Raw genomic sequence first — 72,089 nt, 5'->3', positions numbered from 1 at the left:
AAAATATGCAAAACATATTTAATATATATGAAAATTTGAAGATAGTACCAAAAATATATTGAATATATAACGAGATAAATGAAATTAGCATTGTAATTTTGAATTGGGTTATATTAATCTAAAATAATAATAATAGTACAAGCATGATTATTTTTTAAGGGAGTGAACAACTATATGGTTCACTATACTTTCTAGAATTATTACAAGAGATTACAAAAGAGTTACAAAAAACTAGTCATCCAAAACTTAAGTCATTACCGAAAAGATTCGCGAACCGAAACAACCAAGATACCTGTGAACCACCCGAACCTGACCCTTGTCTGAAGACTGTTAACTAGACTCGTCTTCGTCGTGTTTACTGTAACACCCCAATTAAAATAAGATAATTATTTAATTTAAATTAATATTTTTTTTTATTAATTTAATTGAATAATTGGAATTTTGGATTATTATTACTATTATTTGGAATAATAATTATTGGGATAATTATTTATTGGAAAATATATATAAGTTGGAATTAAGGAAAAAGTCCCATTTGGAGTAAAAAGGTTTTTACGTGAAAAACGGAGAAGCGATCGTGAAAGAGGAAAAGGGCAAAGGTAGAGCAAGAGGAAGAAGGTTGGAGAAGAGAAGAGCTTGAAGCTTGAGATTTGCCGGATTAACTCAGGTAAGGGGGGTTTATCATCGGTTAAAGGGTATTATATGATAATATGTACTGGGTAGTGATAACCATTGTTTTATCTCTGATTAGATTGATGTATGATGAATTTGTGGAATAGTGGATGAATGAAATTGGATGATAATTGAAAGGAATCCGTAGAAATTTAACATCTATGCACATAACAGCCAAATGACGTTCGCCATTATGCCTTCGGCGTTCGCCGTTTGGGTTTTTTTTTTTCAGAATAAGAGCGTTTAACGCTAATGGCGTTCGCCATTAGCCTAATGGCGTTCGCCATATCAGTTTGACAGACAGTTTTTCCAGAATGAGAGCGTGTAACGCTAATGGCGTTCGCCATTAGCCTAATGGCGTTCGCCATATCAGTTTGAAGGACAGATTTCGCGTTTTAAACTCCCAGATGCGATATCGTTGTAATGTTGTTGTTGTTTTGTTGGGTCTTGAGTAGTATAGGTATTAGTAGAGTGTGCTAATACTGTGTTTGATTATGTGGCATGATATGATATGCTGTTGTGATAAAATGTGTTAATGATGTGTGATGCTATGAATGATGCTGTGAATGTATCAGTTATGTATGCATTGTGAATAGACTGCTTTGTGGCTTAGAGTGTGAGCATGTGTCTATTCTTGAATTGTTGTTGATGTTGCATTTGCTAGGTGTTTAGCTTGCACATTGTGGCCCATTTGGGGTGGTAGCTAATTCCCATGGTGAGGAATTAGTGAGTTAGTCATTATTGGACTGTTGTTGATTGTTTGCATGCTAGGTGATTAGCGTGCATTTCATGGCCCATTTGGGGTGGTAGCTAATTCCCATGGTGAGGAATTAGTGAGTGAGTCACTAAGTCTCAAATGAGTGGGACTAGTGGGCTTGGTATCCGTGCCTGGATTTGGACGGTGAGGTTGAACTATATGTTCACAAATAGTCGGTACCGCATGCATAGAGTCTCATTGCATAATGAATGTATGGCATATAATATGAATGGATGTATTCCAGTATTATATGTGTGTTGTGCGTTGTGTTGTTGATGTTGAGTATGGTTGAGGTTATACATATGTTATATGTTACTGTTGAATATGATGTTTGAATGGATACTGCCGTTGCTGAGCGTGTAGTCTGGTTAGGGTGAATTAATGTGTTAATTACTTAACATTACATGCTGTTGTATAATACTTATTATATTGATTGAGGAACTCACCCTTACAACTATTTTTCAGGTAACGAGCAGTGAGTTGAATAGAAGCTAGTGCTATGGAGTCTAGTGTAGTCTCCTTAGTGGGTCATGCTCTGGTAGATGTAACATCGGGATGGGATGTTTGACTATGTTTTATTTTAGTTGTTGATTCACTTTACATGTAATGTGGTACATGTTTTGAATGTCGATATTTTGTATCCGCTGCGAATTATGCAAATAAATCTTAATTTGATTAAATAAATGAGCATGACAGGATAGAATTGATGAATGCAGTGAAATGATTGTGTGACACCCTTCGGGGCATAATTACTCTGATTAATATGTTGTTATTTTAATTGAAATATTTTGGGGTATTTAGAAGGGTGTTACATTAGTGGTATCAGAGCATCGTCGGTCGAGTCGAGTCATAATTATTCTGTTTCCCCTGTACGGGATAGGTGTTGTGTAACCCTATCAGTACTTATTATTTTAGTTTGTTTGGGTTTTCGGAATAGAGATGGCTGGAAGAGGTAGAGATGATGCTGCAATTGCTGAGGCTCTGGGTATGCTAGCTGGAGTACTTGGAGGAAATCCAAATGTTGTGGGGATGGGAGCTGCTCGTCAACTGAGTGAGTTCCAGAAGAACAATCCTCCAATGTTCAAGGGAGCATACGATCCAGATGGCGCTCAGAAGTGGTTGAAGGAGATCGAGAGGATCTTCCGAGTAACTGAGTGTGCTGATAACCAGAAGGTCAGGTTCGGTACGCATATGCTCTCAGAAGAAGCAGATGATTGGTGGGTTGCTACCCGCACTGAGTTGGAAGCTGCTGGAGATGCTGAGATTTCTTGGGTTGTGTTCAGGGAGAGATTTCTGAGGGAGTATTTTCCAGAGGATGTCAGAGGGAAGAAAGAGATAGAGTTCTTGGAATTGAAGCAGGGTAACCGGTCTGGTACGGAGTATGCTGCTAAGTTCACAGAGCTGTCGAAGTATTACACTCCCTATGCTGAGGCTGCTGGAGAATTTTCTAAGTGTGTGAAGTTTGAGAACGGGTTGCGTCCCGAGATCAAGCAGGCTATTGGATATCAAAGGATTAGAGTGTTTTCTGATTTGGTTGACTGGTTGCAGGATTTTTGAACAGGATTCCAAGGCTAGAGCAGAGAGCTATCAGCAGAGGGTTGATAGGAAAGGTAAGAATCAGATTGATCGTGGGAAACCGTATGCAGCTGGCAAGGGTTTTCAGAGGCAGAGTGGGATGAAAAGGCCTAGTGGGGGAGATTCTAGTGCCCCTGCTAAGTGTTTCAGATGTGGTCAGGCTGGACATCGTGTCCATGAGTGTACCAGTGCTGAGAAGAAGTGTTTCAAGTGTGGAAAAGGTGGTCACTTGGCTGCAGATTGCCGGTTGAAGACTGTGATCTTTCCTGAGATTGAGGAAGGAGAGAGTTTGGTTCTATCAGTCAGGCAGGTGAACGAGGAAGTAGCAGATGGGTCAGAGTTGTTTATGCTGTTAGCGACTTTGGAGGCTAAAGATAAACTGGTGATTGGCGATCTAGCGGTGGTGTGTGATTTTCCTGATGTGTTTCCGGAAGAAGTGAATGAATTACCGCCAGAGCGTGAAGTTGAGTTCTCGATTGATTTGGTACCTGGTACTAGGCCGATATCGATGGCTCCGTACCGTATGTCTGCTGTTGAGTTAACGGAGTTGAAGAGTCAGTTGGAAGATCTGTTGGATAAGAAATTTATTCGTCCGAGTGTGTCACCGTGGGGTGCACCAGTGTTATTGGTTAAGAAGAAAGAAGGTACTATGAGGTTATGTGTGGACTACAGACAACTGAATAAAGTGACGATCAAGAATCGGTATCCTTTGCCGAGAATTGATGATTTGATGGATCAGTTGGTTGGTGCAAGTGTGTTCAGCAAGATAGATTTGAGATCTGGGTATCATCAGATACGTGTGAAGACTGAGGATATTCAGAAGACTGCTTTCAGAACAAGGTATGGACATTATGAGTATTCTGTAATGCCTTTTGGTGTGACTAATGCGCCTGGAGTATTTATGGAGTATATGAATAGGATTTTCCATCCGTGCCTAGATAAGTTTGTTGTGGTGTTTATTGATGACATTTTGGTATATTCGAAATCTGAAGAAGAGCATGCTGAGCATTTGAGAGTGGTTTTAGGAGTTCTGCGAGAAAAGAAGTTATTTGCTAAACTGTCAAAGTGTGAATTTTGGTTAGAAGAGGTTAGTTTTCTTGGTCATGTGATTTCAAGAGGCGGTGTTGCTGTTGATCCTTCTAAGATAGAAGCGGTATCTAAGTGGGAAGCTCCGAAGTCAGTTTTTAAGATAAGGAGTTTTCTTGGTTTGGCTGGTTATTATAGGAAGTTCATTGAGGGATTTTCTAAGTTGGCGTTACCGTTGACGATGTTGACTAGAAAGGGGCAAGCGTTTGTTTGGGACTCAAAATGTGAAGAAGGTTTCCAAGAGTTGAAGAGAAGGTTGACTACTGCTCCTATTCTGATATTACCGAGTTCGTCGGAACCATTTGAGGTTTACTGTGATGCTTCATTGTTGGGTTTGGGTGGTGTGTTGATGCAGAATAAGCAGGTTATAGCTTATGCTTCGAGACAGCTGAGGGTTCATGAAAGGAACTATCCGACACATGATTTAGAGTTGGCAGCTGTAGTATTTGTTCTGAAGTTATGGAGGCATTATTTGTATGGATCAAGATTTGAGGTTTTCAGTGACCATAAAAGTTTAAAGTATTTGTTTGATCAGAAAGAGCTGAATATGAGACAGAGGAGATGGTTAGAATTTCTGAAGGATTATGATTTTGGTTTGAATTACCATCCGGGTAAAGCAGACGTAGTGGCTGATGCGTTGAGTCGGAAATCATTGAATATGTCTATGTTAATGGTTAAGGAATTGGATTTAATTGAGCAGTTTAGAGACTTGAGTTTGGTGTGTGAGAGTACTCACAATAGTGTTAAATTGGGAATGTTGAAGTTAACGAGTGGTATTCTGGATGAGATTAGAAAGGGTCAGAAATCCGATGTGCTTTTGGTTGATAAGTTGACTCTAGTGAATCAAGGTCAAGGTGGTGAATTCAGAATTGATGAGAATGGTGTTTTGAAATTTAGTAATCGGGTGTGTATTCCGGATGTTATCGAATTTAAGAAGAGTATTCTTGAGGAAGGACATCGTAGTGGCCTGAGTATTCATCCTGGAGCTACGAAGATGTATCATGATTTGAAAAGGTTATTTTGGTGGCCGAGAATGAAAAGAGAAATCACGAGTTTTGTTTATTCTTGTTTGACTTGTCAGAAGTCAAAGATTGAGCATCAGAAGTCGTCTGGGCTAATGCAACCGTTGGCTATTCCAGAGTGGAAGTGGGATAGTATCAGTATGGATTTTGTTTCTGGTTTGCCGAGGACAAATAAGAATTTTGAGGCTATTTGGGTGATTGTTGATAGATTGACAAAATCGGCTCATTTCATTCCGATTAGAATGGATTATCCGTTAGAGAGATTAGCCGAGTTGTATATTGAGAAGATTGTAAGCTTGCATGGTATTCCGTCGAGTATTGTTTCGGACAGAGATCCTAGATTTACATCGAAGTTTTGGGAAGGTTTGCAGAAGGCTTTGGGAACTAAGCTGAGATTGAGTTCTGCATATCATCCGCAGACTGATGGTCAGACTGAGAGGACGATTCAGTCATTAGAGGATCTTTTGAGAGCTTGTGTTTTGGAAAAAGGAGGTGCTTGGGATTGTTATTTGCCTTTGATTGAGTTTACCTACAACAATAGTTTTCATTCGAGTATTGGTATGGCACCGTTTGAAGCTTTGTATGGTAGGAGATGTCGGACACCTTTATGTTGGTATGAGTCCGGTGAGAGTGCTGTGGTTGGACCGAAAATTGTTCAACAAACTACGGACAAGATTAAGATGATTCAGGAGAAGATGAGAATTGCTCAGAGTCGACAGAAGAGTTATCATGATAAGAGGAGGAAGGCACTTGAGTTCCAAGAGGGAGATCATGTGTTTCTTCGTGTTACTCCGATAACTGGTGTTGGTCGAGCTTTGAAGTCAAAGAAGTTGACACCTCGATTTATTGGTCCCTATCAGATTTTAGAAAGGATAGGAGAGGTAGCCTATCGTATCGCTTTACCGCCGTCGCTTGCGAATTTGCATGATGTTTTTCATGTGTCTCAGTTGAGGAGATACATTCATGATCCGTCGCATGTAGTCCAGATAGATGATGTACAGGTGAGAGATAACCTGACTGTTGAAACATCACCTATGAGGATCGAGGATCGAGAGTTGAAGCAGTTGCGGGGTAAAGAGATTGCATTGGTGAAGGTAGCTTGGGGAGGACCAGCAGGTGGCAATGTGACCTGGGAACTTGAGAGTCAGATGAAGGAGTCTTATCCGGAGTTATTTGCTTGAGGTATGTTTTCGAGGACGAAAACTCTTTTAGTGGGGGAGAGTTGTAACACCCCAATTAAAATAAGATAATTATTTAATTTAAATTAATATTTTTTTTTATTAATTTAATTGAATAATTGGAATTTTGGATTATTATTACTATTATTTGGAATAATAATTATTGGGATAATTATTTATTGGAAAATATATATAAGTTGGAATTAAGGAAAAAGTCCCATTTGGAGTAAAAAGGTTTTTACGTGAAAAACAGAGAAGCGATCGTGAAAGAGGAAAAGGGCAAAGGTAGAGCAAGAGGAAGAAGGTTGGAGAAGAGAAGAGCTTGAAGCTTGAGATTTGCCGGATTAACTCAGGTAAGGGGGGTTTATCATCGGTTAAAGGGTATTATATGATAATATGTACTGGGTAGTGATAACCATTGTTTTATCTCTGATTAGATTGATGTATGATGAATTTGTGGAATAGTGGATGAATGAAATTGGATGATAATTGAAAGGAATCCGTAGAAATTTAACATCTATGCACATAACAGCCAAATGACGTTCGCCATTATGCCTTCGGCGTTCGCCGTTTGGGTTTTTTTTTTCAGAATAAGAGCGTTTAACGCTAATGGCGTTCGCTGTAACACCCTTCTAAATACCCCAAATTATTAAAATTAAAATAACAATATATTCATCAGAGTAATTATGCCCCGAAGGGTGTCACACAGTCATTTCACAAAATCATTAAAATATCCTGTCATGCTCATTTATTTAATCAAAATAAGGTTCTTTGCATAATTCGCAGCGGAATCAAATTCAACATCAATGTAAAACATGTAACGCAATACATGTAAATCATCAACAACCAATATCAAATCAATTAAGACATCCCCTCCCGATGTTACATCTATCAGAGCATGACCCATAAGAACTACTCTAGACTCCAAGCATAAGCTTCTACTCAACTCATTTCTCGTTACCTGAAAAATAGGCGTAAGGGTGAGTTCCTCAATCAATATAATAAGCATTATAGAACAACATGTAATGCCAAGTAATTAACACATTAATTCACCCTAATTAGACTACGCATTCAGCAACAGTAATATCCATTCAAACATCATAATCAACAGTACAATTCTCCATCATATTCAATCATTAACAACACAACACACAACACACATATGATACTGGAATACATCCATTCATATCATATGCCATACATTCATTATGCAATGAGACTCTATGCATGCGGTACCGACTATTTGTGAACATATAGTTCAACCTCACCGTCCAAATCCAGGCACGGCTACCAAGCTCACTAGTCCCACTCATTTGAGACATAGTGACTCACTCACTAATTCCTCACCATGGGAATTAGCTACCACCCCAAATGGGCCATGAAATGCACGCTAATCACCTAGCATGCAAACATCAACAACAACAATCAAATGATATACTCACTAATTCCTCACTATGGGAATTAGCTACCACCCCAAATGGGCCACAACATGCATGCTAATCACCTAGCAATGCAACATCAACAACAATCAAGAATAGACACATGCTCACACTCTAAGCCATAATACAGTCTATTCACAAACGTATACATTCACATCATCATGTATACCATCACACATTATCAACATAATTAATCACAAAAGCATATCACATCATGCCACATAATCAAACACAGTATTAGCCCGCTCTACTAATACCTATACCACTCAAAACAACGGGAAATGATCCCTACAACATCATATCTCAGCTAAGTCGCATCACTCAGCCTAAACAACCAAAAACTGCACAACAGTAGCACAGCAAAACACAATTCTGCCCATACGCGTATTGCCTCTGCCATACGCGTATTGCCCAAACCTCCAACTCATACGCGTAATGCCTACTCTCTTACGCGTATTGCGCATTTCCTCGCCCAACTCATACGCGTACCACCTATCCCATACGCGTACGCTACGCGTAACAATCTCCCATTACGCGTACCAACAGAGACCAATTTACGTTAAAAATGTCATCTTTTCCACCCATACGCGTAAGGCTTCCCCCCATACGCGTACCAACATCTCATACGCGTATTGCCTAGTGCCATACGCGTATGACCAGAGACCAGAGCTCTCAGATCTACAATGGCTTTCTCTGCTACGAGACCTATCCAATTCAACCTTCTACAGTCCAAATTTCACACACAATTCATTCATATCATCTAACACGAATCATACACTTTCGATTTCACAAATTTCTAACCTTTCTGCCTCTAATTCCTACGAATTTCGTCAATTATACTCCAAATTTCGTTCATCTCAAAAGTTCACAAATTCAACATATATCATCCAATCAGAGATAAACAATGGTCTATTACTACCCAGTACATATCATCCCATAATACCCGTTAATCGATGATAAACCCCCCTTACCTGAGTTAATCCGGCAGCCTCTGAGCTCCAAGCTTCTCCTTCCTTCAACCTTCGTTCTCTGGTTCTCTTTTTGCCCTTTCTGCCTCTTTTCCCTTTCACGTGAAACCTTTTCCAAAAATTGGGACTTTTTATTATTCCAACTTATATACTCCAATAATATTATTCCACTAAATAATTATCCCAATAATTATTATTCCAAATAATAATAATAATAATTCAAATATTCTAATTAAATTAATAAACATATTATTAATTTAATTTAAATAAATACATCTTATTATCGGGGTGTTACAACTCTCCCCCACTAAAAGAGTTTTCGTCCTCGAAAACATACCTCAAGCGAACAACTCCGGATAAGACTCCTTCATCTGACTCTCAAGTTCCCAAGTCACATTGCCACCTGCTGGTCCTCCCCAAGTTACCTTCACTAAGGCAATCTCTTTACCCCGCAACTGCTTCAACTCTCGATCCTCGATCCTCATAGGTGATGTTTCAACAGTCAGGTTATCTCTCACCTGTACATCATCTACTTGGACTACATGTGACGGATCATGAATGTATCTCCTCAACTGAGACACATGAAAAACATCATGCAAATTCGCAAGCGACGGCGGTAAAGCGATACGATAGGCTACCTCTCCTATCCTCTCCAAAATCTGATAAGGACCAATAAATCGAGGTGTCAACTTCTTCGACTTCAAAGCTCGACCAACACCAGTTATCGGAGTAACACGAAGAAACACATGGTCTCCCTCTTGAAACTCAAGTGACTTCCTCCTCTTATCATGATAACTCTTCTGACGACTTTGAGCAATTCTCATCTTCTCCTGAATCATCTTAATCTTTTCTGTAGTCTGTTGAACAATCTCCGGTCCAACCACCGCACTCTCACCGGACTCATACCAACATAAAGGCGTCCGACATCTCCTACCATACAAAGCTTCAAACGGTGCCATACCAATACTCGAATGAAAACTATTGTTGTAGGTGAACTCAATCAAAGGCAAATAACAATCCCAAGCACCTCTTTTTTCCAAAACACAAGCTCTCAAAAGATCCTCTAATGACTGAATCGTCCTCTCAGTCTGACCATCAGTCTGCGGATGGTATGCAGAGCTCAATCTCAGCTTAGTTCCCAAAGCTCTCTGCAACCCTTCCCAAAACTTCGATGTAAATCTAGGATCTCTGTCTGAAACAATACTCGACGGAATACCATGCAAACTTACAATCTTCTCAATATACAACTCGGCTAATCTCTCTAACGGATAATCCATTCTGATCGGAATGAAATGAGCCGACTTCGTCAACCTATCAACAATCACCCAAATAGCCTCAAAACTCTTACTTGTCCTCGGCAAACCAGAAACAAAATCCATACTGATACTATCCCACTTCCACTCAGGGATAGCCAACGGTTGCATTAGCCCAGACGGCTTCTGATGCTCAATCTTCGACTTCTGACAAATCAAACAGGAATAAACAAAACTCGCAATTTCTTTCTTCATTCCCGGCCACCAAAACAACTTTTTCAAATCATGATACATTTTCGTAGCTCCAGGATGAATACTCAAACCACTACGATGTCCTTCTTCAAGAATACTCTTCTTAAGCTCAGTAACATCCGGAATACACACCCGACTACCAAATCTCAAAACACCATTCTCATCAACTCTGAATTCACCACCTTGACCTTGATTCACTAAAGTCAACTTATCAACCAAAAACATATCGGATTTCTGACCCTCTCTGATCTCATCCAAAATACCACTTGTTAATCTCAACATTCCCAGTTTAACACTATTGTGAGTACTCTCACACACCAAACTCAAGTCTCTAAACTGCTCAATTAAATCCAATTCCTTAACCATTAACATAGACATATGCAATGATTTCCGACTCAATGCATCAGCTACTACATTTGCTTTACCCGGATGATAATTCAAACCAAAATCATAATCCTTCAGAAACTCTAACCATCTCCTCTGTCTCATATTCAGCTCTTTCTGATCAAACAAATACTTTAAACTCTTATGGTCACTGAAAACCTCAAATCTTGATCCATACAAATAATGCCTCCACAACTTCAGAACAAACACCACGGCTGCCAACTCTAAATCGTGCGTCGGATAGTTCTTCTCATGAACCCTTAGCTGTCTCGAAGCATAAGCTATAACCTGCTTATTCTGCATCAACACACCACCTAAACCCAACAATGAAGCATCACAATAAACCTCAAATAATTCCGACGAACTCGGTAATATCAGAATAGGAGCAGTAGTTAACCTTCTCTTTAACTCTTGGAAACCTTCTTCACATTTTGAATCCCAAACAAACGCTTGCCCCTTTCTAGTCAACATTGTCAACGGTAACGCCAACTTAGAGAATCCCTCAATAAACTTCCTATAGTAACCTGCCAGTCCAAGAAAACTTCTTATTTCAGAAACTGACTTCGGAGCTTCCCACTTAGATACCGCTTCTATCTTAGAAGGATCAACGGCAACACCACCTCTGGAAATCACATGGCCAAGAAAACTAACTTCTTCTAACCAAAATTCACATTTGGACAGTTTAGCAAATAACCTCTTTTCTCTTAGAACTTCTAAAACCACTCTCAAATGCTCAGCATGCTCTTCTTCAGATTTCGAATACACCAAAATGTCATCAATAAACACCACAACAAACTGATCTAAGTACGGATGAAAAATCCTATTCATATACTCCATAAATACTCCAGGTGCATTAGTCACACCAAAAGGCATCACAGAATACTCATAATGTCCATACCTTGTTCTGAAAGCAGTCTTCTGAATATCTTCAGTTTTCACACGTATCTGATGATACCCAGATCTCAAGTCTATCTTGCTGAACACACTTGCACCAACCAACTGATCCATCAAATCATCAATCCTCGGTAAAGGATACCGATTCTTGATCGTCACTTTATTCAGTTGTCTGTAGTCCACACACAACCTCATAGTACCTTCTTTCTTCTTAACCAACAACACTGGTGCACCCCACGGTGACACACTCGGACGAATAAACTTCTTATCCAACAGATCTTCCAACTGACTCTTCAATTCAGTTAGCTCAACAGCAGACATACGATACGGAGCCATCGATATCGGTCTAGTACCAGGTACCAAATCAATCGAGAACTCAACTTCACGTTCTGGTGGCAATTCATTCACTTCTTCCGGAAACACATCAGGAAAATCACACACCACCGCTAGATCACCAATCACCAGTTTATCTTTAGCCTCCAAAGTCGCTAACAGCATAAACAACTCTGCCCCATCTGCCACTTCCTCATTCACTTGTCTTGCAGATAGAAATAAACTCTTTCCTTCCTCAATCTCAGGAAAAATCACAGTCTTATCAAAACAGTTAATAGAAACTCGGTTAAACACCAACCAGTTCATTCCCAAGATAACATCAATCTGCACTAGTGGAAGACACACAAGATCTATCCCAAAGGCTCTACCAAAAATACTCAAAGGACAATTCAAACAAACAGAAGTAGTAGTCACTGAACCCTTTGCAGGAGTATCAATCACCATACTTCCAAGCATCTCAGATATCTCTAACTTAAGTTTCACAGCACAATCCAAAGATATAAAAGAATGAGTCGCACCTGTGTCAATAATAGCTACAAGAGGAAAGCCATTAATATAACACGTACCTCGGATCAAACGATCATCTGCAAAAGTCTCAGAACCTGATAAAGCAAAAACCTTGCCTCCCGACTGATTCTCTTTCTTTGGCTTAGGACACTGTGGACTGATATGACCCACCTCTCCACAGTTGAAGCAAGTCACAGTCTTCAACCGGCAATCTGCAGCTAAATGACCACCTTTCCCACATTTGAAACACTTCTTCTCATTACTGGTACACTCATGGATACGATGTCCAGCCTGACCACATCTGTAACACTTAACAGGAGCACTAGAATCTCCCCCACTAGGCCTCTTCATCCCACTCTGCCTCTGAAAACCTTTGCCAGCTGCATATGGTTTCCCACGATCAATCTGATTCTTGCCTTTCCTATCAACCCTCTGCTGATAACTCTCAGCTCTAGCCTTGGAATCCTGCTCAAAAATCCTGCAACAGTCAACCAAATCAGAAAACACTCTAATCCTCTGATATCCAATCGCCTGCTTGATCTCGGGACGCAACCCGTTCTCAAACTTCACACACTTTGAAAATTCCCCAGCAGCCTCAGCATAGGGAGTGTAATACTTCGACAGTTCTGTGAACTTAGCAGCATACTCAGTAACAGTCCGGTTACCCTGCTTCAATTCCAAAAACTCTATCTCTTTCTTTCCTCTGACATCCTCGGGAAAATACTTCCTCAGAAATCTCTCTCTGAATACAGCCCAAGTAATCTCAGCATCTCCGGCAGTTTCCAACTCAGTGCGGGTAGCAACCCACCAATCATCAGCTTCTTCTGACAGCATATGTGTACCGAACCTGACCTTCTGATTCTCAGCACACTCAGTTACTCGGAAGATTCTCTCTATCTCCTTCAACCACTTCTGAGCGCCATCTGGATCGTATGCTCCCTTGAACATTGGAGGATTGTTCTTCTGGAACTCACTCAACTGACGAGCAGCTCCCATTCCCATAACATTCTGATTCCCTCCAAGTACTCCAGCTAGCATACCCAGAGCCTCAGCAATTGCAGCATCATCTCTACCTCTTCCAGCCATCTCTATTCTGAAAACCCAACAAACCAAAACAATAAGTACTGATAGGGTTACACAACACCTATCCCGTACAGGGGAAACAGAATAACTACGACTCGACACGACCGACTATGCTCTGATACCACTAATGTAACACCCTTCTAAATACCCCAAATTATTAAAATTAAAATAACAATATATTCATCAGAGTAATTATGCCCCGAAGGGTGTCACACAGTCATTTCACAAAATCATTAAAATATCCTGTCATGCTCATTTATTTAATCAAAATAAGGTTCTTTGCATAATTCGCAGCGGAATCAAATTCAACATCAATGTAAAACATGTAACGCAATACATGTAAATCATCAACAACCAATATCAAATCAATTAAGACATCCCCTCCCGATGTTACATCTATCAGAGCATGACCCATAAGAACTACTCTAGACTCCAAGCATAAGCTTCTACTCAACTCATTTCTCGTTACCTGAAAAATAGGCGTAAGGGTGAGTTCCTCAATCAATATAATAAGCATTATAGAACAACATGTAATGCCAAGTAATTAACACATTAATTCACCCTAATTAGACTACGCATTCAGCAACAGTAATATCCATTCAAACATCATAATCAACAGTACAATTCTCCATCATATTCAATCATTAACAACACAACACACAACACACATATGATACTGGAATACATCCATTCATATCATATGCCATACATTCATTATGCAATGAGACTCTATGCATGCGGTACCGACTATTTGTGAACATATAGTTCAACCTCACCGTCCAAATCCAGGCACGGCTACCAAGCTCACTAGTCCCACTCATTTGAGACATAGTGACTCACTCACTAATTCCTCACCATGGGAATTAGCTACCACCCCAAATGGGCCATGAAATGCACGCTAATCACCTAGCATGCAAACATCAACAACAACAATCAAATGATATACTCACTAATTCCTCACTATGGGAATTAGCTACCACCCCAAATGGGCCACAACATGCATGCTAATCACCTAGCAATGCAACATCAACAACAATCAAGAATAGACACATGCTCACACTCTAAGCCATAATACAGTCTATTCACAAACGTATACATTCACATCATCATGTATACCATCACACATTATCAACATAATTAATCACAAAAGCATATCACATCATGCCACATAATCAAACACAGTATTAGCCCGCTCTACTAATACCTATACCACTCAAAACAACGGGAAATGATCCCTACAACATCATATCTCAGCTAAGTCGCATCACTCAGCCTAAACAACCAAAAACTGCACAACAGTAGCACAGCAAAACACAATTCTGCCCATACGCGTATTGCCTCTGCCATACGCGTATTGCCCAAACCTCCAACTCATACGCGTAATGCCTACTCTCTTACGCGTATTGCGCATTCCTCGCCCAACTCATACGCGTACCACCTATCCCATACGCGTACGCTACGCGTAACAATCTCCCATTACGCGTACCAACAGAGACCAATTTACGTTAAAAATGTCATCTTTTCCACCCATACGCGTAAGGCTTCCCCCCATACGCGTACCAACATCTCATACGCGTATTGCCTAGTGCCATACGCGTATGACCAGAGACCAGAGCTCTCAGATCTGCAATGGCTTTCTCTGCTACGAGACCTATCCAATTCAACCTTCTACAGTCCAAATTTCACACACAATTCATTCATATCATCTAACACGAATCATACACTTTCGATTTCACAAATTTCTAACCTTTCTGCCTCTAATTCCTACGAATTTCGTCAATTATACTCCAAATTTTCGTTCATCTCAAAAGTTCACAAATTCAACATATATCATCCAATCAGAGATAAACAATGGTCTATTACTACCCAGTACATATCATCCCATAATACCCGTTAATCGATGATAAACCCCCCTTACCTGAGTTAATCCGGCAGCCTCTGAGCTCCAAGCTTCTCCTTCCTTCAACCTTCGTTCTCTGGTTCTCTTTTTGCCCTTTCTGCCTCTTTTCCCCTTTCACGTGAAACCTTTTTCCAAAAATTGGGACTTTTTATTATTCCAACTTATATACTCCAATAATATTATTCCACTAAATAATTATCCCAATAATTATTATTCCAAAATAATAATAATAATAATTCAAATATTCTAATTAAATTAATAAACATATTATTAATTTAATTTAAATAAATACATCTTATTATCGGGGTGTTACATTCGCCATTAGCCTAATGGCGTTCGCCATATCAGTTTGACAGACAGTTTTTCCAGAATGAGAGCGTGTAACGCTAATGGCGTTCGCCATTAGCCTAATGGCGTTCGCCATATCAGTTTGAAGGACAGATTTCGCGTTTTAAACTCCCAGATGCGATATCGTTGTAATGTTGTTGTTGTTTTGTTGGGTCTTGAGTAGTATAGGTATTAGTAGAGTGTGCTAATACTGTGTTTGATTATGTGGCATGATATGATATGCTGTTGTGATAAAATGTGTTAATGATGTGTGATGCTATGAATGATGCTGTGAATGTATCAGTTATGTATGCATTGTGAATAGACTACTTTGTGGCTTAGAGTGTGAGCATGTGTCTATTCTTGAATTGTTGTTGATGTTGCATTTGCTAGGTGTTTAGCTTGCACATTGTGGCCCATTTGGGGTGGTAGCTAATTCCCATGGTGAGGAATTAGTGAGTTAGTCATTATTGGACTGTTGTTGATTGTTTGCATGCTAGGTGATTAGCGTGCATTTCATGGCCCATTTGGGGTGGTAGCTAATTCCCATGGTGAGGAATTAGTGAGTGAGTCACTAAGTCTCAAATGAGTGGGACTAGTGGGCTTGGTATCCGTGCCTGGATTTGGACGGTGAGGTTGAACTATATGTTCACAAATAGTCGGTACCGCATGCATAGAGTCTCATTGCATAATGAATGTATGGCATTTAATATGAATGGATGTATTCCAGTATTATATGTGTGTTGTGCGTTGTGTTGTTGATGTTGAGTATGGTTGAGGTTATACATATGTTATATGTTACTGTTGAATATGATGTTTGAATGGATACTGCCGTTGCTGAGCGTGTAGTCTGGTTAGGGTGAATTAATGTGTTAATTACTTAACATTACATGCTGTTGTATAATACTTATTATATTGATTGAGGAACTCACCCTTACAACTATTTTTCAGGTAACGAGCAGTGAGTTGAATAGAAGCTAGTGCTATGGAGTCTAGTGTAGTCTCCTTAGTGGGTCATGCTCTGGTAGATGTAACATCGGGATGGGATGTTTGACTATGTTTTATTTTAGTTGTTGATTCACTTTACATGTAATGTGGTACATGTTTTGAATGTCGATATTTTGTATCCGCTGCGAATTATGCAAATAAATCTTAATTTGATTAAATAAATGAGCATGACAGGATAGAATTGATGAATGCAGTGAAATGATTGTGTGACACCCTTCGGGGCATAATTACTCTGATTAATATGTTGTTATTTTAATTGAAATATTTTGGGGTATTTAGAAGGGTGTTACATTTACCGCCTCGACAATTCTTGCACCACCATGCACTTCCTCAAACTCCATCAACTCCTTCCAATCGATTGTCGCCCCCATGGTTTGGGTGCCGCTGACCTAACCCTTGGACCATCACTCTGACGTCTTTCGTCGACTTCCTGACTATTTTTCAAACGTTATGGTTTTCGACAATCTTGAAAAATATTTTCTTTCTTTTCATCACTTGAGGCTTTAAGGCATACTTTTACAATTTTCCACCTTGACTCAAATCGACGGTGGTGTTAATTTATCCCTCAACCACCTTATTACTCTCTTCGATTTGAATCATTATCAATAACCTTGATAAAGTCCAAGCCACACTTGAACCTTGATATAACCACTTGCACCAAACCACCTTTTTTCTACTTAGGCAGTCTAACAATTCTACAAGTATGGTTCTTAAACTCTCGTTGACTTTCTTTACTTTTAAATGCCTACTTGAAGGTCCTTGTTTTTTAATTTTGCAATCCTTCACCGACATTCAAACGTATAACAAACAAAGTTAATATAATTGTATCCCTAAGATGATATAATCTCCCTTCTTAACTTATCACGAGTCAAATAATGATCATAGGTAACTGTAAATTTCCCCCCACTAATATTAGTATCCATATCATGAACCTTCACCCCCAAATTGAGTCATATCCACCGTAGTTTCTAATATCTTCATCTACAGGACTTTGTTCTCCCCCCTAACGGAATTCACAAAATGTAATGCATCTTCTATGATGAATTTTGATCCTTCAAACTTCACTTTCCACGACACATAACCCTTCTCACGTATAGGATAGTCATTAAATACACAATTCATAAACTTATCATCAAGTTGAAATACATTAATTTACACAAATAATAGAGTTTTGACGATTGTTAAAACATATTAGTATATAGATTTCCTACTCCAAACCTTCGTAGGTTTATGAAAGTCTATTATTGTGAATGGAAATCAGTTGATTAGGTAAGTTGTTTTTACACCACCCTTACTCTATAAACTTTATGGAAAGTTTCTAGCACCTTTATAAAAGCAGTAAAATGCATGTTTATTTCGCGTTTCCTGCAAAATTCATTAAAGTGACCTAAAATAACCTCTAGGAATCTACCATGTCTCGACTTTATATCTCATAGTTTGTAAATATATAACCTACAAATTTATACCTTTTAGCTACAATCACTCTACCATGCAAAATCTTCAACACCTAATGTTCAACTCTAATGCAATAAGCTATATCATCAAACATTCTCGTGGATAAAATTTTTGTCCGAGATTTGGAACATACCTCATATTATGTAGAAGGAACTGACTATCATTAAACATTTTAAGTATGACTTTACCAACACATCAATCTTGCAAGCCTTATTGCACTAATGTGAACTAAGTTGCCTTCTCCAAGTCTCAAAGTCACAAAGTATTTTTTTTAAGCTGTTTCTGGTGCATAAGGGACACATGTGAAACACGATGTTCCAACATGTGTGCGGTAACATTTGGTCTCTGGCAACAAACATGTGATATTGCAGTTTTGGTTCAGACTTATTCTATCCAAGATTCACTTTACAAAGAAAATTTATAATTCATAGAGAAAATTTAATTTGGAAGTACTGGTGCAACACGATGTTCCAGCATGTGTGCAATGCAACATTTGACCCTTGTCAGCAGATTATGATAAATGTTGCTTGATGCAAATTTTTTTGTTGAGATTTAATCAGATTTATTGTAGACTGTTTAACAATGTTTTTTTGATTTGTTTGATAACTATTGAATACGAAATCAAATTTAAATGGAGATTTAAATTTGAATATGAATATAGCAAATAATATCTTTAGGAGATTTTTATGGAGTTATCAAATCCAAAAAGATTCTCTATTATTCTGGACGAACTTAAGTCAGATATCCAAGAGGAAATAGCTTAGAAGACATTGCTATATAAGAAGACTCGATTCTCATATTTTACTTTGGGTTTTGTATGCAAGATTAAGTTCTTTGTGTCTAGGGTTTATGAGTATGTTATTTCTTGTAATCCACGCTAATGTTGAATCTATTAAAGATGATCATTAAGGGCTAGTGATTAAGAGAAAGTGAGAGAGCTTTTCATATTTATGGGAGTCCTAATTAAAAAGCCAATAGGATTAAGAAAATGCATTGAACATCGTGAAATTGATATTCATTGAAGTTATCTTACTCTAAGAAACATGAATCATACTAAATTATAATCCTACTAAGAAAACATGAATGTAATTAAGGAATCATACTAAATTATAATCCTATAACTTCCACCAAGATTTTCCACCAAAATCTACAATAATTAATTAATTAAGAAAAATAGAATAAATTAATAAAATTCATACAAAAATATAATCTTACAATTTTTCCACCAAAATTTTCCAAAAAAATAATATAATAATTAAATAATTAAGAAAAAAATAAATTAATAAAAATCATATTAAATTATAATCCTACAACTTCTTCTACGCGCGCGCACACATATGCATTGATAATAATCAAATAGTGTAAACGTTATCTTCCGATAACAAAACATGAATCTGTCATGTCATCTAATGGACGTAATTTTAAAGTATCTTTGTGATTTAGTAGAATACATGTCGATTATTGATTGTCCATATATCGAAGATTTACCATTTATTCTTTATTATATTATTAAATATTTATTATTATCTTTTATTTATATATTTTTAATATTATTAATGAATACGAGTTTTTATAAAATCAATTATAATTATCTTTTTTTATACAAAATTAGTTTTACTTCATGTGAAAAATATAAAAACTATTCAAATAAAGAAATAAAAAATATAAATTATTATGAACTAAAAAGAAAAGGCAAAAGATTAGAGAAAAAAAATAGATGTTGTGCATTGTTTTATTCACAAATGTCTAATTTCACAATGATATAAGTGTAATTAAAAAAATAGAAAAGAAGTCTCTCTCTCAGCGAGAAGAAGGTAGTGCCCTATTCCCCTATTCACAAATCCAATTCCTCTTTTCTTTTTATAATAAAACAAACAACATTCTTCCCCTTAAAACAACCACTGCTCCCCCTCTTCCAGTCGTGTGTCTCCACCGCATTTATCCACCTCCGGCAGCCGTACCAGCTCGCGAACTCCTCCACCTCCGGCAGCCGTACCAGCTCGCGAACTCCTCCACCTCCACCGAGCAAACAACGCGCGAACCACAAATTCAAATCAGTTATTGATCGATTGATGGTCGAAGAGAATGGACTCTGTGTTGAACGCAGCTTTGGAAGAGATATGCTCACAGGTTGAACACGGACTCACTCTTCAATCCCTATGGTCTAAACTCCATTCCTCTCATTCCTCTCCTCTCACAACCTCTTTCCAAAAGTCCGTTTTCACTAACCTACTCCGAATTCCCACTCTCCGTTTCGACCCCCCTAACCCTAAATTCGATGCTAATCACGGCAATATCAAAATCTTCCCTCAACAAACCCTAGCCAACAACTTCGTCGGTCTTTACGATCCTCAATTACTCCAACAAGCTCAACTTCGCGTCCTTCATCTTCTCGCCAATGCCAAACACGACGGTATTACTCAAACTCAACTTTCTAAACTACTCAAAATCGATCCGAATAACTTTCACTACGTTCTCAGGAGTTTGGAATGTAAGGGCTTAATCGTTAAACGCTCTGCACTTGAAAAGAAGAAACAAATTGGGGGAATTTCCACTTCCTCTAGTTATGTACCTACTAATATTTCCACTAATTTAGTTTACTTGCGTCGCTATGCCAAATCAATTGCCGAGCATCAGAGATTTGAACTTCAAATCACTCAATTCAACAATCCAGACCAAAAATCAGAGCTTCAAACCAATGTTGTTCTGGCGGATTATGAACCTCAAATCAAAGCTATTTCTGACAAATTAGCAAATGCCAATGGCAAGGTTCTTATTTTTTTTTTCATTCAATTCTCATTCAATGTTTCAGCTTGTCATTTATATATAATTATAATGCTCATTGCATTAATTTTCTTGTAGGTTCTTCCTGTGACTGTTATCAAGAAGGATCTTGGTTACTCGGGATCGCGTCCGAAACAAAGGGCTTGGAGACAAGTGTGTTTGATGTTTTCCAAAACTGTAATCATATATTCTGTTATGTAGCTATGGATAGATTACCTTATTGCACTTTTTGTTGTGTGATCAGATTGCTCACAGGCTGAAAACGCATCATATTGTGGAGCAGTTTGATGCTAAGGTGAATGGCAAGGTCAGTTAGTTATTCCCGGTTACCACTATAACAACTGTATCCTCTCCGTTACTTTTTAGTCTCTACAGAGTGGGATTTTGTCTTCACAGTGTCTCTCTTTGCAAGCATTTGAAGTCTTCTTATGTGAAGCAAATTCAGAGTATTCTATCAAAACTATAAACAAATAAGCAGTCAGTCACATAAAGAGTTAAAACAGATTGTTTTCGTTTGCTTTTGTCCTTAACTGTAAGTTTTAACTTGTCTGTAGATTGAGCCTTGCATGAGGCTTCTTGATCCAATAACTACTGGATCTGGAAAAGAAGATAAGAAATCAGACTCTGGGAGTATAAGTCAGGTCAACGATCAGTTTGTGGAGCTTCCTATTGAGCATCAAGTTTTTGATATGGTTGATACTGCAGGATCAGATGGTATTTCTATAAAAGAGGTACACACTTGATTCTTATATTGACTAATTTGGTAGGACATATGAAAGTGTGTCAATGCCGGGAAAGAGAATTTTTTTTTTGATAAAAGGAAATGAGAAAGATCTAAAAATATTAGAGTCAATATATTGTTTGGGATATTTATTAATAGCAAGGCATATTAAAGGTGTTTTTTTTCTTTCCGTATGTGATTCATGATGAATTTTGATACAGACCCGAGTAGAGGTCATAAGGAAAAAGGAAAATTAAGAGCTGCGAGTCAATTATTACGGGATGACATAAATTGATTTCTTTTGGAGCTGATGCTCACATTTCAAATCTGCACAATATTTCCCTTTCACTTTTAATTTATTTGGATGTTTCATATAAACAGATATGTGACAGGCTTCAGATTGATCTGAAAAAGAATCACCTTCGACTTGTCAATTTGTGCTACAGATTTGGAATGAGAGCACAAGAAGAACTATGCGATAAGGCTAAGACAATTCGAGTTTGGACATCTAGAAATTTCAACCCTGAACTCGAAGTTTCACTTATTCACAAGCTCGATGAAAATAAAGTTTTGGACCAACATGTGCCCGATAGTTCTTCAAAAATAATAACTGAATCTGAGTCTTCAACTTTCAAAGGAGAACTTGTTGGCCCTGACCAATTGGAAGATATAGGAGCTGGTTCAAAACTATTATGTGCGTCTACAAACAATGTAGAAACACCGACAAATTTGCAGGATTCGGCCCTTGACCAAAGGGGTACTATTTCTCACAGCAAACCAGTCAGTTTACCTAGGGGGGCAAACAGTGTCTTATCAGAAGCATCATATGATGTATCGACACAATTCACTCCTGGAGCATATCCAAGATATTCAAGTCTATCGATCACATCTGATAGCACTAAAAGGGCAATCAGGATACTAGAAAAACTAAAGGTCTGTCATTTTTTTTTTCATATGCTTGTTGCCGTGGAAACAATTGTTTATCTCAGAATTTGGATTGGGCCTAACTCATCCCTACAAAACCGGCTTGTAAGGTGAGGATTGTTCCCACTTATAAACATAATACAGACCATATCTCTGAGCAATGTGGGATTAAATTCACCCCTTTAAAGTTAACACAATGAAGGTGTTAGGGGCTGCAATGAGGCAAGTCAAAGAGCCGCAATTAAGGCGACTAGGGGTGGACCGCAATTAAGGCGGAAAATCCAACACACCCCCTCACGCTTGGGCCTCAATGAGCCCGAAGCGTGGACGATGCGGGAAGTCCAACAATGGATCTAGGATAGACTCTGATACCATTTCAGAATTTGGGTTGGGTCTAATTCAATCCTACAAAACCGGCTTGTGAGGTGAGGATTTCCCCCACCTATAAACACAACACATGCCATATCTCTAAACAATGGGGGACTAAATCCACCCTTTCAAAGCTAACACAATGAAGGTGTTAGGGGCTGCACTGAGGCAAGGCAAAGTGCCGCAATTAAAGCGACTAGGGGCAGACCGCAATTAAGGCGGAAAGTCCAACACCCCCCTCGTGCTTGGGCCTGAATGAGCCCGAAGCTGTACGATGCGGGAAGCCCAACAATGGGTCTAGGATAGGCTATGATACCATCTCAAAATTTGGGTTGGACTTAAACCGGCTTGTAAGGTGAGGATTGCCCCAACTTATACACACAACAATTATAAACACAACAAAACCATATCTCTAAGTAATGTGAGACTAAATTCACTCCTTCAAAACTAACACAATGAAGGTGTTAGGGGCTGCAATGATGCAAGCCAAAGAGCCGCAATTAAGGTGACTAGGGGCAGACCGCAATTAAGGTGGAAAGTCCAACAGTTTATTGTCTTAAAACATTTATTCTCTTTTTCTAAGACAAAAATGCTTATCATTTTTATTCATGCAGGACGAAAGGTTTGTTTTGCGACCGGAGCTAAATAGGTGGCTTAATACCTTTGAGAAGAATAAGTCCAAAAAAGTGGACCGAAAGACTATAGATCGAATATTGGCTATACTTCAGGAACAAGGGCAATGCAAGTGCATAACAGTGCATTCTCCTGTTATTGCTGAATATTCAAGGACCACAGATTGTGTGGTTATTATGCATCCATCCTTAAGTCTATCTCCTGAGTTATTTGATGAAATGCGAGATAAAGTGAGATCATTTAATACTTTTATTCGCAGCAAAAGTATCCGACCTCGGAAAAATGATGAATCGATACCTGTGATGGAGGATATTCAGAAAGTTCAAAGCGATAGAGTTCCAGGTCGGCAGGCGGAGGTAGCAGAAGCCATGCGTGCTAATGGATTTATATTATCAAAAATGATTCGTGCTAAACTGCTGCACTGTTTTCTTTGGGATTATCTGCATAAGTCAGAAAGCCACAGTGATACTTTATCATCTAACGGGCTAGATGATAATCCTCATAGTAGCAGCAAATTATTTTCTCTAGATGCAGCTATTAAAGCAATTCCACTGGAACTATTTTTACAAGTTGCAGGGTCCACTAAAAAGTATGAGGAAATGATTGATAAGTGCAAGATGGGTTTATGTCTCGCTGATCTTCCTCCTAATGAGTACAAGTGTTTAATTGATACTCTAGCAACTGGAAGACTGTCATTAGTTATTGACACTTTAAGGCGGTTAAAGGTATTCCTTGTTGACTGTTAAGCTAAATTTGAGGTTTTGCTTTTATGTTTTATCAAGAATGTTGCAGAACTTCGAGGGTCTGCACCTCACTTAATGCCAAAATGACCCTTTTCCTGTTGAATTCCCTGATAAACGACTCTTCCCTATCTTCCCCTATTGTTCTAAACATAAAGACACAACATTAATAAAACATAACTGCTCCTAATACTATAATAACCTCCCACTAATCACTCCTAATAATAAAACAATTGCTACTTAAAATTATAACTACTAATTAATGAATAGTCTAACACAATCTCTCTATACCAATAAGAAGTCTTTCATTTGTTTGCAATCTTTATTCATGCTAATTTGTTTTTACACCACTATTCTAGGAGTTCTTTCTTATTCAAAGAGAGGATCCTAACAGTTTAATTATATAAACATTGTTTAACTTGTAGCTCTAGAATTAGGAAGAAACAATGAAGCAGAAAACTAATGGTACTAACCTGAAAATATGACTGAATGATTGACAAATATAGATAGATGTAAAGACATGTGGTTGGGTCTAACTCAACCCTACAAAACCGGTTAGTAAGGTGAGGATTGTCCCCACTTATAAGCACATGTTCAAGCCTTATATTGTCCGATGTGGGACTCTTAACACCCCCCCTCACGCCCAAGACTCGACAACTGGAGCGTGAAAATAAATGGTAGATGACCCGATAGTGGAAACCTGATAGCAGGTGGCCCACCGGATCTTAAACGAGACTCTTGATACCATGTTAAGACATGTGGTTGAGCCTAACTCAACCCTATAAAACCAGTTAGTAGGGTGAGGATTGCCCCCACTTATAAGCACATGTTCAAACCTTATATTGTCCGATGTGAGACTCTTAAGATAAATTGTTACAATACACTAACCTCGCAATCATATGATATTAATAATTGGGTCAAGTACTAATATTGAGTAAGAATGGTTGAGACCTGAGGGAGTGGGAACAGAGTTATCAAAGTTATCAAAGGTAGACGGTGTTGTCAGCCAAAAAGTGAAAGTAGAGAAGTACTAGGAAATTAAAAAGTAGCAGGTTAATATATTTAAGATTACTATTACATTTTAAAAATTCTTACAATGCTTGCTTGATGTGTATTTCTTTTTGTAGCTCATTCGGATGATAACTTCACAATCTACAGACGGAGTTAAAACTCCACATTCTTTGACACACATGATGGAACTTAGGCCTTACATTGAAGAACCCCTTTCAAATGATGAAGCATCTTTAAGTTTTATGTCTCATGATCTTCGACCAAGAATTAGGCATGATTTTATTCTATTTAATAGATACGCAGTTGATGAATATTGGCGAACATTGGAGTACTGTTATGCTGCTGCTAATAAAAAAGCTGCTTTATATGCATTTCCTGGATCTGTGGTCCACGAGGTAATATTATATTCAGTTTTCATGCTTTATATCAGATTCCAGTGCTGTATTATATTTTGAGATCTCAATTCCAATCCAAACTCAAAAGATGTTTTTTTCTTCTTCTTTTAACTTTGTTAGGTTTTCCGCTTCCGTTCATGGGCATCTAATCGCGTAATGACAGCTGAACAACGTGCTGAGCTTTTAAAGCATGTATCTAAACATGATCTTACTGAAAAAATTTCATACAAGGATTGTGAGAAGATTGCAAAAGATCTGAATCTTACCTTGGAGCAGGTTGGTTTGTTTCAAGCTGTTGGCTTGATTTTGTTGTTCATCTGTTTTGGAATATACAATGTCAGTAGCTTAGTATATCTGCGAGGGAACATAGATTTAATGGGCTTCTCTCACGTCTTAATCAAATACTGTTACAGATTTCTTGCCTAAACAAAGTGTTTAAATGTTTGTCACTTTTTTGTGCTTCCTGAAATATTAGTCTTTTATATTATTTTACATACTTTTAGTAAATCTTCTTTTATCAATTATCGTGAAACATTAATGGCCTCAATCTATGATCGATATGCATATGAACAGTATGATCCAATTGACCTGTTGAACCTGTTGTTTATTATAAATTTAGAGACAAAAGGTTGGTAATGGTAGAATAAACTGTAAATGGGTAGTGAACTCATAATTTTGAACTTCAAATGAGGGATTTGTTGCTTTTGTGAAATGATATTTAAGTTGACTCATTTGAGTGTTTGTGCCGCTGTTTACTGTTCTAAGATGGCCGACTGTTGCTACTTTTTCCAACAAGTATCCATTTTTTACTTTTCTTAATGTCACTTGCAGGTACTTAGCATGTATTATAGTAAGCGTCGCCAATGCCTTAATCAGTTAAATGCTGAAGAGAGTGAAAATAATTCACTTCAACGCAAAGGTAATTCATCTTATCGCAGGAAGAAAGATTTTCCTGAATTCAGGCCATCAAAATATGCAAGAATTGATGCAGATGTTATGGGCAAACACATTGATGAACAACATAACATGGACATTCATTCAAAGGAGCTAGTGACCCATGTGCAAGAGTTTGAGGAGGGTAATCATGAAATTGAGGGTTCTCAAGACTGTTCTCCATCTATTAACCAGTGTATCTTAACTTCAATGACTGCAATGAGGCCACCACGCCAAAGCAGATTCATATGGTCAGACAAAACTGACAGGTAAGAGAAATTTTGGAGCCTGTTAAAATGGTGAGCCAAATAATTATTTTTCTGTAGAAGAAATAGTGGCTCTTTAACTATGGTTCATTTATGTCCAAGCCAACCATGGCAAACTAATACAGCTTACTGTTGCTTGTGTTTTTAGTATATTGGGTGGTAGTCAATCACCGACTGTATGATCTTATCCGGTTATCATTTACAATAGCACTTAATGCAAGCTCGAATACAAAAGATATATATATATATATATATATATATATATATATATATATATATATATATAACGGATATTTTGATGGCTTGAATTCGGGAGAATGGATAAACATCAAAGGAAACAATAAAAATAAGCATAAATAATAAATAACGGGAAAATAGGAAAATCGAACGGTATTTCTCGGTTGGTGATGGCATCAATGCTCAGGGTATAGTGGAGTCTCCTCGACTTCGTATCCTCGAAGCTCTGTGATCTGGCGCCAGAGGTCGACGATCTCATCATTCAATATATCGGTTTCAGTGTCATGTGAGGCGACTGATACTTCGACCTGCAAAGCAACGTCAGCAAGCTCCTAGCGAAGTTGGGCTATCTTCATACGAAGCTTAATCAGTCCAGACTGCATGCTTGGACTCTGGAGATTTGGATTATTGGTGCGGACTTTGATTATGATAAATGCGATTTTCGGCTCGTCTACTGTCTCTCCCTGCCCTTATATGGCGTAGGCCCAGTTGGCCTGATCAATAGCACAAGTTACCTGAGGGTCCGTTAAAGTGAAGTAGTGAATAGTCTCACCCTCGATTAAGAGCCTGTATTGATCCGGTTGGAAAGAAGATCTCCTCATGAGGCCACGGTCCAGACAGAAGTCAATATCCATCAAGGTGTGGCTGCAGTAAGACGTCAAGTGAGATAGTCTTCTATCAAGTCCTATGGCTGAGGCTATATGAGTCACCGTGCTTCCAACGTGTATAGGGCTCACAGCGGAGCGAGCATTAAGATATAGACTCTCGATCAGAAAAGCTCCGCAATCTACTAGGTGTGACTGAGTGGTACAGTACATGAAGAAGATCTCTTCAGCACTCACATGCGTATCAGGGTCACGCTAGTGATGCCCCAAGCGTGACCCTGATACGCATGTGAGTGCTGAAGAGATCTTCTTCATGTACTGTACCATTCAGTCACGCTCAGTAGATTGCGGAGCTTTCCTGATCGAGAGTCTATATCTTAATGTTCGCTCCGCTGTGAGCCCTATACACGTTGGAAGCACGATGACTCATATAGCCTCAGTCCTGAGACTTGATAGAAGACTATCTCACCTGACGTCTTACTGCAGCTACACCTTGATGGGTATTGACTTCTGTCTGGAACGTAGCCTCATAAGGAGATCTTCTTTCCAACCGGATCAATACAGGCTCTTAATCAAGGGTGAGACTATTCACTATTTCACTTTACCGGATCCTCAGGTAACTTGTGTTATTGATCAGGCCAACTGGGCCTACGCCATAGAAGGGCAGGGAGAGATAGTAGACGAGCCGAAAATCGCACCTATCAGACTCAAAATCCGCACCAATAATCCAAATCTCCAGAGTCCAAGCATGCAGTCTGAACTGATTAAGCTTCTTATGGAGATAGCCCAGCTTCGCCAGGAGTTCGCTGACGTTGCTTTGCAGGTCGAAGTATCAGTCGTCTCACATGACACTGAAACTGATATACTAAATGATGAGATCGCCGATGCCAGATCGCAGAGCTTCGAGGATACGAAGTCGAAGAGACTCCACTATACCCTGAGTATTGATGCCATCACCAACCGAGAAATACCGTTCTATTTTCCCGTTATTTATGCTTATTTTTATTGTTTCCTTTGATGTTTATCCATTCTTGCATATACCCTGAGAGAGGTTATTTTCTCAGTTTTTCTGATGTTTATCCATCTTTTCATTGTCATTCTGCAAGGAGCTAGACTCCATCCATTACCATTTTCTTTCTTTTTTTATCATCCATATTTCCACATATTGTATGAAGAGGAATTAGCCTCTGTTTTAATGTTTACTGCCAATACCAATTCAGTTTCTGTACATTGATTTTGTGTATATTTCTGTTCCTATCACTTGTCTGAGTAACTATGATTGTATCTTATTTCAGGCAATTGGTGATCCAATATGTTAGACACCGTGCTGTTCTTGGTGCCAATTATCATCGCATAGATTGGACCTCACTTACTGATCTTCCGTCCGCTCCAAGTGCTTGTAGGAGAAGAATGTCTCTTCTGAATGGTAACTTAAGATTTAGGAAAGCTGTGAATAAACTCTGTAGCATGCTCAGTGAACGCTATGCAAAACAGCTGGAGAAGTCTCAGAACTTGTCATCAAATAAAGATGATTGCAGACTGTTTGTGCAATCCCAGTCTAGTAAAGGTGTTCACAATAGTTTTAGTCCAGATGTTGAAATTCAAAAGGGTAGTCTAAATGGAGAAGCCTGGGACGACTTTGAGAACAAAAGTATTAAGGCAGCCCTTGAGGAGATTCTTCGCTGCAAGATGATGGCCAAGTTGGACGCCTCCTCACAAAATGTTCAATCGCAATATGAAGATTGGAATAGATATGTAATTCTCTAAGACTTGAATAATAATAATAATAATAATAATAGTAGTTATAAATATACATTATAATAATGTCCAGTTATTGCTTTCCAAGTTTCTAAGTGAGACTTCACTTATTTTGTTTTATTCTAATTTTTTTAATTATTAATATCACATACCTTTTGGAAGAATCTTTGTTTAATTATTTGATGTAATACAGTTTTCATTTATTTTGTAAGCTGTCTGGTCTGACCTAAGGAATCATTTTTTTGTGGCAGGAATCTCAAGAAAATAAAAAAACTACATTAGCTGTTCATAGTGAGATTATTCAGAGCCATCATGGGAAACCCCAAACATTTTCTTCCCAAAGATCACGTCTTGATATGAAAATTTCAAAGTTTCTAAACAACAGACCGAGTATTTATGGACAAGTATATGAGTCATTGGCTGTTTCAAATGCCGTGGAGCTATTTAAGCTTGTTTTTTTAAGCACCGCTACCAGTCCACAGGCACCAAATTTATTAGCAGACATTCTTCGGCGTTACTCAGAGCATGATCTACTTGCTGCTTTTAACTATCTTAGAGAGAAAAAAATAATGGTAAATAGTTCAACTTTACCTTATACTGTTGCTTGCTCTAGTATTTACCTTTATTGTGCATCATTTGAGTTTACAGTGCGCATCATAACAATTTAATCAGTTTCCAGATGACTTTGTTATGAAAAAAACAAATACATCCAGAATTGAAAGAGAATGTATGCAACATATAAGTCTTACATTTATAAGTCTTACATTTATAAGTCTTACATTGAGAGAATGTATGCAACATATAAGTCTTACATTTAAAAACATACAAGTCTTACATTTAAAAGCTCTAACTTAGTCAGAGACAATGAGAACGTGACCCTGTTTTGAGAAACAACTTATGTTTAAGTTGTTTTTATAGCAAAGGATAAAATAAAGTTAAATTGTTTTCGAGTAGGCTATAGGCTATAATTCTTAAATTATCTTGGAGAATTTATGAAAATGAGCTAAAAATAGCTTATGAATAATGTCATAAGCTGTTTTTATAAGTTCTTCCAAACAGTCTCACAAATTTTATGTCAGTAGATAAGCTCAAATAAATCAAGGCAATCCAAACTGGCCCCATGTTTGTGAAAACATGTCCAAAGGTTAATATTGAGTATGATTAAAGTACATGTATACTCACATAAAACAGGTGACACCCCCCCTTAAGCTAGGCGGAATGTACTTATTAGGTTTACCAAAACCTAACTAATATTTATTAAACTAATAAGTTGTTAGTAACTATAGCTTTCATTTTTCTTTTAACTCGATGTCATTATTTTGGGCTCCTGAAGAGGGTTTTTAAACCATGATACACAGGCTAAAGATTTGTTATGTTTGCCTGGTATTGTTGCTACTTATTTGAATTTGATTCTGCATTTTAAGATTTTTAGCATCCTGTTTTCTTATTCTTCTCCACTTCCTCTGTTACCATTTTATATAAATAACATGAAATATGTGTGTTTGAGAAAGCTCTAATTACATTGGCATTTTACAGGTTGGAGGCAACAACAGTCGATTTGAACTATCACAGCGGTTCTTGCACAGTGTTTCGCAGTCACCATTTCCTTTTGAAACTGGAAAGCAAGCTGTTAAATTTTCTGCGTGGCTGAAGGAAAGGGACAAAGACCTCAACGTAATGGGGACTGATCTTGCTGAAGATCTTCAATGTGGGGAAACTTTTCATTTGTTTGCTTTGATCTCATCAGGAGAACTTTCAATTTCACCAAGCTTACCAACTAATGGAGTTGGAGAAGCTGATGATTTGAGAAGTGGCAAGCGTAAATCTGATGCTAGTGGGTCTTCCTTTAGTGACAAAGCCAAAAAGTCGAAATCCTCATTCGGAACAGAGGGTGAAATTATTTCTCGCCGGGAAAAAGGTTTTCCTGGTATAATAGTTTCTGTTCACCGCACGGCAGTCTCAAGAGCTGATATTTTAGATTTGTTCAAGGAAAATGATAACAATAACAATGACCAACATTTTGAGGGGAATTTTCAAGTTAACACGGCCCAAAGCAGTAACTATTCATTTACTGATCATATGCTGGAAACGGTTGACTCATGCGACCAAGTACCTGAGAATAAAAGTCACATTGAATCACCCTGGGAAGCTATGGCAGAGTATGTACGCCGTTTGATGACGGTACCTTCCGATCAAGAACAGGAATGTGCTGTGTGTGCTGAGGTCTTCATGGTTGTTTATGCTGCCATCATGAAGGCTGGTGACCAAGGATTAAGCATGGGAGAAATTTCCCAAGCTATAAACTTGCCAGGTATAGAGGCTTTGAAATATAATCTTGTATGTGATTGGCTTAAAATCGATAAAATATTCAATTATTTTCTATCAGTTTGTTTATTGTGTTTATGGCTTTATGTCTTTTAGGAGCAGATGTGGATGGACTGGTTGTTGATGCTCTTCAAGCATTTGGAAAAGCCATAAAGGTCCTCCCTCCTCCTTGTTCCAATTGTTTATAGCATTAATTTAGATTTTGATGTAGTTTGCGACATCAGTAATAATTTAAGCCATTTATCTCCGAAGAAATTGAAAGTTTTTGCTGAAAATTGTAATAGTTTATTCTCTGTTTCAGCTTCAAAACAAGTTTTATTTCTTTTTTTAGGTCAATGCTTATGACTCTGTTCGTATTGTTGATGCTCCATACCGCCACAAGTACTTTTTGACAGCCGAGCCTTGTTTTCATCCTGTTCAACCTTCCTCAAACAAGACCGATAAGGAGAGTGATAATACATGCAAGCTTTACAAATCAGAAGAAAGTGGCTCTGCTGCTGTTGATGTTCTGAGGGAAAGAAACACTGGCCTTGATAATGTGCACAAAGTGACAATTCTTAATCTTCCACATATGGATGTGGACCATGAAAAACAAGCCTGTGACAAGAATGAAGGCAGCATGCAAATCAGATTTGGCCCGTCGAGACGTGATCATGAGAAAGAAATAGTCAAGTTTTCGTCGGGTGAATTATGTATGCCAATATTGCCATGGGTCAATGGAGATGGGACCATCAATAGCGTTGTTTTCAAGGGACTCAAACGTCGTGTTCTTGGAATAGTGATGCAGAACCCAGGGATTTTGGAGGTATATGAATATATTGTTCTTTGACCAAATTTATTTAAGTTTTCATAGAACTTTCAACTTCGAAAAATAGTTGCTAGTGAGTGTTGTTGCATACTAGTTTTTTGCTCTAGTCCAGTTTAGATGAAAACAGCACATTGGAAAGCTATCAATTTTTAAATACTAAAGTGAGAAAATATTGAATGAGCTGCAGAGGCTGGCAATTTTACTTAGCTTGAAAATAAGTGTGGTGGCCAGCTACCCAAGTTAAACCTTTTTCAGTATTCCAATAAGAAAAGAAAAAGCTTACTGACGATTTCATTTTCTCTGTGCTAGGAGGATATTCTACGTCAGATGCATGTGCTGAATCCACAGGTATCCTTTCTATGATTTCTCTTCTGAAATTCTTCTCATTGGTTTCACATTATATTTTTTGAGAAATAGTGGTTACCACCTGCAATCTGTACTCAAGTCACGATGACCTGGTTTGGGGTAGTATGTTCTTTGTACATGCTTGTTTTCCTGTTCTCTTCTAGTGTTATCCACAACATATTCTCTTTTTTTTTTCTTTCAAAAATCTTTCAAATGGTAAGATTGAGCGGATAACCCTTTTCTTCTAAGGTATATTGAAACTTACCCAGTTGCCACTTCACCCTTCTAGTTTTCAATTTATGTCTAGTTGTGTACAAGGCTGTACTATATTAATTGTTTCGTAATGCTGATTGTAAACCTCGACTTTGATCCAATATTGTTTTTGCTATTGTTGCCTATGTGTTTTCTTTGTTTTTGTGCACTTGCCTTGAGAGTAAACACTGATTCAAGTTTCTCACAGAGCTGTAGAACTCTTCTGGAATTGATGGCTCTTGATAAACACCTAATTTTGAGGAAAATGTACCAAAGAAAATTTGGCGGAGGCCCCTCCATGCTACAGAATCTTATTGGAAGCAAATCGAGTCAAGAGAAGTGGATTTGCGCAGATCATTTCTTTGCCAATCCTACAAGTACTTCCTTGTTGTAGCGAAAATATATGGGTATTGGATATGCAAAGTAGATTAATATCATGTATATATATAGGCAATTTCAGATACTGATATTAAAGTTCATATTGGAAGAATCATAACTTAGGTAGCTTTTTGGACTCCACGTTCTGTTCTGACTTGAGAATATGTTCAATGTTGAAATTGATGAGTTGAGTAAGATTTCAAAGGGTCACAATTCAACCCAGTGTTATCAATTAAAACTGCTCCTTCGGCCTGTGGATATAACTAACTTAAACCTCTAGTCGATAATCTTTCTAATAAACAGTTCATATATACACAATGTAATGTTTATATATGAACATAAAATAAATATTCTTATTTATCATGTATCATGACTAAACGTTGATTTAGTGTAATTCCCTAATATTTTCATTTATTTTATAAGGTGTAATATAAAAAATAAATGGTACTCTATTCTTATTTAAACGGACCTTAAATATTAAATTTATTAAACGAAGAACGTATAGTTTACATGGAGAATTTTATATCCTACCTGAACTCATGCTATTGTCAATGCATGGCAACACCAATTTGAATAAAATGTAAACTAATATATATGGATGACTTTGTTGCGATGTTAATACATATTTTGAGAATCTATCTATATGGCTTTCTGTGATGACTCAGTTCCCTTATTCTTGAAAGGGAGTTTGGCAATTGACGAATCGATATCTTGACGTTTAGATCGATTTCTACCATTGTGTTTTTGCTGCTGCTGCTGCTGCCTGTGTTGTTGTTGTTGTTGATAAAGATTTCTAAGCCTTGAGATTTCTTTCTCAAGCACTTCCTGCTCCACTGTAGAATCAAAATTAACCACTTATACATTACCAAAACTTAATGGAGGTTGTAATTATTAAAAAAATGGTAGTACTATACTCACAGCATTTAATGAAGTGCTCTTGAGATAAACTGTCCAAGCGTTGTTTGAGGGCCCTGTTCTCCATACCTAATATCAGGTTTTGCTGATCAAGAAATTCAAGCTCTGCTGAAACTTCATATCCTTCTGCCTACACTTTAAAGAAATCGAATCAGATATCTTTTATTAATCTGTAACACTTCTGTCTATAATAATCTCACCTGTAAAGATTGAACACTTCTTTCTAGTTCTCCAATGTATTGAACTTTCCTCGCCCGGTACTGTTGAGCTGAATGCCTGCATTGCAACCAAATAGAACAAGTGTTTCAGTATCATATCGTGGATGCAACCAAATAGAACAAGTGTTTCAGTATCATATCGTGCATGCAACCAAATAGAACAAGTGTTTCAGTATCATATCGTGGATGCAACCAAATAGAACAAGTGTTTCAGTATCATCAACAATAATGACAAGGCATCCTATATGACATGTATATGTACCTTCTGACACGTTTTGAAGGATCAATTCTAGGAAGTTGTTGGTGCAGAAAGGAGAGTTGTGGGTTTGTTACATTAATATTCCGTTCCTTCCTATCAGGATCTTGAAGAAGTATACTTTTATCATGTAAGTATGCTATTGAGTCACTTGATGATCTTCTATGAGTCCTGCTAGGAGGTTTTTCTTCTACAGGCTCGTCATCATCATCGTCAAGGAGATCTTTCAACCAATAAGGTACATCCTGCTGCTGCTGCACCGCCTCAGATAACAAACTATCTGAATATGTACGTTGATTTAGCCTCATTCCGCCCATTCCTGATACTAATCCATCTATACATAATTCACCTATTTCATCATATCTATTACTACTACTACTACCACTCATTTTATTGTTAGGAGGTAATAAAAATGCTTGTTCAAATTCAGAGTGGTCTCTCAAGTTTGGTACACTATTCCAACTTTGCATTTATTTGTCACCTGTATGATCCTGCAGTGTAGTGCAGATAAAATTGTTACATGTTTCCAAAGGAAATAATAATAATAAAAATGTGCAATTAAACTAACCTTGATCAATTAATACACGCAATGCGTTCTGTTCTGATGTGATTCTTGACAAAACTAATTAGAAGGATGAGATTTGCATACATATCTAAAATTGTATTAAAGACATTGAATAGTTTAAGGAAAAGAATGAGGTGAAGAATGAATGAATTACCAGAGATGGAGGGAGGAGTAGGTGACCTCCCATTTGTGTTTGTTTTCTTTCTTGTGTGATAAGGTAAAGAGAGAATGAGTCCGAAAGGAATGTAGGAAGAGCGTGTTTTGCGTACTTAGACTTTAAAATTGGCCATGTTATTCTTATGTTCACTTACCATTTTTCATCTAAGAAAAAAAAATACTTTTCTTAACACGTTTTTGCATATCAATCAAGTATCAAATTAGTTAAATATTAAAATATTCTATATTAAGCACCGTTTTATATTTTTAACATAACTAATTTATAGATTGTTATAATTTTATTTATTTATTTTCAATTACAATTTTGTCCCTCGTTCAATTTTGTAAGTTTAGAGAATTTTATTTTCGTTGCATGTCGGTGTGATATTGTATTAAATGTTAATTTTTCATCAAAGTGACATCAAAGTTTAATGGTGTATTTGGCTTGTTTAAATGATAGAGAAAAATACAAATATATTTGAATGAATGAATGACACTAATTATCATTTGTGGAATGAAAAAATGAAAGATTTGCTATTTGTGAAGAAATTAGATTTATCTGATTTTGGAACCGGAGAATGAGGGTCATACATCAATAGTTTGTGGTTTTATTCAATAACACGTAAAAGATAATGTTTATAGTAATATTGCTAATGAGACAAATACAAAAAGAATGTAAGAGAAGATAAAATCCTTGTATGTCTCTATAATTATGAAATAATAAGCACATAATTTCTGTTTCAAATCACTTGAGTGAATTTTAAAAGCTCCTTAATTAAATGTTATCATCTTTAACATAGATTTTAACATAGATTTGAGGAGACATTTCAAATATTTATCATGAATTTTGCCTTAAAGTATCATTAATATGCTAAAGCTTACATGTATGAGTTTTTTTTGTCAATGTCAAAATCCATTCTCTTAATAGACCTCTCTACTCGAAACTCCTTTCAAGGATATCATCGGTCCATCAAAATTTATATTTATTACTTATGATTTTCTCTTCGTCAACTCTTTTTTTGATAGGTGTAAGCTCACTTTTTTTTGATAAGCAAAACTTGTATTAAAAAGAAAGAGTACTAGAAGATCTCAACCCTTACAAGAGGATGATAATGCAAATGAAAATGCTGAATCAAAATAATAAACTAAATAAGGATTCCAACCGAATTCATAAGATAAATCAATAGATTGATGCACCAATCGGCCAAACACCAAGCAATTGCACCTTTGTTCCTAGCTACAAACCATTCCCAAGCCAATACTTTGGCCATATCCACCAAACCATCAACCTGAATGGAAGCTCCTTTCAACACCATTTCGTTCCTACTAGTCCAAATTGCCCAACAAATTGTTAACCAACCTAGAAGTCAATTTGTTAACCAACCTAGAAGTCAATTTTTTTATTAACTCTACCTTTAATAGAAGAGAAAAAACTAGAGAAGTATGTGCATGAAAAATCCAACTAAAGGTGAAAAGAAATGTCTAACCAAAGGTAGATCTTCTCACAAACTCTAGTCACCATCCTGCATTCAGCAGAAAGATGAGAGATAGATTCATCATCAACCAAACAAAATGGACAAAGCAAATTGTTATTTCCATGAATGATTCATATGCTATAGCTAATGCTACTCTAGTGAGCATATAATTCAGCAACAACCTCCAACCAAATCTAAGGATCTTGCTTGACGCGTTCATTAACCAAAGCCTATACAACAAATGAATTGTATTTTCCTCAACATGCACATCAGAGTCAAATATTGATTGCAGAACTTGATAACAACTTTTAACCGAGAAACCTAACTTGTTCCTCCACCACACAAACACATCTTCCTCCAACGGTTTCACCTGCAACATAGTAAGCAAAGATTCCAATTTGTCATTGATCAATGCATTTTGATGCATATTCTTCTAGAATTATACTTAGAAATTTCTCTAGTTTGTTTTGCTTATTTTACTATTTTATTATGTTTTTAGATTTGAGTTCATGTTTGCCTTTAATCTATTTTCGTTTTTTGTTTTCAGTTTTAACGGTTATTTGATACTTCTTCACTGTTCGGATCATAACTGGAGCTACGTGATGTCGTTTTGCGCGTTCTGATATGTGTTAGAAAGCTAAGAGATCGAGTTACAACTTTCGTGTTGTAGCCAAAAGCTTATTCGAAGTGCAAAAGTCTCACATAATTTGTTGAAATTTTGTACTTTAGAAAATAACATATATTGGGTCATTTTTGGGTTGGGTTTATATTTTCTGACCCAGTTTGAATTATAAGTGCAATCCTTATTTTGTTTAAAAGGAGCATCCGCGTTATTGTAGCAGACTACACATTATTCACGATAACTTTTTGCTTTGTACGATTATGAACAAGAACTAATCTTCTAGAGTCAATATGTTGTAACCGAGTTTCCAAGACTTTGAGGTATTTATCCTATCAATTAAATTTCGCTTCTCTTTCAATTATATTATATGAAAATTCATTTGCTTAATCTGTATTTTATTGAATGATTTTGATTAAATTCGTATGAAAATGAAAAGTTGAAAACTATGAGACTTTTAGACAAGATTGAGAGTAAAATTGTTTTAACGTTAGATATATGGAGTGCTAGCAACCAAAAGAAATGATATATGACCATTATAGCTCACTACATGGATGATGATTGGCATATGCAAAGTCATATTTTATTCGTTTGAAAACAGGATAGAATGTCTATACATCTTTTTCTAGAATAAGCAAGTGGGAAAGTGCAAAAGTAATAAATTATAAATCTTTAATCGTGTAACTGAGATGTTTTTCAGGTACACAATATCCCACAACAACCATATTTTTTCTTTAATTTATGAAATAAAACTATCTTTGAAGAAGTGTGGGACTTGCTCTATTGAAACAATTAAAAATATATCTTCTAAAATGATATGTAAGTTTAACAAATATTGGTTGGTTATTCATGGAATTATGCGCCTTGCAATAGTTTTGGATCCAAGATATAAAATGAAGTTATTAAAGTACTTATTTCCTTTACTTTATGGAAGTACATCTTCAACTGAAATTAAAAACATCAAACAATTATGCTTCTCATTGTTGGAAGAATATATCAAGTCAAAATCAACAGGATGATTGAAACTTCAATATAAAAGTCAAATGACATTGATTCATATTTAGATAGTGTTTTTAATAACGATTATCTTAGTGGTTATGACTCATTTGTCAATGATACTAGTGATATATTTTTAATTAAAATTTGAGCTAGATATCTATTTCGAAGAGAAGGTATTTCATGGGAGTGTTACATTTGATACATTTAGATGGTAGAAAACAAATGGGATTAAGTATCTGACTTTGCAAAAAAATTCTAAGGATATTTTGACCATCTCAACTTCAACGGTTGCTTCAGAATATGCTTTTAGCAAACTTCGTGAAGATACTTTGGAGGCACTTATGTGTGCACAAAGTGTGATGAAGAATGAAAAGAAAGGTAAAAAAAATTACATTTATATATTTCTTCAGTGAAACTTTTGTTTAGACTTTTTTTGCAGCTTCTATTTGTATGATCAGACCAAAACAATATTTGCATGTGAAGACAAGCGATTACATTCTTTTCAAGATTCTGATTCTAAAGAAGATGTAAAATAATTTTTAAAAAATATTATTATGTCACACAAGGCTGGTCAACATTTCACTTAAATGTGAAATCAACATTTTTGAATGGTCCCATAGATGAAGTTGTAACACCCCGATTAAAATAAGAGAATTATTTAATTGAGTTAATAGTATTTTATTAATTTAATTAAATAAAGTTGAATTATTGGATTATTATTATTATTATTATTATTATTATAGATATTATTTATTTTAATAATAATTAAATAAATAATATAATTGGAATATGAAGAGTGGAAGGGTAAAAGTGGAATTGGGTAAAAGAGGCCAAAGGAGATAACTGAAGGTTTTCATTTTCACGTTTTTTGCCTCAGAGTCAGAAAAGGGAGAAGCGCTGAAGAGAAAGAGAAGGAAGAGGAAAAGACCAAAGATTGCTCAGAGCTTCCTTCAATCCAAAGAGGTAAGGGGTCTGAACCTTATTAAACGATAATATGCGAGCAATTACATGATATAGGATTGGGTTGTTGATAAATTTGGGGAATTTAGGGAGATTGGGAAAGTTGTGGTTTTTGAGGGAAATTGTCCGATCTGTGAGTATGGTGGCGTTGTATACATTGTAATCGAAGTATGTTGTGTATGTATGATTGTTAAATGTTGATATTGGGTTGTAGGCTTAGAAGCCGCGCGTCCACTGTTTCTGCGCTTAAAATCTTGTTTATGCACATAACAGCCAAATGACGTTCGCCATTATGCCTTTGGCGCTCGCCATTTGGGCCTTTTTTCAGAATAAGAGCGTTTAACGCTAATGGCGTTCACCATTAGCCTAACGGCGTTCGCCATATCAGTTTGACAGACAGTTTTCAGAATAAGAGCGTTTAACGCTAATGGCGTTCACCATTAGCCTAACGGCGTTCGCCATATCAGTTTGACAGACAGTTTTCAGAATAAGAGCGTTTAACGCTAATGGCGTTCACCATTAGCCTAACGGCGTTCGCCATATCAGTTTGACAGACAGTTTTTCCAGAATAGGAGCGTTTAACGCTAATGGCGTTCACCATTAGCCTAACGGCGTTCGCCATATCAGTTTGACGGACAGCTTTCGCGTTTTAAACTCCCAGATGTGATATCGTTGTAATGTTGTTGTTGTTTTGTTGAGTTGTATGTCATGCTATTAATGATGATGATAACATGACTATATGATGCTGTTGTTGCTATGTTGATTATGATGCATGTTTGATGTGCATGCATTCATGAAAGGCCGATGCCTAGTGATGAACGGACTGAGTTCCAATGATGTTGTTGACTCCGGGCTTGTTGAGAGGCTTGGTTCCTTATGGGGAACTCGGATTCTATGGTGGTGAATCTGGGAGTAGTGATCCTGTAGTGGTCACAAAATGGGTATACCGAGTCGTGTTGAGTCATGCATGGGTGTGTGCATTGCAATTGATGTGTTGTTTTGTTGATATTCATGAGTTTGTTGATTATAATGATGATTGTGATGATCCGTGTTGACATATGTGCAAATTATTCATATTATATTCTGTCGTTATATTATTGTTTAATAATGTAATTCTCACCCCTTCTGCATGTGTTTATGTTCATCTATGATGAGCAATGTGCAGATAATGAGGAGTAGCTTTTGTTGAGGTGAAGAATAAGCGTAGAGTTATTCTACAGAGTCGAGTCAATGCTCTGGTCATGTGACACCGGGGTTATGGGATTCAATAGAGATTATATTATTAGTTAAGTTGTGTATGAAGACTAAATTATTGATATGTTTTGTTGAAACATTTTTATAAATCGTTAATTGTGTTGTTGTCCGCTGCGAAGTTTTATTAAAATAAATGAAAAATTCTTATGTTGTAAAGTGATGAGTGTTAAGTTGAATGAAATGTAAACTCTTCTACATGTTGTACTCTGATAAATTCTTTAAATATGTCGTTTGGGTAGAAGGGTGTTACATTAGTGGTATCAGAGCATAGTCAGTCCAGTCGAGTCATAATGTGATGTTTTCCCTGTTGGTCGATTAGTGTAAATGACACTGGTGCTACTCATTCGTTTATTTCGTATGAGTGTGCGACCAGGATTGGTGTGATTATGTCGTCCCTAGGCGGAAGTATGGTGATAGATACTCCTGCTAATGGTTCTGTGAAGACTTCTGTTGTCTGTCGAGGTTGTCATTTGACGATCTTTGAGAGAGAGTTCGTGATTGATTTGGTGTGCTTACCCTTGCACCAAATTGATATTATTCTGGGAATGAATTGGCTAGGATTCTATGGCGTGTTCATCGACTGCTATAGGAAGACGGTGCGGTTCTCTGAAGTTGGTGAGAATGATGAGGCAAGATTTCTATCTGCTAGGCAGATAGGGGATTTTGTGAAAGATGAAGCTCAGGTATTCGCTTTATTTGCGTCTCTACAAGCGGATAAGAAAGTAGTGAGTGTAGATTTGCCTGTTGTCTGTGAATTTCAGGATGTGTTTCCGGAGGATGTAAGTGATTTACCTCCAGAACGTGAAGTCGAATTTGCCATTGACTTAGTACCAGGTACGAGTCCAGTGTCGATGTCTCCTTATAGAATGTCGGCAACTGAATTAGTTGAACTGAAGAAGCAACTTGAAGAATTGCTTGAGAAGAAGTTTGTGCGTCCAAGTGTTTCTCCTTGGGGTGCACCAGTATTGTTAGTGAAGAAGAAAGAAGGTACGATGAGGTTGTGTGTCGATTATCGGCAGTTGAATAAGGTGACTATCAAGAATCGGTATCCATTGCCGAGGATTGATGATTTGATGGACCAGTTGGTTGGAGCTCATGTTTTCAGTAAGATTGATTTGCGATCGGGTTATCATCAGATCCGAGTGAAGTCAGATGATATTGCGAAGACTGCTTTCCGTACGAGGTATGGTCATTATGAATACACTGTGATGCCGTTCGGTGTATCTAATGCTCCAGGTGTGTTTATGGAATATATGAATCGTATATTTCATCCGTACCTTGATGATTTTGTTGTGGTGTTCATAGATGATATATTGATATATTCTAAGACGGAAGAAGAGCATGCAGGACATCTGAGAACTGTTTTGCAGGTGTTAAGAGAAAAGAAATTATATGCAAAGTTATCTAAATGTGAGTTCTGGTTGAAGGAAGTGAGTTTCCTTGGCCATGTGATTTCGAGTGGTGGGATCTCTGTTGATCCTGCTAAAGTTGATGCTGTGTTACAGTGGGAGACTCCGAAGTCTGCTACTGAGATACGCAGTTTTCTGGGGTTAGCTGGTTATTATCGCAGATTTATTGAAGGCTTCTCTAAGTTGGCATTGTCGTTGACGCAGTTGACTAAGAAGGGTCAAGTGTATATGTGGGATGCAGCTTGTGAAGCGAGTTTTGTTGAGTTGAAGAGGCGGTTGACCAGTGCTCCAGTGTTGATCTTGCCTAATCCTGGTGAGTCCTTCGTTGTTTATTGTGATGCTTCTTTGATGGGTCTTGGTGGTGTTTTGATGCAGAATGGTAAAGTTGTAGCTTATGCTTCTAGACAGTTGAGAGTTCATGAGAGGAATTATCCTACGCATGATCTAGAGCTTGCAGCTGTTGTATTTGTGTTGAAAATGTGGAGGCATTATCTGTATGGTTCCAGATTCGAAGTGTTCAGTGATCACAAGAGTCTGAAGTATCTGTTTGATCAGAAAGAGTTAAATATGAGGCAGAGAAGGTGGTTAGAATTACTGAAGGATTTTGACTTCGAATTGAGTTATCATCCCGGTAAGGCTAATGTAGTTGCAGATGCGCTGAGTAGAAAGTCTCTACATATGTCTATGATGATGGTTCGGGAGCTTGAGTTAATTGAACAGTTCCGTGATATGAGTTTGGGTTGTGAAGTTTCCGCTGATAGTGTAAAGTTGGGTATGCTGAAGTTGACTAGTGGAATTCTGGAAGATATTCGGAATGGTCAGCAAGTTGACGTCGCTCTAGTTGATCATATTACTATGGTTAAACAGGGTAATGGTGGTAATTTTGAGATTGATGAGAATGGCATCCTGCGATTTAAAGGTAGAGTTTGTGTTCCTGAGGTGTCTGAATTGAAAAAGAGTATTCTTGAAGAGGGCCATAGGAGTGGATTGAGTATCCATCCAGGTGCAACTAAAATGTATCAAGATTTGAAGAAGTTGTTTTGGTGGGCTGGTATGAAAAGAGATGTTGCTAAGTTTGTGTATGCCTGTTTGACTTGTCAGAAGTCAAAGACTGAACATCAGAAACCGACAGGTATGATGCAACCTTTGAAGATTCCTGAATGGAAGTGGGATAGCATTTCCATGGATTTTGTGACGGGACTGCCGAGGACGGTGAAAGGTAATGATTCTATTTGGGTGATTGTGGATCGATTGACTAAGTCGGCGCATTTCTTGCCGATGAAGATTAATCACTCTTTAGAGAAGTTGGCAGAGTTGTATATTGAGGAGATAGTGAGGCTGCATGGTATTCCATCCAGTATTGTGTCTGATAGAGATCCCAGATTTACTTCTAGATTTTGGGAAAGTTTGCAGAAAGCGTTGGGGACTAAGTTGAGGTTGAGTTCAGCTTATCATCCTCAGACTGACGGTCAGACTGAAAGAACTATCCAATCCTTGGAGGATTTGTTGAGAGCTTGTGTGTTGGAGCAGAGTGGTTCTTGGGATAGTTATTTGCCGTTGGTGGAGTTTACTTATAATAATAGTTTTCATGCTAGTATCGGTATGGCTCCATATGAAGCATTGTATGGTAGGAGGTGTAGAACTCCATTGTGTTGGTATGAGTCAGGTGAGAGTGTTGTACTCGGACCTGAGATTGTGCAGCAGACGACTGAAAAGGTTAAGATGATTCAGGAGAAGATGAAGATTTCTCAGAGTCGTCAGAAGAGTTATCATGATAAGAGGAGGAAGGCACTTGAGTTCCAAGAGGGAGATCATGTGTTCTTGAGAGTTACTCCGACGACAGGTGTGGGTAGAGCTTTAAAGTCTAAAAAGCTTACTCCGAGGTTTGTGGGTCCGTATCAGATTTTGAAGAGGGTTGGGGAAGTGGCGTATCGGATAGCTTTACCGCCGTCGCTTTCTAATCTGCATGACGTGTTTCATGTATCTCAGTTAAGAAAGTATATTGCGGATCCGTCGCATGTTGTTCAGTTGGATGATATCCAGGTGAGGGATAATTTGACCGTTGAGGTGTTGCCAATTCGGATAGATGACCGAGAAGAGAAGACCCTGAGAGGTAAGAAAATTGCTCTAGTGAAAGTTGTTTGGGGAGGTCCAGCTGGTGAGAGCTTGACTTGGGAGCGTGAAGATCAGATGAAGGAGTCGTATCCGGCTCTATTTGCTTGAGGTATGTTTTCGAGGACGAAAACTTCTAAAGTGGGGGAGAGTTGTAACACCCCGATTAAAATAAGAGAATTATTTAATTGAGTTAATAGTATTTTATTAATTTAATTAAATAAAGTTGAATTATTGGATTATTATTATTATTTATTATTATAGATATTATTATTTTAATAATAATTAAATAAATAATATAATTGGAATATGAAGAGTGGAAGGGTAAAAGTGGAATTGGGTAAAAGAGGCCAAAGGAGATAACTGAAGGTTTTCATTTTCACGTTTTTTGCCTCAGAGTCAGAAAAGGGAGAAGCGCTGAAGAGAAAGAGAAGGAAGAGGAAAAGACCAAAGATTGCTCAGAGCTTCCTTCAATCCAAAGAGGTAAGGGGTCTGAACCTTATTAAACGATAATATGCGAGCAATTACATGATATAGGATTGGGTTGTTGATAAATTTGGGGAATTTAGGGAGATTGGGAAAGTTGTGGTTTTTGAGGGAAATTGTCCGATCTGTGAGTATGGTGGCGTTGTATACATTGTAATCGAAGTATGTTGTGTATGTATGATTGTTAAATGTTGATATTGGGTTGTAGGCTTAGAAGCCGCGCGTCCACTGTTTCTGCGCTTAAAATCTTGTTTATGCACATAACAGCCAAATGACGTTCGCCATTATGCCTTTGGCGCTCGCCATTTGGGCCTTTTTTCAGAATAAGAGCGTTTAACGCTAATGGCGTTCACCATTAGCCTAACGGCGTTCGCCATATCAGTTTGACAGACAGTTTTCAGAATAAGAGCGTTTAACGCTAATGGCGTTCACCATTAGCCTAACGGCGTTCGCCATATCAGTTTGACAGACAGTTTTCAGAATAAGAGCGTTTAACGCTAATGGCGTTCACCATTAGCCTAACGGCGTTCGCCATATCAGTTTGACAGACAGTTTTTCCAGAATAGGAGCGTTTAACGCTAATGGCGTTCACCATTAGCCTAACGGCGTTCGCCATATCAGTTTGACGGACAGCTTTCGCGTTTTAAACTCCCAGATGTGATATCGTTGTAATGTTGTTGTTGTTTTGTTGAGTTGTATGTCATGCTATTAATGATGATGATAACATGACTATATGATGCTGTTGTTGCTATGTTGATTATGATGCATGTTTGATGTGCATGCATTCATGAAAGGCCGATGCCTAGTGATGAACGGACTGAGTTCCAATGATGTTGTTGACTCCGGGCTTGTTGAGAGGCTTGGTTCCTTATGGGGAACTCGGATTCTATGGTGGTGAATCTGGGAGTAGTGATCCTGTAGTGGTCACAAAATGGGTATACCGAGTCGTGTTGAGTCATGCATGGGTGTGTGCATTGCAATTGATGTGTTGTTTTGTTGATATTCATGAGTTTGTTGATTATAATGATGATTGTGATGATCCGTGTTGACATATGTGCAAATTATTCATATTATATTCTGTCGTTATATTATTGTTTAATAATGTAATTCTCACCCCTTCTGCATGTGTTTATGTTCATCTATGATGAGCAATGTGCAGATAATGAGGAGTAGCTTTTGTTGAGGTGAAGAATAAGCGTAGAGTTATTCTACAGAGTCGAGTCAATGCTCTGGTCATGTGACACCGGGGTTATGGGATTCAATAGAGATTATATTATTAGTTAAGTTGTGTATGAAGACTAAATTATTGATATGTTTTGTTGAAACATTTTTATAAATCGTTAATTGTGTTGTTGTCCGCTGCGAAGTTTTATTAAAATAAATGAAAAATTTTTATGTTGTAAAGTGATGAGTGTTAAGTTGAATGAAATGTAAACTCTTCTACATGTTGTACTCTGATAAATTCTTTAAATATGTCGTTTGGGTAGAAGGGTGTTACAGAAGTCGTGTATGTCACACAATCTCATGAGTTTGTGATACAAGATAAATCAAAGAAAGTGTACAAGTTGCACAAAGCCCTCTATGGTCTCAAACAAGAACCCATGATATGGAATAAGAAAATCAACTCATACTTAGTCAAATTGGGATTCATCAAATGCAGGTTTGAATATGATGTCTACGTACAAGTTATGACACAAGATATAATCATCATTTGTTTATATGTCGATGACTTTCTAGTAACTAGAAATAACATGAAGAACTTTCCGAAGTTCAAAGAGATAATGAAAAGGAAATTTGAAATGTCAGATCTGGGAAACTTATCATATTTCCTAGGCATGTGCTTTCAAATTATAAAGTAAGGTACGGTGTTGCATCAAATGAAATATGTCAAAGAAATATTCAAGAGATTCAAGATAGATGATTTGAATTCTGCATCCTCACCTGTCGAACCAAATATGAAACTGGAGAAGAATGGAGAAGAGGACAAGGTCGGTGTCACTTTGTTCAAACAAATTGTAGGAACTCTGAGGTATATGTGCAATAACATACCTGATATAGGTTTCACACATGAAGGCTGCAAGAAGAATCCCGAGATACTTAAAAGGATTGATAAATTATGAAATCTTGTTGGCAGGAGAGTTTGAAAGCAAAGAATATTTGATTAATTGCTATTCAGATGCTGATTGATGTGGAGATAAGGAAGATCGAAGAAGTACAACTGATTATTTATTTCAAGTATTTGGTGCCTCAATTTCATGGTGCTCAAGAAAGCAACATGTGGTGGCATTATCACCATAACATCCTATGTTGTTTGTCAAACAATCTGGATTAGATTTATGCTGAATGAGATAGAGGTTGAAGTGAAGAAACCTCTGGTGTTGCAGATCGACAATAAGGCAGTCATTAATCTTGCAAAAAATCCAATTTTACATGGAAGGAGTAAGCACATTGAGGATAAATTTCACTTCTTAAGGGATAAGGTAAATCAAGATGAACTTGAAGTGAGACATTGCTCGAGTGAAACACAATTGACCGACAGTTTCACTAAAGGATTGAAGATCAATAGATTTCTGACTTTGTCAAAGAAATTAGGAATAATTCAGATGATTATGATTGATTTGTGTTTGAAAATTTGAATTATAAAAGAGTAAATTGTGATATAATCCAAATTAGTTAATTACTTAGTTCACAAATTAATTAATTTGTTATATTAGTTACTTTGAGTGCAAATAATTATATTAGTTATTTGGGGTGCAAATAACCTACTTTAATTTTAATTTTTTCTAATACAATTACTTTCCACTTTCTCTTTTTCTCTCTTTCATTCCTTCCTCACCCAAGTGCTTATGAACTAACATTACCATCCCCAATTTCAGAATCCTTAACATTTTATCTTGCTTGCTTAAGTGATCTATAAATCATTTTACCCTCCACATGTATACCATATAACTTATCATATACTAAATCCTAATATGATTGAGAGACGGTTGTTATCTTATCCTAAATTCCAATTGCACGATAAATCACTTGCTATTGGTGTGTCATGTATGATCATCTTTCATAGTCTTGATTTGAAAGATATTTCCGATACTGCTGTATGAACATAAATCTCCCATTAGAAATGCTAAAAGGAACATTTCCCCCTACTTCAACCTTGTCATTCTTTGTACATTTTGTATCTATTTTAATATAGATGATACTCGTGTATGAAACAAGAGGGACCACTTATATCAGTCATGTGATCTCAAAGTATGGTGCCTCAATATCCGTTTCCTCACTCTCTTACGCCCCTTCTCCAAATGAAGGAGTTTATAAAAAAAAAACATCGATGCCAAAGGCATGGTTTACAACATGGTTCTAGTAAGACGTGAGAATGTGCATATACATGTGATAAGTGCCAAAACTACTTAAAATACAAAAACACTTGTCAACTTAATTTGAAGGTAATCAATAGAAAAATATCTAATTTATCATTAAAACAAGATAAAACACATATATAAACTTTTTAATTGGATATTCACAAAGTATTGGTAAAAAGAAACAAAAAAACACACAAACAACCCTCAAGATCTCGCCAAGCAAAAACAAAGACCCTTCCGGAAGATATTCTCGCTAAGCGAAGACAGGGTCTCACTAGGTGAGCAATGGTGGTATAATATGTCTTGAGAGCCAAGTTACTTCAAAGACAAGCAAGAAACCTGCCAAGCGAGGAATGACGGTTTTGCCTAAGTTACGAATAAAGTTAGGATTTGCTCGCTAAGTGAGAATGGACGGGATTGCCAAGCGAGGTATGGCGGATTGTCTACCCAAAGTGTGTCACGATACCTACACTATTTAGGAAAAACTTTCAAATAAGTTTGCAATAAATCCTGTTTTTTTCAAGTTAGGAACTAAAACAAAGTGGAAGCCTGCTCCACTTTCTTTTCCCATTCATGCACACGCCAAGCTTATTTTGGAGATGACTCAAGCTTGGCCGCATTGCTTCTTATTTGTGCTCGCTCGCTGAAAGAAAGGGCTCCTTATATAATAACAAAAATACAGATTACCTAATATAATGCATCAAAAAGGTCGGCGCAATATTGGATATACAACCTTCATATATCACCATCTACAAATCAATCTCACAACCATATAACATTCACAGTTCCATCACGAGAACAAACCAAATCACGAATGGATCACTTATTTTAGTACTTAGCAGGTTGGATTTGCAAGCATAGGCATGAAAAACATAAACTAAACATTCTTGATACCACAATTTAAAGCTTGGCAAACTTCTTTTCTTTCAAACTTTCCACAGTCTCTTTGATGCCCACTTCCAAAGGAATGTATTCGATTCCCAAGCTCTTCACTTTTTCTTTGGAAACCTGATATACAGGCACATTTGGCTTATCATCTGCACACCTGGTTATAGTGTTGACAAAGTGAAAATGGTATTAGATCAATCTAAATAGGTAAACTTGAATTATTTAAATCATATAAATGTAAATGCAGAAATGAACAGAATGTTAAATCATGTAGGGCTCATGTTATAGTTTTCGCATATTCAACAACAGTTGTAGGCCTTCTTTCAGAAACAATTAATTCAGCAATGAATTCAAATTAACAGTTTAATATAAATTTACAATTTAGCATAACAATAAATATACAGAAGACATAAAAATAGAGGAAGGTTCAAGCCATAGTGCCTTTCAGGTTACCTAAAATGATATAGGTGCTAAAGTTATTGAAAAACAAATTAGCAAAACTTTGGTGAAACTGTGTGTTGTATGCTGGGGGTCCAGAAGCTAATTAACATAAGGTATATACCAAAAGGTGATCAGATCCAAATAATAGGTTATCAGGCAACATAAAGCAACCTCCCAACTCACATTCATCCAAATGGATGTGCTCAGTCACAAGCATACGTATACAAAGCAACAAATCAAAAGAATCATTTGGGCATGTGCTCAGTCACAACCAAAAGTTTCAAAATTTTCTTCCTACTCTGTTTTGTTTTTTTGTCTATTTGATGGATTTCAACTTCAAGAACAGCAATAAATAAAGAAAGCATGCACAGAATATCCTTAGTAATACTAGTATGCTTAATTGTAAATTCACCGACACTCCTATTGATGGCAGGGGGATCCCAATGTCAACCTTCTTACATGAGCAACAGAAGGTCTACTTCAAGTAATTGTGACTTGATTTGGAGAAATTAAATTTCATTAAGAAGCTTTGATTGATTAGGTCCTCTGGGAATTTAGTGTGATAATCAATCAACATTGTATTGTTCTTCAAACTTCATGTTTCATGAGACAAAAACGTTGAAGTTGATTACCACTTTATCAGAGAGAATATCCTTTCAGGCATTCATTAAAATCACTCCAGTGAGCTCCAATAATTAGTTGGCTAGAAAATTCACCAATTCTCTCGGGAGATCTCAGATTAATTATACATACCAAGTTGGATGCAATATTATGCTCTATCTAGAAGGCGATTATAGTCATAATTAGATTTAATCTTTGTTTATTACTACTGATATAATTTCTCTGATACAATCTTGTTATGTAAAGCAAGGCCTTTTTCTAAAATATTCAACTCATTCAATGACCTCGCAATTGTTGTATGTTTTGTGCAATTGCCTTATTCTGAAGCCATAAATAAACAACCCTGAAACAAATATTAGTGATGACTGACTCCATTCATTTTTAGCAACGAGAGTAATTGAGTTACAAACAGGTTATATAAAGCTTTAAAGAATGCAGCACATCAGATAAAAATTGGCAGTCATAAGGAACAAAAATTATATGCAATCTTTCAGTAATTTAAATTATTGATCTTACTTCTCTGGGAGTTGTAGCGAAGGGTACAGTTCACGTAAAATCTTCACAATTTCTGAGTGGTGCACGACTCTCTCAACCAAACAATGTCTTCCACTAGCCGAAGCATTCTCGTACGCCAGAATATGGGCATTTGCAACATCTTTCACATTGACCCATCCAAAAGCAGCATTTGGAAATGTCTCTGCACCTGTATCAAGGCAGTGAAAGAGCTTCTGTTATCTACAGAAGGACAAAACTTGTCCTATGAAAGCCAAATATATTTGAAGCACATAGGAACCACTTTTTATTAGTTAAAACGCAATAAACAACTATCGACACATTGCAGGAAATTCAATGGCATATACGAAATAAATAAATTAAAAGGTTAAGCAACAATCAAACTAAAAATAACAGGAAACATACTCTCATCCAGCTCAACAAAAACTGTTACGATTAAAATTAAGCAAGGATCAACAAGAAGCTGGAAATAAAACGAAATAGTCTCTCATATCATCCAGATTAAAATGCACTTTCCTGAATGTAAAAACAGATTGTACAGCATTACGTGTAAATGGAAATAAAATACCATTTATCAGGCTTAGAATTGCAGCAGCACTTGTGTTTAGGACTGGTTGCAAGAGAGGCCCTATGACCATTGCTGGGTTAATAGTAACCATGTCAATGTTGTTTTCTTTTACAAATTTCCAAGCAGCATCTTCAGCCAATGTCTTTGAAAGCACATACCACATCTGAAAGCATCAATAGGAAATAGAAAGTCAAATGATGCAAAAGAAAGCATAACTTATTACATGATAAATCTTAAAATTGTCTGCATGAATATAAATAATGGGTGGCCCGATAACGAAAACCTAATAACAGGTGACCCAACCGACCTTGGATAGGCTGTGATACCATCTTTGAATTGTGGTTGAGCCTAACTCAAACTTACAAAACCGGTTTGTAAACTAAGGATTACCCCCTTATAAATATATTTCCAAGTCATATCTCATCTGATATAGAACTCTTCAACGATAAATCATTAGACACACTTTGCAGACATTGGAACAAAAGCATTAGCATTGTATTACAATAGCAATTGTGTAATGCATATAAGATTGAAACACTAGGTCCCGCTTAAGTCTTGTGTTTATTTCTTCCATTTCAACCGATAAAATAAGCGCATTAGACAAAGCATTATGAAAGTTTTTGAAAATGCATTTGAATATAGATTGAATATTTTTGGAAATTTTCAAAACACTGTTTTTAGTATTTTCCTAAATACATTCTGTCTATCCCAGTTAAAAAATAAAAATAGAAAATATTGCAAAATAACAATTAGTAAAAAGAATCAAAGCAATATAAAAAATTCAGTCCATGTTTGGGTTGACTATGAGATTGACAAAATCACCCTAAACCACAGAGATTTTGACACAAACTACACCTTAAAGCTTACAAAAACCCCGGTGTCAACCCGCACTTATCAGAATCTTGAACAAAATGTCATTTGAAAATTCCAAGTTAGAGAATATGGTGTTAACATAACTCTTTTGCCAATATCATAATTCATTCAAACAAACACTTGGTGAGTTTGACCAAAATCAGTAATCACTGAAACAAACACTTGGTGAGTTTGACCAAAATCAGTAATCACTGAAACAAACAGTTGGGGTGCCAATCAAACCAAATAGATAGAGACACATACGTTTGATTCCCTAGAGAGATCAGGATCCGTAAACCAAGTCTCATCAACAACAACATCAGGAGTCCGTGGGTTTCGGTTGTAAGCAACAGCAGCCATAGAAGAGGTTAAAACAACACGCTTGAGAGATGGTGATTTAGCACATGATTTGAGAACATTGAGAGTCCCTTTAACCGCAGGATCAATTAACTCAGCCTGAGGATCCTTAACATCATGATAAAAAGGAGATGCAGTATGAAAGACACCATAACAGCCTTGAACAACAGAATCAAAGGAACCTTCTTCGAGTAGATTTGCTTTGAAGAGTTGCAGTCTCTCCTTAGCACCATCAAGTTTAAGCAAGTGATCGATCTTTTTGGGATCATCTGAAAATGCAATATTGATTATGAAATGGAATAGAACATAATAGAATAGTGAAGAAAAGAGATATAATACTTGGGTCTCTGACGGTGGCTTTAACGGTGTAACCACCGCGGAGAAGAAACTTGACGATCCATGAAGCGATGTAACCGGAAGCACCGGTGACGCACACAACCTTTCCTACGCTGCTGCTCATTCTCTCTGTCTGCGCTTTAGGGACTGTTTTTACTAACTAAATTCCAACACGCAGGTCCTTATTTAGACCCATTTCGCAAAAACATTTATGTTCGATTGTAGTTCAATTTTTAATTACCATATTGGGTTTGAATCGGAATCAAGTTGTCAAATCTAATACGTACTAGTACTATTGCTTTTGACAATTCAACTAGGACATACAAACAAATTTTTATTAATACTCATAAATATTTTAGAATATAAAAAATCAACATTGATTTTATATATATATTTTAAAAAAGTATTTATCATTATATCAAAAGAACAAATTTATTTAAAGAATATTTTATGTACATCAATAGATTTAAACATACTTTTTTTAATATTTTTAAAGTGTATGATTGATTAACATATTTATAATTATTTTATTTTAAAATATTATTTACTATTAATATAAATGATTAGTTCATTGTTGAAAGCTTCTGTCAATAATCGGTTGTATTTTGATTATCAAGGTGAGGCAAATAATCAAATATGGATATCACATTTATAATTTATAGATGATTCTTTGATCTGGGGTGAAAAGAGTTGGGTAAATATAAAAGTAATCAAAGTCAACTTAAGATTATTTGAGCTGTTTTCACAACTTAAAGTCAATTTTCATAAAAGTCTTTTGGTAGGAGTTAGTGTTACTCATTCTTGGGTAATTGAAGTTGCATGTGTTCTTAATTGTAGATCGGAGATTTACCTTTTACTTATTTTGGCCTAGCAAATTATCTTTTTAACTTCTGAACCTCTTCGTCAATGGCTACTCTCTTCTCCTCGTCCACCTTGAACTTTCTCTGAGAGACTGGCTTCAAAGTGGAATCTATGGTGAGGCAATGACAGACAACTCTAGTATTTATCCCTGACATGTCAGAGAGTACCCAAGCAACATAAGTCTGTATTCTTTCTTAATAGAGCGACCAACTCTTCCTCTTAGTATCAAATAGCAAGGTAGCTTGATGATTTGATAGTACAAGGGCCCAATTTGAACCTCTTTTAGATCCTCTATGGGAGTGAGCCTTCGTCCTCCGCCTCCAATATGGGATTCCAATTTGCAACATCTATTTCCTATATGTTTGGTTGTGAGGCAATAACATGTTATCTTCTCATTTCCAGTATGTTCTGATAGCATTTCTAGGTGATCTCCTGGTCCCCTTGAACTACCCAATCTCGCCCATTGAAAAGTAAGTACTTCATGCTGAAGTAAAGGGTAGACAAAACTGCCTTTAACAGGTCAAAGTTGCGTCACACCAGAACATCGTTGTATGGTAATGAGGCATTTACTATAAGATATTTTATCTTGATCGTTTGCGTTCGCCTATAACTCGAACTTGGTTTCAAGCTTTATGTGACCTTTCCCTTGTATCACCTGAAAGACCAACTAAGAAGCCTTGGAATGCTCGGATGTCGCTTGGGAAAAGCTGAAGCCTCTCAAAGGCACTCTAGAACAATACATTTTTGAGCTTCAAGGGTCAATCCTTACTTATTTTACATCCCAATTATTGTACCTCATATTGATGACTATAGGATCAATGTTATGAGAAGGTGATTCGAGTCTCTAGATCCTTCTCCAAATCTACTTCAGGACTGACGAGTACAACACTTGCCATTAAGATTTGTCGGGCATACTTCTGGCGGAAAGAACTGAGTTATCCACCACCTGTGAAATCTCTCGTTATGGTGTTAACAATGAGATTTAAGCTTCACGTCGTCATCCCCATGGAGAATATGACGAAGGAGTCTGATGGGTGATAGTGAGCATGACCCATATGAGTTTTACCGGATCCCGCGGTGGACGCCCATTGTACTTGCTAAAAGTACAACGAAGAACAACCCCTAATTGTGTAGGATTGTCTGATGGTTTATGGTTGTTTTTTATGTTAGAGCAAACTCACACGGGGTTAGTGATAAGCTATGTATTTAGGTGATTTATGAGTGAATTAAATCTCCTTTCTCAACTACATGATCTTTGGACCTATGGGTGGTTATCCTACTCCACTCAGGAACATCAAACTTGTTACTCTACCTATTTTTATGGGGGACTTGTTTACTTTCTTTGACCCAACTTTTATACCGTTAATACCATATGACACGTTAATCCCCACATTTCGTGAGTGGGCAATATGTGGTTTTAACCAATCCCAACACCGTGCAATTAAAGTGAATAAAGAGAGAATGTTCCAAACAATAGGCGCACGTTATGGTTAGTGGGCAAGTATAACCTCAACTTTGGACGACGAGAGGTGTTAGCCATGTGCTTGATGCGGACTGTCTTGCCTTGCCCTCATTTGGTTTACCTTTTTTTAGGGCAAAATGAAATTATCACAATACACAATTTCTCAAACACTATATTTTGTAAAAGACAAAATAATTTAGTTTTATGTTTTCATGTGAATTCTAAGTTGAAATGTACAAAATATATTTAATTAAAATATTATAGTTATTCTCTATTTTATTTCTTTGATATTAAAAAAAATATTGATTCATCTAATATTTTGTGACACGTACATTTCTCATTGTCAATTTTTGTAAATTCCAATAATATTTTAGTGATTCGTTTTTTAAAAAATCATGAAAAATTATATACTATAATTTCTCTCATTTTTATTTAAAATAATATTAAATTTATTTAACTTATTTGAGACAAAATATATACCGTGTAGGTGAATGTACATTCCAATAAATTTTTAAAATATAAATTTCCATAGCAATCATGATAAAAGTATGAAATAATTACTCCCTTCGTCCTCCAATGAGTGATCTAGTTGATCATTTCACACAGATTAAGAAAAAGGAATATGAAAGAGAGAGAATTATATTTTTACTAAAATGTCATTGTCAAGTATTGAGAATGATGAAAGTGATATTAATTAGAAGGTAAAATTGGAAAAAGCGTATTAAAAATTGAAATTAATCATTTATTTTGGGATACTCTTTTATTCCAAATAGATCACTAATTATGAGACGGGAGGAGTATAGTTAACATGATATAATTATTCTAACTTTTATGTTTATAATAATAAAATTATATTAATTTCAATAATTACTTAGTAAACTGTTTTAGACCGGTCAAAGGTTTAACAGGCCTAGTCCCAATCTAACTCAAATTCATTAAACTTAATCTAAGGTATAAAATTTGTTTATGCAAGCAATGTACAATCTTTGATATAAACTTTTCATTATATTATCTTGAATCTTGAATTGAGAGTTGAAGTGTTAACCATGCAGGTCCATCCCGCGCCACCGTAAAGGAGATTAGAGCCATCGTTCAAGATCATATGTTTTTCAACTCTACGCTTTTCTGGTTCCCGAATGGAACCGTGACACCGTCTGTGGGAAACGACTTTTGATTCCTACGGTTTTCACGACTTCAGATCTAATCTTAGATTTACAAGTTCGTAACCTCCTTAGGTCACCGAATCAAGAACAAATCGACTTCCGATTTCCACACATTTCACGAATCTACAATTGCCTTCCAGTTTCATCATGCACAACCTTCTGAGATCTCAAAATCAAGAGCGTTGAGAGGCAAGCACAAAGAGATGTCGAGTCGACCCAATTAGTCTCTGTTTCTATCGCGATTAATTATATTCAGATATCTGATTCCATCGTGAACTTCGCAAAAAATCAAAGGAAGGGTTTAAGAACCTGATCTAGGTTTATGTCTGGGTATGAAGGAAATCTCACTAGAGGTCATGTAGGAGGTTCACAATTCACCTTCTAATCTAACGTCGCCATTATTTTCCCCCTTACTAGGGTTCTTACTGAGGCGACTTGGCTAGGATACGACAAGTTCAAAATTAACACCAGGGGCAGGGTACATGTTGGTACGTGTCCAAAAGAGGATGCTCATAGACAACGTCCCTTGAGCACTATCGCCCAACTTTGATAAGCTAGATATTGAGTCCCCGGAATCGAGCTAACGAAACCAAATGGATATAACCGACCATGCAATCAAAGAGAAGGCACACTGGATTTTGTTCATAAAGGGATCAGTTGACCTTAATCCCAAACTTCTGTCCAACATTGTTGTCCCAAAGGAAATACTAGAGGAGGAGGATTTAGAGTTGTCAAAATGAGCTACCCGGTCTTAAACGAGTTGACCCTGATGGACCTTAGACTTTTTAGGGTTGAGCCAAAAAATCTCAGTTATAATATGGGCACAAAAATTACTACCCGAGTCTGGCCCTAGACGGGCTTCGGGCTACCTGACCCTAAACAAGTCTTTTTAAAATAAAAAATTAAATAAAAAACCATAAGATTTATTATAAATTAAATATTATATTATATTATTTAAAACATAATACATTTTTAAGCACTATATTATCTTTTATAAATACTACAATGTGTTTTTAAATACAACACATGTCTAAATTATATAAAATAATACTCAAATATTTAACATAAGAAAAACAAATAGAATTCAAGAAAAGAGTGTTGATTGTATTAATGTATAAGATTTAAAAGAGACAGATTGAATATAATAGAGATAAAATTTAGTGAGGTGGGAAAAATTAATGTGTTATTTTGGAGTAAGGCAATATAAGTATTAATATATATATTTATAAAAAAAATTATAGCTATACGAGCCTAACGAGCTACCCACAATCCATATGGGCTAACTCAATTGTTTTACCAATGAAGTAAGCTCATTATATTTTTAATACCATTGATTTGTTTCTGATTTTGAACTGATGATAGATAAGTAATATACTCTCAATCAAGGTTTTTTTCGATTCTAGGGTTTTATCGAAAAATGATCCCCCAATTGTAACATCTAAAATGTTTTATGCATAGGCAACAGATCTTCATATAAATATTGGATGAGCAATTTTTCACTAATATGGTGTTGATGATAGCTAGACAATAGTTTCTTAAATCTCTCTCAGTACTCATTCAAAGATTCTTTATTAATCAGTCTAATTCCACATATTTATTTTATGATTGGTGAAGCTCTCGAGGAAATAAATAATCTTTCTAGGAACACTTTTTTCAAATAATTCCATATATGTAATAAAATTTGGTAAAAGATAGTACATCCAATATTTTGCAGCATATTGAAGCGAGAATGGAAAGACTCTCAACTTCATTTGATCCTTTGTAATTCCCTTAGGCTACAGTGGTGTGTAAAACATTACTTGTAATTCCTTCAAGACGAGAAATATTAATTTCTTTGTTGATGTATGTCAATGAAGTTGTGACTGCTAATGGTTCAGGTTTCTTTTTCAACATTTCATATTTTTCATGAGATGACCATTTCCATCCGACCATCCATGATTTTAGCATTTATAGTATTTAATTTTATATCATTTCTAGTTATTTTACTTATTTGTTTTAGATATTTATCAGTTATTTATGTTTTATTTTGCAAACTATTGTCATATTATGCGGGTTTTTGTTGATAATGCATGCCAACACATTTTAGCCATTTTATCTTATTCAATTATTGGTATTTATCTTAATTTCTAATTGTATTCTTGTTGTGATTAATACCTGAAATTGCGTTTGAATCATGCTCAATTGTGTAATTGATGTGTTTTACACGTGTTGGTTGCCTTGCTAATAAGTAATGTGATTTTATTTTGTTGTGATTTCATCTATTGTTGTGCATTATAGTCATATTTTTTGCTTGTCTCTTTTTGATATTTGTCAAAAGGGAGAAATTTTATAAGATATTTATCGAATATTTATGCACATTAAGTGTTTAATTAATGTAAGGGGGTCTTGAGAGCTCAAGAGCTTATGTATCAACTATCTCAAGAGCTTGTGTATCAATTAGACGTTGATTAATAATAAAAATTAAATCAAATTATTCAAATTAAATAATATCTCAAATTCTCCAAACATCACAGAGGGATAAACTAAAAAAAATTGTCAGTAAAAATGAATTTCATTTGTATTTTGATATTGTAGCATTTTTTATATTTATAATTTGATATTTGATTCTATCAATTTATATGTGATTTGATTATTTATTGTAATATTGTACCTTGAGTCACATTCAATTAGAATTTAATTTGTTGCAATTTGTGTTTAACTTAGCAAGTTGGTCAAAGTCAAAATATGTGTGCCTTGAATCACAAGTTAGAAATCTTAAAGCAAATAATTTTAAAGTTTGATACGAATCAAATATATGGATGATTCGAATCAATAATTCAATTTGAATTATGGATTTTGGCATTGTATTAGTGATTTAAATCAAGGATGTGTCAGATTTGAATCAAAGACCGCCTTGATGTGAATCATAACATTATATGGCTCGAATCATGATTAAACAAACTTTTGAAAATAAACTATGATTAGAATCATGTAACTTCTTGATTCGAATCACATGTATCAAATCATGATCCAAATCAAATAAGTTATTTATAGATTTTATCACCCATATTCAAATCATTCTTTCATCTTATTCAAATTATAATTGTATGATTTGACTTGAATAAATTATTCATTTTCTCACCTATTTTGTGCCTTACCTCTAGCCCATATCTAAACCATTTTTGTCATTCTCTAAATAATTATTAAAGGATTCTCATGATGATTATTCCTTTATAATTGGAAAAATCCATATTTTCATAAATATAGAAAAACATTAAGTATTCTTTCTTTCACACCTTCTCTCTCAACTCAAGCCTATAGAAAAAATTCATAGTGTGTTAATTAAGTTAGTCATGTTTAGGATTTGTCTGATTTTCTTCAAGATAGCCGATCATCTTCAACCTTGAACCAAGAAGCCCTATTTTAGTGGTACTTAACTCTAAAGATTGAGTGTGAGTGGTAGATAAAAGTACATTAGAGATCTAATATTTTTCTGTGAAGCTTTTTGTATGTATCAGATTGATGGTTTGATATTGTGATTATGGTATCTGTAAATTTACTTCGAGCAAGGAAAAATATTATTTCCTTCTCCATTGAAGACTTTGGTAGTACCCATTGATAGTAGTTGCAGAACGAAGTTGAGAGTTTCAAAGATCCTTGAGTAGAATAAATCATCATACAAGGTATCATAAGAGTTGAGTGAATACCAACTAAAGCTTGGAGCGGAACTTTGGGCCTAGCAAAACAGTTGGCTCAATATCAAGTGAAGATCTTATGAACTCGTCACTTTTGAGTATTTTTCTACAACATAAGGGAAATCCAGATTTAGATATGTGTTTACTTAGAAATTTAGCTTAAAGTGTTCCGTATTTTCTTAATTGTTCGTTATAATAAAAAAAATCTTGTATATTAATTTACAAAGCAATGGAAGATCTTACGAATTTTTAGTGGGTCACTGTTGAAGACTGAACTAAGCACAAAGCGATGACGAACACGCTTAAACAATATAAATTTGGTGTAGAATCTCTCTCTCTCTCTCACACACACACATTCCAGTATAGATTTGCATGACTTAGAATTTATCACTTTCTAGAATCACATATTAATATATTTGTATTTGCTTATAGTGATTTATTTTTTAAGTGTGTATGTATGCGATAGATCTAGTCATTTGGATCTACTTTCTAGAGATTATGAATGAACTGTTGATTTTATATTGTTTGTTCTATTAATCAAAATCCAATTTGAACCTTGTGTGAAAATTGAATTATGTTAATTGATGCATTTCTTGTCTAAGCAACTTCATCTTTCTCAATTGTTGTAACTTTTGACAACCCGTGCAAATCATGAAATACATTCAAATGTATCTTTCAATTCACTGCTATCTTTTGCTTCCATTATAATCTACGTATTTATTTGTAAAACTCCGATTTTTGAAGAAATTGTTTTTTATTAACACCCCCCCCCCCCCCCCCACACACACAATTCTAGATCATTTGACATCCATATTCTCCCACACACAATTCAAAGGGATACTTCATAGTTAGATAAATTGTTAATATTTCGACTTCTAAATGTTGAAGTCATGTCATATAATGATAATGTTATACAATAATGGGACGTTTACAACAAGGTATTTAACCTTTTTTGACTTGGCCTTTTCGCAAAGTCCAAATATGATTCTGACGGAGATGTAACCCTTGACCTGAACATGCTCGCCTGAGAATCCAATCACTAAGCCTTTGAATGGTTATAGATGCTCTAAATATAACTTTATTCTTTTAAACAACCACACATTATTCCTTAGATGTGGAATTTCTTGCTACATCTTTCTCAAATTCACTTGAATTATAGTGTCGATAAAATTGTCAACTTTGATTTATCTATTATTAGCTTTTACTTGGTGAAATAACTTGTCTACCTCAATTTAAAATTATTTGAATAATGATAATAGGGTAGGTTTACCTTTGTCCATATTTTATTTGAATAATGATAATAGGGTAGATTTACCTTTGTCCATATTTTGTGGATTTGGTTATATCTTTGAACCATTGTCTTATCTCGGCACTCTTTTTCTTTCACGATGATTTTATTCCATTAGATTTTTATTCTATGTCTTTTCTTTTACAATTTTTTTTAGATTATTCCAAATCATAACCTTTAAATTAAATCTAATCTAATAGTTAATTAATATTTTTACTTAATTAACCATTAGGTTAAATTCAATTTAAGGACTATGATATGGAGTAAGCTAAAAATACTTAACCGTATTATGTTACGAACGATTTTCTTTTACTCACACTTAGGATTTCTGTTTCAACATTCTTAAATCTCTCATATGTGTATCCCATATTCTTCTCATCTTCTTTGCCATATACGTCTCACCTAATATCTCCCCACTTATGTTAATTCTTCTTCATCTTTTCATTTTTATGTTTATGTTTTCTCTTTCAATTACGTTTTTATCGCACATTTCTTCTCTAATCTCGCATCTTTTCTATTCTTTTTTTCATCTTCTCTAATCTCTTATCTCATCTGTTGTTATGTTTTATTATAATGTCTTTGATATTATATTATACTACTATTTTATATATTTATTCCACTTTTGTCTAATATGATTTTTTTTATATTGAATGAGAAGTTTTATCTAAATATGATGAGTTTTGATGTTATTTAGTAATGTATGAATGACTAAACACAAAGTTATGTTGTTTTCTATAGGTGTATGTATGACTCAATAAAAATATTATAAAAAACCGATCCAATCGAACAATCCAAACTGCATTTGTTTGATTTGGTTTGATTTTGTTTCTAAAAACCAACTGAACCGCATGTTTTTTTCTCTTGCGGTTCGGATGATTTTAATCTTCGAAACCGCACAAACTGCACCGCAAACACCCATAAATTATATAATAAATATACTTTTAAAAGAAAAAAAGTAAAAATATATTAACAATTTATCGAGGGATTTACAAAATCTCTGAAAAGAACTTATAATCGGAGATGGATAAAGTAATAAATAACTTTGTTTAGTTACAAATGGATTGAAAGTTGTTAAGAAACTAAAATTTTCAAGATGAGATTAGTTCAAAATCTTTGAGCTCCAGTTAAAAGTTCTTTCATGAAATTTGAGATGAAAGTAAAATTTAAGCTTCAGAGAGAAGTGCTATAATTAGCCATTCTTAGAAATTTCTTGAATTGTTTTGTGCATTGCAAGTACCATGTTGAGAAAATATGGATTCAAACAACTATGACTAACACAAAGCTAATCTCATACTTACATCACATGCATCTATACTATCAAGCATAACTACAACAAGTACCATTTTTGTTATGATGAATAACAAAGGCAGAATGGGAGGCTAAATTACCTACTTATTTGACATTTAAGCTTTTACTGCACATTGCTTTGTAATAACACCATTTTAAGTGCACCAATTTTTGTCTCTAAATCTGAAACCATATATATTAGTACCTATGGGTCTTCTTGCTTTGGCTTCTGGCTCAATTCTGAGTAATCACCACCCATCAGTTGCAAAATCTCCTCCCACATACCTTCAGAAGAATCTGTCATAGCCTCATACAGCAAACTTGAGCTACATGCAGCAACATGCCAATACTCGGACTCAATCTCATCTCTCAACTGATCTATTTGCCATCCAGCATAACCAATAAAGAAACTGAAATCACGAGGCTTGATAATCCCTTTCTTCACAAGCCTTGATGCATCATCCAAACTGTTTCGAGCTCCAAAATATAGTCCAGGGACTACCTCTTCAAATCCTGGAACCTTCAACTTCTCCCCTGATTTTAGCAAAAACATGCTTGCCTCAAGAGGTCCACCAAAATGCAAAGAACAGTCAGAAAAGGAGGTTGTTAAATCCTGATTTGTAGGTCTTATGTTTTTTATCTTTTTGTGAAGAGGACGGTTGATGACAATTCCAAAAGGCCCTTCTTGTGACTGTCTAGTTCCAGATCTGAGAAGGAGAACAACAGTTCTTTCAAATGTGCGAACACCATCAAGCTTTTCGGTAGCCACAAGTACACAGCCAGTCTCAGGTCCAGGAATTGGATGAGCCCACTTTGTTCCAAGAGGTTTAGAATTGTCTATTGTCCCACCTTCTTTTTGTGTGTCGGTATCTTCTATTTCTTTCTGTTAATAAAGCCAAGAAAAACTCAGTTAATGAAACCTAAAATCCAGTAAGTTACCGTATTGCTTCTTAGATATGCCCTATCATAACCAATAGCTTCTACATCAATAATTATAAGTATTTCAACTGTAGTTACATAGAATAGCAAAAACAGGATTTTCTTTAGTTTGACAAATTGTTTCTTGTTTTCATTTTCTATTTTCACTAAGAATTATGAAAAAAAGTCGCATAGTTTCCTTTTTCTTACATATTATCATATATGTTTTCATTTTCTATTTTCACCACTTACTGCATAAATCATTAAAAACCATGTAAAACCAAGGTAGGTTTTTGGAAATACTAGTGAAAAAAATAAGACAGTTTTTTAAACCAAACAAGCCATAAATAAAATGAGACAAATCAACACTGCATTTTTCTATAACCTGGAAACCAATATAAATCATTAGACAGCAAGCACCTTAATAGCTTCAACCAAGAAGGGATCCTAGATTGATGACTAGTTCATCAAACGGAGATGAATCTCCAACTATTAAGCATGACTATACTGCTGCAAGAAATCCCAGGAATGAATAAACCACATGTTTTAAGACTTCATAATTTCAACTAACCTTTTACCCCACTAGTGGAATCGGCTAAATGAATCAACAATACTAGAACTCCCAATCATGTATTAAGTTTGCAAATACACCATTAACTCCCAAATATCTCTGAATAGTTTACCCTATAGCTAATTTTAGTCTCTCCCTACCTCTTAACTGCTTCACTAACCTCTCCATTGATCAACCCTTTTAACCGCGCTTCTATGGATTTTTCCAAACATGTCTAAACCACATAAGACAGTATTCTATATCTTAATCTTATCTTCCCTCGTGTTATCACGTATCTATCTTAAAATTCTTATCTACATGAAAAAAAATAATTAAACATGATTGTTTCAAAATTCAGAAGTTGAATCCATCCACTTAAATCCTATTTAGCAATAAACTAATTACCAGCTCATCTCTATATAGTTTTGCTCTGAAGTCACGCCAATCCAGATTAATCTGATGACGCTTCTGAGAGTTGTTATTTGATTTATCACCATCATTATTTCCTGGAATAGACGGTTCACCATTACCTGTAATGATCAACATATCAGAAGAAAAAAAAGAAAGATCTCATCGGAAAATATATAGTTAGTTACTAAGCTAAAATGACCTAATTCAAGGTGGAAGAAAGGGGATGAATGGTTCAAAGTTGAGTGAACTCAAGAAATTCATCTAGTTGAACCTCATGTATAGACAATTACAAAGATAATGTTGATTTTTAACCATCTATATAAAATGCAATCACAATCTGGTTCCAAGAAAGAGCAAACAAAAGTAATTAAGTAGAAGAGAGAAGAGAGATAGATACCGGAAGAAGAAGAAGAAGAGTTGCCGTGATTGTTGTTGTTGGCGGAAGCAGTGAGAAGAAAAGGGCGATAGTGTTGTTTAGTGAAAAGTGTGATCTCGGAAAATGAATTACAAGACCTTGTTCCAGAAATGGGTCTGTAGCAAGATGAATTTGCGGGGAAAAGGTTCTTCACACACAGATCCATTGCTATAACAGAGTTAAAGAGGGTAAGATGCAACAAATAATTGGAAGAAGAAGAAGAAGATTACCAAGAAGACAAAGTACCCCGAAAATGACGTTTTCCAAAGATGAAAGAGAATATGCTTTTTATATTTTATAACTGAATTGTAGGCGTTGGCGACTTATTTCGGCTCACGGCGACTTGATTAACCTCCGTTCATTTGTTAAACGGATTTTTTATTTATTTATCTATATTTTCAGTATTATCTATTTTATATTTAAATTCAAAGTTAAAGAAGAAATAAACAATTGGAAAAGTTAAAATTAAATAAATACAAAATTCAGAAAATTAATAAAAAACTCAACTTTTTTGAATAAGAGCAAATCTTTTGCTCCATGTCATCCTTTTTCATATCCGTATTTTCACATAAATTATCTTAATTGAGATAAGCTATCCAACCATTATTTGGGTTGGACTTCTTATCCTCGTAACATTACGCAAGCTTCATAGAACCTCCCTTAAAGTTATCTTGATAGATAATGAGTCAGAGGTTATGTATCAATTTCGTATACCATTCTCCTTAGACTTGCGGTTCTTGTTTGAGGTAGAAGTAGAAAAGTTTATTCGAGTTAGTCAATCGTCTACATGATCTAATGATTCGTGCACTCACGCATATTTTTGTTTTTTTTTCATGTTGTCATCGCGTCTCTTCATAGATGTTATGATTTTTTTTTGTATGTTATGGAGTGTCGAATCTACTTAATATACCTTAAATCCTTGAATTTTAATGATCTTAACTATGGTATTTTGGATCGTTGATTTCATGTTCATCTTGACAATTAGATTTACAACATTTTTATCTTCATTGTCCTATATCTATTTTCCCTAATTTTGTTTTGTCTTTCTTCATTCTTGTACTCATTTTTAAGACTCATGTATTACAAGATTTATCATACAAATAATTAAAATTAAAATTAAATAAAAAATATAGTTTATATTTTTACGCACGTGGAATAAAAAGGAGGACACACAGACACGTAAATAGGTGTTCGTGGTGCGGTTTTAGCGGTTTTGACGCTAAAAGTCATTCCAACCGCAAAAGAAAAAATATGTGGTTTGGTTTAGTTCTGTTGAAAGTTTAATTATTTGTGTCAAAGCACCATTTCGACAGAGTCTGTTGTTATCGAAATGCTCTGTGTAGAAGTTGAATAATTGTCGAAATGTTGAAGAAGTATGTCTTCGACAAAAACTTAAGACTTATCTTTATTTTGTGTTTTTGCCTGAGTTATGTTAGTTAGAGATTGCTTGGTATGCAAACAATCTCAGCCTATAAATAAGCAGGTACCAAATCATTGTAATAATGCACTAACATAGAGAAAAGATTGAATAAACTTCAGTTTGAAGACAGAGAGAAACTCTGCATAAATATTCTTCTTCTTCCCCTTTCTCTCAACCCCTAATTTCTCTTTCTTCCCCAATTCATCTTTTCTTTTTCTTCTTAAATTTATGTGCAGCGGAATCATTTTGCAACAAAGGTGTGGTTGATTCACTCGAGTGAAGAGTGAAGAACAAGAGGAGGAATAAATTAGAATAATTGATTCTTGTTCATCAAGATTGATTCATAATTCTCCAAGATTTTGTGAAATTCCAACATTTGGTATCTAAAGCACTAGCTGTGTGATTCTTGGGAAGAATAACACGATGGATCATTTGAACGGGTATTTTCTAGAAAATCTTCCAATTCTGAATGGTAAGAATTATGATAGTTGGTGTAAGCATATGAAGATCGTATTCTGTTTTTAAGACATGTAGGATCTTGTGAAGGTAGGAGTAACAACACTTGCAGAAAATACGACAGATGAAGAAAATGTTGCACACAAAGAATTGAAGAAGAAAGATTATAAAGCTCTATTTGTAATTCATCAATGTGTTGGTCCAAACAAATTCGAAAAGCTGAGTGATGTTGAATCAACGAAAGAAGTATGAGAATTTTTGCAGAAATCGTTTGGAGACGTTGAGAAGGTGAACATGTGATGTTACAGACTCACAAAAGAACATATGAATTGCTTCATATGGAAGAAAGTGAAAGCATACCTGATTATTTCACTAGGGTTACGAAACTAGTGAAACAAATCAAGGTATATGGAGAAGTGTTGACATCAAGATCAGTTGTTGCAAAGATCTTGAGGTCATTGGCTCCAAAAATCGGTCACCTAGTAGTAGCCATAGAAGAATCTAAAGACTTATCAACATTGACAAAGGAAGAGCTTCAAGGGAAGCTTGAATCTCATGAACAAAAAACGACTGAAAGAGCTTCAAGCAAGTCGAATAGTGATGTGGTTTTATAGGCGCAATCAACAATCAAAAGAAAGGCAGAGGAAAGTGGTTCGACAATAAAGGTAGAAGAGGCTACAACAATTCGATTGGTAGAGGAAACCAGCAAGAAGGAAATTCGTTGAATCAAAGAAGACCCTCATACCAAAGCAACCACATAGGTGGTGTTGCAAGTAGAGGAAGAGGTGGTGTGCGAAAACTTGACAAAAGTCACATTCAGTGTTTTAATTGTCAAAAGTATGGTCATTACTCTAGTGATTGTCCTGAAAAACAAAAGAATCAATAAAATGATGCAAAACTAGCAAAGCATGAAGAAGAAGAGATTTTGTTGATGGTCACAACAAGAGATGAAGAAAGATTCAATGATCAATGGTACTTGGACTCATAATGCTCATCACACATGACTGGTAGGAAAGATTGGTTTGTCAACATAAAACCCTCGATGAAGAACATGGTGAAATTTGAAAATGACAATACTCTAGCAACTAAAGGTATTGGTGATGTTCTGATTATGAGTAAAGATGGCAACATATCACTAATTTCTAATGTATTGTCTGTAACAGGCATGAAAAGTAATTTCCTCAACATATGGTAGTTGGTTGAAAAGAATTACAAAGTTTCCATTGAAGACAAGATGATGAGAGTTATCGACTCAAGTGGAAGGTTAATCTTGTAGGCTCCCATGTCTCAAAATAGAACCTTCAAGATTGAACTTAATGTGATGAAGCATAAGTGCCTTGCAATTGTAACTAGCAGGGATGCATGAATATGGTACTATAGACTTGTCCATCTCAACTTCAAAGACATCAGAGATCTGAAAAAGAAGAAATATGGTTTCAGGATTACCAGAAATCGACATTCCAAATGAAGTGTGTGAGGAATGTGTGCATTCAAAGTAGCACAAGAACAACTTCAACAAGGATGCATGAAGCAATTCGAAGAAAATTCTTGAAATCATATGCTCTGATGTATGTGGTCCTATCCAGGTGGATTCGTTTGGAGGTAATAAATGCTTTGTCACATTCATAGATGAGTTTAGTAAAAAATTATGGACTTATCTGATAAAGAAGAAAAGTGATTGAGGTATTTTCCAAGTTTAAATCTATGGTCAAAAGACAAAGTGATTGAAAGCTCGAGATTTTGAGGACTGATGATGGTGGAGAATATGTGTTGAAAGACTTCGACACATTATGTGAGAAAGAAGGGATTGTGCATGAGGTGGTTCCACCCTACACTCCATAACAAAATAGAACTGCTGAAAGGAAGAATATAACCATCATGAATATGGTGAGAAGTACGTTGAAAGACAAGCATCTACCCAAAGAATTATGGGGATAAGTTGTGTCAACTGCAACATATATTCTTAACAGATGCCAGGCGAAAAGGCTAGAAGGAATCACGCTAGAAGAATGTTGGTCTGGGTCAAGCCTAACTTAAGTCGTGTGAAAGTATTTGGATCTATAACACATAGGCATGTGCCTGATCACTTGAGATGAAAATTTGATAACAATTCAAGTCAAACGATCCTAATAGGATATCATTCGACTGGTGGATACAAACTGTTCGGTCCAGTGAACAAGCAAGCAGTGGTCAGCAGGCACGTGATCATATATGAGCTTAAGGAATGAGATTGTACTAAAAATGTAAATAACGATTAAATGAGAATATTATGTGAAGAACCAGCAAGTGAGATCGAAAGAGAAGTTCAACAAGAAGAAGTAAGAGGTCAAACAAGCACAAGCAGAGCTCAAAGAATAAGACACATGCCTGCAAGGTTGCATGAATATGTGATTACATTAGATAATATGGTCAATGATGAAGGTGAGCCGATACACTATGCTTTCTATGCAGACGTCTAACCAGAAAATGTAGTTGACGCATTGAAGGATTTGACGTGGATGAAAGAGATCAATGAGGTACTGGAGTCCATCAAAGTTAACAACACTTGGCCACTTGTCGAATTGCCTCAAGGCAAGAAGGAAATCGATGTGATGTGGGTGTATAAGGTAAAGTTTAATCTAAAAGGAGAAGTAACTTGACACAAGGAAAGACTTGTGGCGAAAGGATTTCTTCAGAAAGAAGGAATCGACTTCGATGAATTTTTTGCACCTGTTGCTAGGATCGAAACAATCAGGTTGATTGTTGGTCTAGCAAACATTATCAACTGACATATGTGTCAGATGGACGTGAAATATGCATTCCTAAATGACCCCTTAGATGAAGAAGTTTATGTTGCATAACCAGTTGAGTTTGTGAAACAAGGCCAAGAAAGAAAAATATACAAGTTGCATAAAGCTATGTATGAACTCAAACAATCTCCACGAGCTTGGAATAAGAAGATAGATAGTTTCCTAAGGGGTAAGGAATTTCTGAAGTGCACAACTGAGCATAGAGTATATGTAAGAAGAAGCAAAAGTGAATTTCTTATATTTTGTCTCTATGTCGATGACTTGTTAATAAGAAGTAGTGTAAGAAAGAGATCGAAGACTTCAAAGGTGGTCTTAGCAAGGAGTTTGAAATGTCTGATATGAGAAACATTTCATACTTCCTTGATATAGAATTCTACAAGAGTGGTAGAGGTTTGATGATGCTTCAAAGAAGATATGCAAATGAAATACTCAAAAGATTTGAGATGAAAGACTGCAATGCGACTTTGACACATTTTGAACCAAGACTGCAACTATCGAAAAACTCAGATGAAGACGATGTCGATCCAAAATAGTACATAAGACTTATTGGGTCATTAAGATACCTTTATCACACGAGGTCTAATCTAGAATACATTGTAGGTATGATGAGTAGATTCATGTAAAAACCAAAGGTATCACATCTAGCAGTGACAAAGAGGATACTAAGGTATCTCAATGGAACTCTCGACTACGATATTATATTTCCTACATTTGATGAAGGAAAAGAATTTAAGCTAGTGGATTACACCAACTCAAGTTGGTGTAGTGATGTTGAGGATAAAAAATCTACAATTGGTTATGTGTTTATGTTAGGTGGTGCACCAGTTGCTTGGAGCTCAAGAAAAGAACCAGTAGTAACACTATCGACGTGTGAAACATAGTACATAGATGCTCCCCTCTGTGCATATCAAGCAACTTGGATGGTGAATTTGGCCAAAGAAATTACAGGGAAGAATCATGGAGAAATTACCATGAAGATCAACAACATGTATGCTATCAATCTGGCGAAGAATCCGATAGCACATGGAAGAAGCAAACACGTCGAAATGAGGTTCCATTATCTTCGAGAGCAAGTAGCAAATATAAAGTTGAATATGGAACACTACAGAATTGAGAATTAGATTGCATACATCATGACGAAAGGTGTACAAGTCGAAGTATTCAAAAGACTAAGAACAATGATGAATGTAGATAAATTAGACACAATGCATTGAGTGGTATGTTGAAAGTGTAATTATTTATGTCAAAGCACTATTTCGACAGAGTATGTTGTTGTCGAAATGCTCTGCGCATAAGTTGAATAGATGTCAAAATATCAAAGAAGCCTGTCTTCGACAGAAACTTAAGATTTAGCTTTATTTTGTGGTTTTAGCTGAGTTAGGTTAGTTGGATATTTCTTGGTGTCCAAACAATCTTAGTCTAAAAATAGGGATGTACACTATCATTATAATAATGCAGTTGGATAGAGAAAAAATTGAATAAATTTTAGTTTGAAGACAAAGAGAAACTCTGCAGAAATATTCTCCCTCTTTCCATTTCTCTCAAACCCTCATTTCTCTTTCTTCCCCAATTCATCTTTTCTTTTTCTTCTCAAATTTATATGCATCGGAATCATCTTGCAACCAAGATTTGATTGATTCACTCTAGTGAATAGTGAAGAACAAGATGAGGAATCAATCGAAAGAATTGATTCTTGTTCATCAAGATTGATTCAAAATTCTCCAAGATTTGGTGGAATTTCAACAAGTTCAGTTGGATTTTAGAAATAAAATCAAACCAACCCGGTTTGATTCGATTAAGTTGATTTAATTTTTTACAAAAAAAAAATTATTGAGTCATACATAAATGACATCATAACTTTGTATTTAGTCATTCATACACTATCAAATAACAACAAAATTCATTATATTTGAACCTCAACTTTCCATTTAATATATAAAAATCAAATTAGGCAAAAGTGGAATAATAAATGTCAAACAATAGGATAAAACAATATCAAAAACATTATATAAAAAAAGAGGAAATAAGAGATTTGTGAAAATGAAAAAGAAAGAACATATGAGAGAAGAAATTAAAGAAGAAGAGGTATGATAAAACAAATTGGAAGAAAAAACAATACTATAAAAATGAGAAGGTGAAAAAGAAATGATATAAGAGATTAGAGATTAGATAAGAAGAAACAAGATGTATTTGGCAAAAAAGATGTCTTATTACTAAGAGATTTGAGAAGATTGAAACTGAAATCGTTAGTGTGATGAAAAAAGTCTTTCGTAATCGTAAGGTTAATACATAATAGATTTAGGTTTGAGTTGAACGTGACTTAAATGAAATTTGAGTTGTAATGTGCGGTTTGATTTGGTTTGCAAAATACGAACTACAAACTGAACCGAACCATATGGTTTTGTTAAAATATGACTCAAAAATATCCGAACCAAATATAATTTTGTTAAAATATGGTC

The 72,089-nt window shown here is 35.9% G+C and overlaps 4 protein-coding genes across 6 annotated transcripts; 1 reads left to right on the top strand and 3 right to left on the bottom strand.

The window, feature by feature from the left end:
* Positions 1-19,877: 19,877 nt before the first annotated feature.
* On the top strand, positions 19,878-33,772 carry LOC127100750 (uncharacterized). 2 transcript variants are annotated; one of them, XM_051046047.1, is made up of 17 exons: positions 19,878-20,862; positions 20,956-21,030; positions 21,122-21,184; positions 21,432-21,608; positions 21,980-22,531; positions 23,506-24,249; positions 25,392-25,670; positions 25,791-25,946; positions 26,502-26,589; positions 26,662-26,872; positions 29,007-29,466; positions 29,721-30,041; positions 31,006-31,780; positions 31,891-31,949; positions 32,126-32,599; positions 32,912-32,950; positions 33,408-33,772. In XM_051046047.1, the coding sequence occupies exons 1-17, from the start codon at positions 20,179-20,181 to the stop codon at positions 33,591-33,593; spliced, it is 5,343 nt and encodes a 1,780-aa protein (XP_050902004.1). In that variant the 5' UTR covers positions 19,878-20,178; the 3' UTR covers positions 33,594-33,772. The 2 variants fall into 2 exon arrangements, with proteins under 2 accessions (XP_050902004.1, XP_050896636.1); XM_051040679.1 differs by having other exon boundaries at positions 19,879-20,862; positions 26,502-26,872.
* A 255-nt stretch (positions 33,773-34,027) lies between these two features.
* Positions 34,028-35,805, bottom strand: LOC127115329 (basic leucine zipper 6). Its single transcript, XM_051047148.1, has 5 exons — positions 35,535-35,805; positions 34,973-35,457; positions 34,693-34,768; positions 34,496-34,622; positions 34,028-34,410 (listed from the first exon to the last, which is right to left on the bottom strand). The coding sequence occupies exons 2-5, from the start codon at positions 35,434-35,436 to the stop codon at positions 34,217-34,219; spliced, it is 861 nt and encodes a 286-aa protein (XP_050903105.1). The 5' UTR covers positions 35,437-35,457; positions 35,535-35,805; the 3' UTR covers positions 34,028-34,216.
* A 13,248-nt stretch (positions 35,806-49,053) lies between these two features.
* On the bottom strand, positions 49,054-53,255 carry LOC127091765 (phenylacetaldehyde reductase). The gene is made up of 5 exons (XM_051033288.1): positions 52,940-53,255; positions 52,508-52,869; positions 51,392-51,554; positions 50,827-51,013; positions 49,054-49,405 (listed from the first exon to the last, which is right to left on the bottom strand). Exons 1-5 carry the CDS (start codon positions 53,058-53,060, stop codon positions 49,261-49,263), a joined length of 978 nt encoding a protein of 325 aa, XP_050889245.1. The 5' UTR covers positions 53,061-53,255; the 3' UTR covers positions 49,054-49,260.
* Positions 53,256-62,625: 9,370 nt separating this feature from the next.
* Positions 62,626-65,350, bottom strand: LOC127076035 (uncharacterized). Of its 2 annotated transcripts, XM_051025500.1 has the most exons (4): positions 65,212-65,350; positions 64,948-65,133; positions 64,545-64,669; positions 62,626-63,554 (listed from the first exon to the last, which is right to left on the bottom strand). In XM_051025500.1, exons 2-4 carry the CDS (start codon positions 65,129-65,131, stop codon positions 62,877-62,879), a joined length of 987 nt encoding a protein of 328 aa, XP_050881457.1. In that variant the 5' UTR covers positions 65,132-65,133; positions 65,212-65,350; the 3' UTR covers positions 62,626-62,876. The 2 variants fall into 2 exon arrangements, with proteins under 2 accessions (XP_050881457.1, XP_050875821.1); XM_051019864.1 differs by having other exon boundaries at positions 64,948-65,320.
* Positions 65,351-72,089: the final 6,739 nt, after the last annotated feature.

Source organism: Lathyrus oleraceus, chromosome 1, assembly GCF_024323335.1.
Source record: "Lathyrus oleraceus cultivar Zhongwan6 chromosome 1, CAAS_Psat_ZW6_1.0, whole genome shotgun sequence".
In the NCBI taxonomy this organism is placed as follows: Eukaryota; Viridiplantae; Streptophyta; class Magnoliopsida; order Fabales; family Fabaceae; genus Lathyrus; species Lathyrus oleraceus.
Note: the sequence above shows the minus strand (reverse complement) of the source record. Positions and strands in the feature narration are given on the sequence as shown.

What these genes read in the sequence shown, in the direction of transcription:
- LOC127100750 (XM_051040679.1), top strand. Translation starts at nt 20,179, where the DNA reads ATGGACTCTGTGTTGAACGCAGCTTTGGAAGAGATATGCTCACAGGTT. An exon ending in CTGGATCTGTGGTCCACGAG is followed by an intron (nt 25,671 to 25,790) that starts GTAATATTATAT and finishes TAACTTTGTTAG; the next exon opens with GTTTTCCGCTTCCGTTCATG. An exon ending in ATGAAGATTGGAATAGATAT is followed by an intron (nt 29,467 to 29,720) that starts GTAATTCTCTAA and finishes TTTTTGTGGCAG; the next exon opens with GAATCTCAAGAAAATAAAAA.
- LOC127115329 (XM_051047148.1), bottom strand. Translation starts at nt 35,436, where the DNA reads ATGCAAAGTTGGAATAGTGTACCAAACTTGAGAGACCACTCTGAATTT. An exon ending in GAAGTGTTCAATCTTTACAG is followed by an intron (nt 34,623 to 34,692) that starts GTGAGATTATTA and finishes TTTAAAGTGTAG; the next exon opens with GCAGAAGGATATGAAGTTTC. An exon ending in AGAGCACTTCATTAAATGCT is followed by an intron (nt 34,411 to 34,495) that starts GTGAGTATAGTA and finishes TTGATTCTACAG; the next exon opens with TGGAGCAGGAAGTGCTTGAG.
- LOC127076035 (XM_051025500.1), bottom strand. Translation starts at nt 65,131, where the DNA reads ATGGATCTGTGTGTGAAGAACCTTTTCCCCGCAAATTCATCTTGCTAC. An exon ending in CTCTTCTTCTTCTTCTTCCG is followed by an intron (nt 64,670 to 64,947) that starts GTATCTATCTCT and finishes TGATCATTACAG; the next exon opens with GTAATGGTGAACCGTCTATT. An exon ending in AACTATATAGAGATGAGCTG is followed by an intron (nt 63,555 to 64,544) that starts GTAATTAGTTTA and finishes CTTTATTAACAG; the next exon opens with AAAGAAATAGAAGATACCGA.
- LOC127091765 (XM_051033288.1), bottom strand. Translation starts at nt 53,060, where the DNA reads ATGAGCAGCAGCGTAGGAAAGGTTGTGTGCGTCACCGGTGCTTCCGGT. An exon ending in AGCCACCGTCAGAGACCCAA is followed by an intron (nt 52,870 to 52,939) that starts GTATTATATCTC and finishes TTGCATTTTCAG; the next exon opens with ATGATCCCAAAAAGATCGAT. An exon ending in AATTCTAAGCCTGATAAATG is followed by an intron (nt 51,014 to 51,391) that starts GTATTTTATTTC and finishes GCCTTGATACAG; the next exon opens with GTGCAGAGACATTTCCAAAT.